The sequence below is a fragment of the Myotis lucifugus genome, unplaced genomic scaffold (assembly GCF_000147115.1).
Source record: "Myotis lucifugus unplaced genomic scaffold, Myoluc2.0 scaffold_138, whole genome shotgun sequence".
Lineage (NCBI taxonomy): Eukaryota > Metazoa > Chordata > Mammalia > Chiroptera > Vespertilionidae > Myotis > Myotis lucifugus.
Genome location: NW_005871186.1, coordinates 3,173,078 through 3,245,166, shown reverse-complemented (window position 1 = coordinate 3,245,166; position 72,089 = coordinate 3,173,078). Strand labels below are relative to the sequence as shown.

At 37.1% G+C, this 72,089-nt stretch overlaps 6 protein-coding genes across 6 annotated transcripts; 1 reads left to right on the top strand and 5 right to left on the bottom strand.

Moving 5' to 3' along the window:
• Positions 1-7,341: 7,341 nt before the first annotated feature.
• LOC102439257 (olfactory receptor 52N2) lies at positions 7,342-8,366 on the bottom strand. Its single transcript, XM_006094565.1, has one exon. The coding sequence runs from the start codon at positions 8,348-8,350 to the stop codon at positions 7,385-7,387; it is 966 nt and encodes a 321-aa protein (XP_006094627.1). The 5' UTR covers positions 8,351-8,366; the 3' UTR covers positions 7,342-7,384.
• A 7,478-nt stretch (positions 8,367-15,844) lies between these two features.
• On the bottom strand, positions 15,845-16,807 carry LOC102438937 (olfactory receptor 52N2-like). Its single transcript, XM_006094564.1, has one exon. It carries the CDS (start codon positions 16,805-16,807, stop codon positions 15,845-15,847), a length of 963 nt encoding a protein of 320 aa, XP_006094626.1.
• A 14,144-nt stretch (positions 16,808-30,951) lies between these two features.
• Positions 30,952-31,917, top strand: LOC102418782 (olfactory receptor 52N5). The gene has a single exon (XM_006094647.1). It carries the CDS (start codon positions 30,952-30,954, stop codon positions 31,915-31,917), a length of 966 nt encoding a protein of 321 aa, XP_006094709.1.
• A 5,098-nt stretch (positions 31,918-37,015) lies between these two features.
• Positions 37,016-41,960, bottom strand: LOC102418472 (putative olfactory receptor 56B2). Its single transcript, XM_006094646.1, has 2 exons — positions 41,943-41,960; positions 37,016-37,966 (listed from the first exon to the last, which is right to left on the bottom strand). Exons 1-2 carry the CDS (start codon positions 41,958-41,960, stop codon positions 37,016-37,018), a joined length of 969 nt encoding a protein of 322 aa, XP_006094708.1.
• Positions 41,961-57,709: 15,749 nt separating this feature from the next.
• On the bottom strand, positions 57,710-59,730 carry LOC102418162 (putative olfactory receptor 56B2). Its single transcript, XM_006094645.1, has 2 exons — positions 59,713-59,730; positions 57,710-58,660 (listed from the first exon to the last, which is right to left on the bottom strand). Exons 1-2 carry the CDS (start codon positions 59,728-59,730, stop codon positions 57,710-57,712), a joined length of 969 nt encoding a protein of 322 aa, XP_006094707.1.
• A 9,649-nt stretch (positions 59,731-69,379) lies between these two features.
• LOC102417842 (putative olfactory receptor 56B2) lies at positions 69,380-71,413 on the bottom strand. Its single transcript, XM_006094644.1, has 2 exons — positions 71,396-71,413; positions 69,380-70,330 (listed from the first exon to the last, which is right to left on the bottom strand). The coding sequence occupies exons 1-2, from the start codon at positions 71,411-71,413 to the stop codon at positions 69,380-69,382; spliced, it is 969 nt and encodes a 322-aa protein (XP_006094706.1).
• Positions 71,414-72,089: the final 676 nt, after the last annotated feature.

Here is a 72,089-nt window from a genome sequence, read left to right as displayed (position 1 = left end):
TAGATATGAAAAATACTAACAATTCTGCTAAGTATAGCAAAGAAATCAGACAAAATCTCTCACTCCATAATATTAAATATTATTAAAAATATGTATCATTATGTAAATGTGTAATAGATAGATAAATATAGATGTAGGAGATGTAAGTGCCTTAAAGGAAAACAACGATGACAATTGGGTAATGCTGAAACTGGTGTAATTTTAAATTTATCATGGGGGAAGTCCTAACAAAGTGACATCTAAGCAGATATAAAAGTGCAATATGGGGATGATATAATGTAAAATTAATAATAAACATTAAGTATCTTTAAGACATGGGATGGCATTTCAATTTGAATTCTAGAAGGAATATTTTTTTAGCCCTCTGGTATGTGAACAGCTTTAATAAGCTGTGAAACAAGGGCTTTAGGAAAGTCAATAACTTTCTGAGGAAACAAGAAGCAGGTTTGTGAGGAGGAGTAAAGAAAAAATCAAACTCTGCCTCTTCCTTTTCCTTATTTTTTTCTTCTGTGATACATGGCTGGTGTGGTAAGTCAGAGTTAGGGGTACTTTTGCTTGAAAGGTTCCCTTAGCTAAGTGAGACTCAGGTAAGACAAAGGAAGAACTTACTTCCAAGGGCTTTCTTAAGTTTTCTATTGAAATTTCTATAGAAATTAACTCTATAAATTCTGGATTAAAAGAAAATGTACGTTAAAAAAGATTAACCAAAGAATTTATATGCATATATGCATAACCCATGGACACAGACTATAGAGTGGTGAATGCCTGGGGAGGGGGGTTCAATACGGGGGTGGGGGTCGGGGATGGGACAACTGTAATACTTTCAACAATAAAGATACATTATAAAAAACACACACATTCTGTTTGACCTACACTTTAAAAAAACTGAAATTAAGAAGAAATAAAGTAGGACATGGTACCCTACCAAGAATATTAAAACAACACCTACCTTATATGCCTATGTTTCACAGCCTCAGTTTCAGAGGTTTCTAGCGTGTCACTTATTTCTCAAACCTCATTTCTGGTGCCTCACTCCCAGAGCTCAGCCTTGAGTAGCATCACCTGTCTTAGCCATGACCAGGATCCTTTTAGAATCAGATTATAGCAGTATCTCTCCTGACTTTATTTGTCATGCCTACAAAGGAACATCAATGTTTATGCTGCAATAGGCTTCCAACTCCCAGCCCATCTCCCACAGGACCATTAATCCTTAGGGTCTGGAAGGTTCCTCTTCCTGAAAGAAATAGTTTATTCTCCTGAGCCTATATTTCTGAACCATGGGATCTGTGGCTACCACCTTCCATTATTAGTCTCCACTTGGACCAACTCCACAGACTCCACCCCTGAGTTTCACCTTTGGCTTAGCAGCATTAAACTCTTAAAAGATGTTGGCTTTCATTTACATTAACAGAAGCACGATAATATAATTGGGAATGTATAATATATACTGGAGAAACAATAAGTATACAAATAATGCTAATGCCATGGCATGTAAAAATGGTCTGGAATAGCAGTGAGCAGATAAGCTCTAAGGCAGCAGTTCTCAACCTGTGGGTCGAGACCCCTTTAGGGGTCAAACGACCCTTTCACAGGGGTCGCCTAAGACCATCGGAAAACACATATATAATTACATATTGTTTTTGTGATTAATCACTATGCTTTAATTATGTTCAATTTGTAACAATGAAATTGGGGGTCACCACAACATGAGGAAGTGTATTAAAGAGTCGAGGCATTAGGAAGGTTGAGAACCACTGCTCTAAGGCCTCCTGAAATATTCCTACTCTGGGTTAAGTAAGGGGAAATGGCCAGACAATGCACAATGTCAAATCTTCTAGAATTTTGCTGATTAGTGGAATTTCATGGAGATTGAAGCAGTAGCAGGTTTTTAGGTCATTACAAATTACGGTTGGACCATACACAGAGATCCAGAATCCCTTTTCCTGGGATCCAACACCATTGTGATTGGAAGTATCAGCTCTATTTAGCCATGTCAGAATTCAGAGCTCAGACATTCCTTCTCATGCTCTCAAAGTTCAATGTCCTTTTTGTTCAGACCAACATATAATAGTCCCGAGGGTCGAGACTGCACCATGGATGAATAGGTTTACCAAAGCAGGACAACAAAATAATTGGAGGCTAGAAATCTTCCAATATATAGGTGTATAAAAGTTAAATAGATGCAACATGAAAATCTGAGAAGCCAGTGAGACATGGGAGAATAAGACAAGGGGAATAAATAGCAGAGAAATAAATAATTTACTGCCCTATGTGACATGGTCAACCATTAACATGATCCACTTTCTCAACATTCTTCCATCATTTAATTTATTACTCATTTGTATCCAGTTTTCATGGCATTCTATAGGAGACCAGCTGCTTCTCTGAGTGACCAACCTGCAGGAAATCTGAAAGATTAACCCTTACTTATCAGTTGGACCACTTATTCTCAAGAAATGGTCTCTACTTGTCATACTCAGTTCCATCAGAAACCCAGGTTATTGAAATATAGAAGGCTGAGATGTGACAATTTTGAAGATGTTACTGGTCAATGGTGAAGAATATACTCATAAACACTACCAAAGAATGACTTTATTCAGGGTGTTTGTATCACTAGGCAAACGGTTCATTTAATTCTTCAGGGGAAGCAGGCAGTCTTTGCGTCAGTCTTTGTGTCAATGTTCTCTTACCCCAGACCCATGGGAGATATGAGTCATAAAATGACAACTACAAAAAGTTTGGATATCCTAGTGGTAATTATTTATCTTTACAGTGCTTGAATTGGTATGCAGCGTTGTTACTACAGGTGGAAGTCAGTAACTTTGATTCAAGTCATCAGATAACTCTCCCAGGGAGACCTTTGGCATGGGATTCATCCAGGGTCACGTCTGTGGAATAACTGCTTAACAATTCCAACCTCAAAGGGATAGAGTACAATTTTGTAATATTCATTGTCCTCATCTTCCAGATGGTTCACAGTCTCCCTTAACATCCTCTGTATGCTATGAACTAAGTGATTGGTGCATGAGCAGCAAACCCTTTATCAATCATGCATCCCAGTGTTTTCATCATAAAACAGGGTTGGGGATACAGTAAATCTCATTACATTTGTCCCCTTAACCAGGGAAGCTCAGCTGTAAGTTCAGTGAATTCACTTGGTTTCCCTCGCAATCATTAACTTCCTGATGCGGGGGAAGAAGATGGAAGATCACAATCAAGTGGTCACATGTACCAGACACTGTAAGCCTCTCTCCCGGTTCCCATTTAATGAGGTTGAATATCATTGCAGTGATAGTGTGCTAATATAACCGAACAATCAATGGGTCCATGCTGCCTATCACTACTTGAGCCAATTAAGCAGAGACAGAGTTGAATCACATATGAGCGTTTATTCGAATAAACCTGGCAGTATGGGAGAGCAGAAGGTCATCCACAAAAATCTTCTCTGCAACAGCTGCTTCTATTGGGTAGAAGGACAAAGATTACATGGGGAAGTAGGCAAAAGTTATGCCAAATGGGCAGTTTATAGGTAATTCAGGTTGGAGATTTGCAAAGGCCTGCAGGTGTGCAAAGGCTGGGGGTCTTCAAAGCACTGGCAGCTCTGGTTTCTGCAACAAGGCTGTTAATCTTTCCATGATAATAGGCAGCTCCTTGATGGGGAGGATGGGCTGCATTTCCAGGTGAGCTCCCAGGTCCTGTCCCACACCCAGCCAGGTTAGAATGTGCCTTCTTTAACCAGAACAAAACAATCACGGTTAACAAAGCATGATTAATATTTCTTACCTTTATAGTTGGTCCCCAATATTCTATTTCTGCCACTATCAATAAGAGTGAGCCTCTCAGTTTGAGGATAAGAGTCAGGGAATTCACTTGTTTCACTTTGGTATGACATAGAGCAGGGATTTCAACCAGTGTGCCACAAGAATTTTTAAAACATGCAATACCTGGCTATTTAGTCAGGATCACTGACCTTTTTTTCCCTTAGATTGTCAAATAAAAAATTGACCACAGCCAACACAACAATAGCCACCCTATGTAAATGAATCAACATTATACTTATTTTTGTCAGATTGGCAAAAATAGAAAATATTTTTGGTGTGCTGCAGAATTTTAGTAATTAGTTTATAGTTTATGTATGCCGTGAGATGAAAAAGGCTATATGAATGTTGACAATTTACTGAGCTTTGTGCACTGTTTTGCAAATGTGTTATATTTCACTTATTCAAAAAGTAAAGATTTAAATGAAAGAAACAATATAGAAGAAAATATGGGAGAATAATTTTTTAAAAAATATATTTTATTGATTTTTTACAGAGAGGAAGGGAGAGAGATAGAGAGTTAGAAACATCGATCAGCTGCCTCCTGCACATCTCCCACTGGGGATGTGCCTGCAACCCAGGTACATGCCCTTGACCGGAATCGAACCTGGGACCTTTCAGTCTGCAGGCCGACACTCTATCCACTGAGCCAAACCGGTTTCAGCTACTTTTATTCTAATCATCTCAGATGAGCAAAAACCATTATAAACCTGAGATGAAACTTAGTAGTCATTAAAGAAAAATAGTAATACATTTGACTCTTTAAAAAATTTCTTATGACAAAATAGCCATAAACAACATCAAGAGAGATATAAGGGCATGGAAGAATGTGACTCATATCATGGGCAAAGGAATAAACAGCTAAATAAGTAAAGAGATATACCAAATAATTGTTAAATGCCTAATAAAACACCAGTCAAGGTTATAAATAGGTAGCGTGCATAAAACTAAATAAATTATAAGCATATAGAAATCTGGTTAATTTAATTCAAAATTGGGTAACATGTAAATAACAGTTGTATTGTTTTACATTTCCAAATGGCAAAATATTTGAAACTTATTAAAATATTACTTAATGGGTGTTGGGGAAATGTTGATCTTCTACTTTAAAAATTTGGGGTACAAATTGGTAATACCACCTCTCTAAATAAAGGAACAATGTGCCGTGATCTAGCAATTACTTCTAGAAATAGTTTTGAAGCTTCCAAATGGACAAAGTAAGCTTGGTAAAGTTTATGCACCCCAACATTGCTCAGACACACTCCAAATGTAAAAGAAAAAAATGTTTATACAAGATAAAAGCTGTTCTATACAGAGAGATATGGGATAAAAGAATATCACAAAATATTGTTCAATAAAAAAGAGTATTGTGTATGATATCATTTGGATTTTAAAACCATATCATTGTGGAAGAATCTGGAAGAACATACAAGACTTGATGATGGTGGTTGGCTCCAGAGAGGAATAGTAGGTTGTGGTAAATTTTATTTTATTTACTACATAGAATTTGATAATTTTAAATATTAAATTTTGTACATATGTGACATATATATATATATATATATATATATATATATATATATATATCTGAAGGAAACCAGGATATGTTACCATGCAATATGCTTCTTTGATTTAAAAATTATTCTGTGCTGAAGACAACAAAGAAGCAATAAGTACAAAATATTAAAGAAAGTGATATATATACATACATACATACATACATATATATATATATATATATATATGAAGCAGTAAGTACAAAAATAGAAAAAGCGCTCCCTCTTTTTTCCTAGAGGCAGGAAATAGCTTCTTTTACTGGAGACAAACTCTTATTAGCCCAGCAAAGGTACCAAAGGAATCTGCTAACAAAACCTTGTTAAACTGTTATCTTCCTAGTTACTTCTTCACCATTTACTTCCCTAGTCCAAAGGTTTGTCAAGTTTTATTCCAATTGTTTTTTGTTTGTTTTACAAATATATTGTTTGCCTAACAAGTGTAAAAGCTTTCTTCTCTAGTCACTGGTCTTCATTTTCTTGTGAAGACTCCTGTGTACATGTAAAAATTCAATACAGTTTGTATGCTTTTCTCCTGTTAATCTGTTTTTGTCCATTTAACTTTCAGATCCAGCCAGGGACTCTAAAAGCACTGAGAAAAACTTTTTCTTCCCTTACAAAACAAAACAGATCACTTTCTAAAGCTAAAATTATAAGTTGGAAGTATACTGATTGGCATGAAAAATGTTGATGGTATGTTAACCAATAAAAATCTGAGGCTGTTTTAAAAGTTTATTTTGGGGTCAAATCCAAGAGATGCAGATTCAGGTAGCAACCCAAAGGGTGCTCTAGAGAGAACAAGGAAAGGTGGGAGGATGAAAACTACAAGGAAGGAAGTGAAGTTCATATGTGTCCATATTGCTCCAGCATATTTATGGCTCCAGGATGTTTCAGGGTTTTCCTTGAGCTGAGTTTAGCAACAAGTTTAGCAACTTAATAGAAGCTCTGAAAACTGAGGCACAAGATGTGCACAGGCCTCACTTCCTTAGTAGCCTCCTGAGTTTATTTTAAGTGTCTCTCTTAACAATGCTTTTCTCTCTCTCTTTCCCATCCCTTTATACTGCATCCTTTTTTAAAAAAGTTATCTCTCATTTTTCTTTCATTTATGCATCTTTTTGTTTCTGAGCTATCTGAGGCCAGGGATTGTATCCTATTTCTCTCTCTCTTTCTCTTTCTCCCCCGCCTTCTCTCTCTCTCTCTCTCTCTCTCTCTCTCTCTCTCTCTCTCTCTCTCTCTCTCTCTCTCTCTCATTAAACCCTAGGTATGATCAATAATATCACCTACATAAATATATATATATATCAGAAAATGAATGAAGAATTGGATACATTTATTACATACTAATAATTTAATCAATGATTTTGGCTACTTGACTAGTAAAATTACAATTATATTTTTTAGGTGTAAAATCATGGAGATCCTAACCTGATGAAATGGGGAATACAGAACTCTTAGACATGTCTTACATGGAATGTAGAGTATTTAAAATCAAACAAACATTTAGCCAATAATTAAAATTGGAAGATTTCACAAAACATCTAAGTCTAGATTGTCTTAAAAATATTGAAAAATTTTGCAATACTGGGCCTATGGTATCCCATGGCAACCATGTGCTCGAATGCTTGAATGGAATAGAATTTGTCCTTTGTGTAGAGGACATGCTTGCTCCACATCACCACAACTTCCTTTTCTTATAGGCAATGCATACACTACCACCAGGCCTGCAACCCTCATTTTGTTTCCTGTCTGTTCTCACTAGACATATGAGTCTATATATCCCTATGTAAAACATAAAATTTATGAGGAATAGATATGTTATCTCTTTCGTCTGCATTCTCTTCTTTGGCAGATTTTTACACAAAAGAAACATTTCATAATATATATGTACTCACAAATGCTTCAGAGACTCTATACATGAGGACTCATGCTTTGAATACCATTTTTTCTCACATCTTTTACAAATTTCTCCTCTATTTTATCCCCAACACCCCAGCAATATGTCTGCTTTATGATTTAGTTGTCTTGGGTAAAGACAACCTTGTCTCCAAGTAAAAATTTGATGACACCTTCCCGAATCTGTTTGGTTTTGACTCCATAAACAATTGGGTTCATTGTCGGGGGCAGTAGCAGATAAAGGTTGGCCACAATGATGTGTATGTGGTGGGGGATAGTGTGTCCCCCAAAACGGTGAGTGAAGAAAGTGAAAAAAGCTGGGACATAGGTGATCACAATGGCACAGATATGCGATGTACAGGTGCTGAAGGCTTTGTGACGAGCATCTGCGGATGACAGGCTCACGACAGCTCGCAGGATCATAGTGTAAGACAGGGAAATACAGCAGATGTCAAACACACCAATAAGGAGAGCAACCATCAGACCATAAATACCATTGACCTTGAAATTGCCACAGGACACCTTGGCCACAGACATGTGGTCACAGTAGGTATGGGGAATGAAGTTGCCCCGGCAATAGGGCAGGCGCTTGGTGAGGAATGTGAATGGGATGACGAGCATCACACCCCTCAGAAAGGTGGCAAGACCGGCCTTGGCAATGACAGGGTTGGTGAGGATGGTGGAATAACGTAAAGGGTAGCAGATGGCCACATAACGGTCCAGAGCCATGAGCATAAGCACCCCAGACTCCATCCCCGTCAGCATGTGGACAAAAAACATCTGAGCCAGGCAGGCATTAAAGTCAATCTCCTTGAGGTTGAACCAGAATATGCACAGCATATTGGGGACAGTGGTGGTGCACAGAGTGACATCTGTGAAGGAGAGCAGGGCCAGGAAGTAGTACATGGGCCGGTGCAGGGCCTCCTCATGGCTGATGAGGTAGATGAGCCCACAGTTCCCCAAGACAGCAATGATGTACATGAAGAAGAAGGGCAGGGAGATCCAGATGTGTGCAGCTTCCAGGCCAGGAACACCATTCAAGATAAAGAATTTGGGAGTCAGGCTGGAGCTGTTGGCTCCCCACATAATGGCTGACAGGAGGTGGGCATTTTACTTCTTTTAAAAGTGGAAGTTTGCTGGACAAAGAGGTGATTCAAAAGTGAGTAGAGGACTTGGAAACTAAATGCAAAACAAACGAACAGCAACAGAAAATCCCACTAATAACATTTTGAATGTGAAGTGATCAAGTTGCCCTGGAGTCACATTGTCAAACTGTACATTCCATCTTGTTACCTAGTATGTGATACTGACATTTTTTTTAGCCATTTTGTGGCTCAGTTTTCTCAATCTAAAATGGGGTTAATAATTGTGCCAAACTCATGAAATTTTTAGATTATTCAATAAAGCCAGTTATGTAATGTGCTAAAATTGTGCGGAGTATATGATGAATACTCAATAAACATTAGCTGTAATACTACTGCGATTACTACTATTAGTATTATTTTCTACCACAGTATAAAACACCCCATGTGATCAAACTTACCTTTATTAATATATCAAGAAAATTCAAATGAAGCTGCTCAACCCTGCTGTAACTCCAGTGCCATTGTGTACTTTATGGTGGGAAAGGTAGTATGAGATTTTGAAAATTGCAGTTACATGGGGTGATTGAGAAGTGAACTTTAGAAAGCAAATGCTAGTTACTAGGGACTCCAAGAGACTAAAATACATTCTCACATTTTAGACAGCAAACATTGTAAATGTCTCAACCCTGGAATGAAACCCAGGGACATCTTGTCCTGTTCAATCCCTGAAGGGCTCCTGCTGGTCTAGGTAACTAAGCATGTGGACACCGGAACTTCTGCAGAAAGTGAAAAAAGCTGAGATGCCACCTCTGAGGTCTACCTCCTTCTAAGACAGTCAGAGGGCACTGGAGCCACAAGACTGAAAAGAAAAGGCCAGGATATTCAGCTGTCAGAGGAGGAAAAATTTTTGTCTTTGCAGGACCTGCTGGTAAACTCAAAATGATCATCCATCATGGAAAACCTCAGGCTCTTCCAAGCTTCAACACCAATTAATTAAACCATTGATCCACACTCAAATCACAACCAAACAACGAGCAGATAAACTCCGGGCCAGTCCTCCCCCCACCCCCCTCTTCAGTATATGATCTCTCTTTACCCCTTCCCGGCCAGTTCTTTCTCAAAGAGGCACATGAATTCTGTGATTAGAGCATATTCCAAAGAAGGAAAACAAAACAGATGAGTGCCTGCTCTCAGAATATGAGAGCAGAGCTTTATTGCCTGCTTGTTTATACAGACATGGACATGCAGACTCCATGAGTTTCTAATACTAACTAGCTGGATGGACTTGAACAAGCTTGGTCGTCCTTTTTATAATTTAGTGAATTTTAAGGGGGGGGGTGATAAAAATACATATTATAGAGGTGTTAGAATGATTCAGTGAGAGTTAATCCTCCAAATGGTACCTGGAATCTAGTAGGTAATCTATGTATGTTATCTATTATAATAATCAATAATTGCCATGTTATGTGCTAACACTTATTTAACAGATCTTTATTGATTGTCTTTCACATGCTAGGTATCCTTCTAGTTTCTAGGAATACATTACTGAACCAAACAGACAAAACCCTCTTCATTTATGGAGCTAATATTTAATTCTGTATTCAAACTTACAAAAATGCCATGGACATATGTTTTTATCTCATTTTATACATGAGGAAATGTAAATCCAGGGTGAATCAATAAAATGCCTAAGTCCACAAACAGTAAAAGTTGGTAGAGCCATGATTCAAATCCAGATGATTTTGACTTTGAAGCCATGGGTTTTATCAATTTATACCTGTTGTCCTAACTTACTGATTCTAATTTTAAGATATAACTGCATAAACTGAACATAATTAGGTTAAACAAATCATGATGGCATAGAAGAAAGCTTATTTTTAATAATATATTAGGGAGGAGATGGAACAAATGTATAAAGTCACAGAAAGTTAGTCTTTAGTAAGGGAGCTCTCTACATAGAGAATGCCTGTCTGTGAGAGAAAACTTGTCCGTGAGAGAGAACCTGTCTGAGAGAGAACCTATCTGTGAGATAGTTGCCATCCTATTCCTGGACTTATCCACATACACAGAGTTCTATGGAAAGATTTTTATAGGGAAGCCCCTTCCAGAAATCTCTCTGGGATTCAAGTCTAATCTTCTATTACTTGTTCGCAAAGAACATTTCCACCAGAAGCTATTCTGATTAATATTGATATTCATCAATTCAGGAAAAACCCTCTTTTTTCCAAGTTGTTGGGGTCTACTATTGTCTAGACATTTTTATGTTCATGAAATTATGAGGTAATTTAAAATTTACTTCACAATGAGGGGAACTCTGCTTTTCTTCTTAGTCCCACAAATGGTCATCTATTATGGTTGGAGTTAAGAAGAATTACTGAGCTTCCAATCAACCACATCTCAAACACTTGTATTTCTTGTACTACAAGCTTTACTTATATTTGGAGAAAATACAAGTTTTGGGAAATCATTTAAACTCACCTCAGTGTCGGCAAAGACCAGACTCATGGGCATGGCTGAGACTCCAGAGCATCAAAGAGTTCTACAACAACCAGGTTCCACTCTGCATAGCATTTCTATACCCTTTGAGGATTTTTCCAGATGTGAGTGTCTACACCTGATTGGATCTCCATAGTAGATGCCCTCAGGAGGCTCTGGTGAGAGTAAAGATCCCTTGGGACTTCTGCGATTATTTCTATATTTATCAGCTTTTTAAGCAGGAGTAAAAATCAAAACAATAAAAGTATTAATGTTAAATGTACTTAGGAAAATGCCCTACTTTACACACAACTCTTCCTGCATAGCACCTCTCCACCTCCTGGCACCACTTTGCACCCTCAAACCCATACACATTTGCCTACAAACTCTTTATTCCCTACTGTTATGTGGGGTATTGGGTGTATTTGGGTGCATAAACATAGCATTAGTTGGAAAAATCAATCTGTGCTGTGAGAGTCTAACATAAAATCATCCAAAATATAGATAGGTATGCATAGTTTCTACAGATATTAATCACTTCAAAGGAATCAAGGGAGAATCTCAGACCAATATTAAACCACTTTTCTATTGACTAAAGTACTTTGACTTCTGATCTCTAATATAAAAATGTTAAATTCAAAATTCTCATCTCTGATTCTCATCCTACAAAAGCCATTCTTGTGCAATCTTGTTAGTTTTTCTATAAAACTGGTTTGGAAATAGTTTTAGGTTTTGTTTTTGTTTTTGAAAGACAAGCCATGTCTATGGTATTTTTAATTTCAAGGACAAGCAAATTTGCTATTCACTGTTGAGACAGAACTCAGGGTGTGAGATGAGATTCCAATGATATATTTTGACTTAATATTGCCACTTAGTGAAGCATAAAACACAACTGTGAGTGGAGGCCTTGGAGAGGGTCGTATAGAATGCTCACTGAGCTTTGTGTCCTCCCATTTGTATGGTTTGGTTTTGTTGTTTCCTTTGCCTTATCGCTGTACATCTACACATATGACCAGTCTGAAATGGTTGTCCAAATGGTTCTAGAGATTCTGCAGGAACAAGATAATTTTCACGAGTCTTGGTATTACCTTATAATTTCCTTCCACTTCCTTTGCTTTGGGAATATTAATATCTCATAGTTTGAAAGAAAATATGCTTTAGCTAAATTGAAATGTTGGCATGAGAGGTTTGGGCATTTCTGCCAGGCCCACCGAGCTCTGCCTTGGTTTCTAGGGCAGGAGAGGAAATTTGAAATGAAGTGTCTTATGCCATTTTCCCAGTCCTTACCTCTCCCATTCTTTCTTTTTCTCTCCCCTTCATTCTCTCTCTTCCTGTGAATAGTGAGTAGAATTTTCTTTCCTCATCATCTACCTTATAATTATTTTTTAAAATTTCTCAATGATTCTGGCTTGCTTGCTCTAATTCAGTTGTGAGTCTTCATTTTTAAAGTTGCATGTTATTCCCCCCATGAAGTCCATTTTTCCATTTGCAATGAGGAAGATGACAAAATTAATTGGAGATTGTTACTAAAATAAATTTTATTTTTTACATTTTATTTCTCCATATTTTTAAGTTTATGTTCCAGTGTACCTTGTTGCTTATGCTGTTATTGTTGCCCTTGACATCCCTTGCACACAGCATACGCCTATTAACATATGATATTTAAATTATAATCTTAATGTTCTGATACCCATGCAATCTTCCTATTTTTGTAACTCATAATCTTTATCTATAAAATAAAGATCATTACAGTAACCCCATAGTTTGGAGGTAAAAGTTTAATGACATGATTTATGAAGCAGTTTAGGAAAAATAATGTCTTAATTTGTTTGCTACTACCTTGGTGTGGTTTAAGTGAGAATACCTGATGAACAAAATCTACCAAATCTAAATCACAATTCCAAGAGATTGCAAATGAACTGATTATACATTTATAATCTATCCTGAAGGAAGGCATTTTATAATATAAATATTTTTATTTTATTTTACTTTTTAATTGTTAATGAATTTATTAGGGTGACATTGATTAATAAAATTATATAGGCTCCAGGTGTACAGTTCTATAATGCATCATCTGCATATTGTATTGTGTGTTAAGAACCACAAGTCAAGGCTTCTTTTATAACTATTTACCACCCCCCCCCCTTCTACCTCCCCTCAACCTCCTTTCCTTCTTGTGATCCCGATAGTGCTATTTGTGTCTATGAAGGTTTTTTTTTTCTTAATCCCTTTAACTTTTTCAGCCATCCCCCCAACACCCCTCCCCTCTGACAGCTATCAGTCTGTTTTCTGTATCTATGAGTATGATTCTATTTTATTTATTTGTTTATTTTGTTCATTAGATTTGACATGTAAGTGAAATCATATGGAATTTTATTTCTGTGACTGACTTATTTCACTTAGCATAATACTCTCCAGGTTCATCTGTGCTGTCATAAAAGGCAAGATTTCCTTCTTTTTTATGGCTGAGTAGCATTCCATTGTGTAAATGTACCACAGCTTTTTAAAAAAATTTTTATTGATTAAGATATTACAAATGAGTCTTTATCCCCCCATTGTCCCCTCATCTCCCGAGTCTTGCCCTCACCCTCACCCCCTGTTGTCTGCGTCCATCACTTTTTCTTATATGCATGCATACAAGTCCTTTGGTTGATCTCTCCCCCTTACCCCCACCCTCTCTTACCTTCCCTCTGAGGTTGGAACATCTGATTGATGCTTCTCTGTCTCTATATCTGTTTTTGTTCGTTGGTTTATGTTGTTCATTATAGTCCACAAATGAGTGTGATCATGTGATATTTATCTTTCTCTGACTAACTTATTTCACTTAGCATAATGCTCTCCAGCTCCATCCATGCTGTTGAAAATGGTAGGAGTTCCTTCCTTTTTACTGCAGCATAGTATTCCATTGCATAGATGTGCCAAAGTTTTTTAACCCACTCATCTGCTGATGGGCACTTAGGCTGATTCCAAATCTTAGCTATTGTAAATTGTTCTGCTATGAACATAGGGATGCATATATCCTTTCTGATTGGTGTTTCTGGTTTCTTGGGATATATCCCTAGAAATGGGATCACTTGGTCAAATGGAAGTTCCATTTTTAGGTTTTTGAGGAAACTCCATAGCCAGTGATGGCGAACCTTTTGAGCTCGGCGTGTCAGCATTTTGAAAAACCCTAACTTAACTCTGGTGCCGTGTCACATATAGAAATATTTTGATATTTGCCACCATAGTAAAACAAAGATGCATATTTTTGATATATATATTTTATATTTAAATGCCATTTAACAAAGAAAAATCAACCAAAAAAATGAGTTTGTGTGTCACCTCTGACACGCGTGTCATAGGTTCGCCATCACTGCTCCATACTGTTCTCCTCAGTGGCTGCACCAGTCTGCATTCCCACCAGTAGTGCACAAGTGTTCCTTTTTCTCCACATCCTCGCCAGCATTTGTCATTTGTTGATTTGTTGATGATAGCCTTTCTGACAGTTGTGAGATGGTGCCTCATTGTCATTTTGATTTGCATCTCTCGGATGATTAGTGACTTTGAGCATGTTTTCATATGTCTCTTGGCCTTCCTATGTCTTCTTTTGAAAAGTATCCATGTACCACAGCTTTTTTATCCACTCATCTAAATATTTTTAACATATGTATATTTTTATTGATTTCAGAGAGGAAGGGTGAGAGAAAAAGAAAGATAGAAACATCAATGATGAGAGACAATCATTGATTGGCTGCCTCCTGCATGGCCATCCATGGGGATTGAGCCCACAACTCGAGCATGTGCCCTGACTGGTAATTAAACACTGACCTCTTGGTTCATAGGTCGATGCTCAACCACTGAGCCATGCCAGTTGGGCTAAATATTTTTTTAAACACAGGTTTTGCTTTAAAATATATGAAAATTATAAAAATACATGGTATGATTAATATATTTTATAATCATTTAACTATGTAATATATTAAAATATATTTTCATAATAGCAGATAAGAATATACTCAATCAATATAACTTAATATTTTTACCTACATATGCATATGTATCCACACCTGATCACATTGTGTTACTCCAATTTCCTGTCAGATATGCTCTTATTTTTTCTCACTTTTCATTCTATCTTACTATTTTTGCATACCACATTTACATTCCATTGTTTTCTTTGTTATATCCAGAAATGTAAATAAAGTATTCCTTTTCCCATTGTTCCTGAGCACTCAACTGTTTCTCCTTCTGTATTAAAGTCAAGTAAAGCACTGAAATGCAGGCATCCTTGATTGATGAATTACATTAGATTTTCTTCAAGTCTCCTTTCTACTATTTATAGATCCTTCCCACAAACAGCTGCCAAATAGTATCCACAATGTCTTTCAAAATTCTGCTTCATATTCACTCCAGGGAATGCCTACCAGATTATGATAAACTCCAGTGATCTTATTTCCTCCAGCTTAATTTGCATGTTCAGTAGTATATTCATAGGAATACAAATAATTACATAGGTAACAGTTGCCAGAGATAAAATGAACAGACAAGGAGTTGTTTCTAAAGTTATACAAATTTCACATAAATATGAAATTAAAAGGACCTCTGGAATCCAGCACAGACATTCTGGGGAAGTGTTTCTTGCTTTCCTGTAACACATAGGAACAGTTTGCTTATGTGCCTTTCCCAATCTCCCAGTGACTCCCTAAGCTATCTGACTTTCTTTATCCCCACACTGCCTAGACCACAGTGCATGAATCATTAGGAGTTTGTTTGAAGCTGAATATCCTAACTATTCCACTCTGTGTTCATTTCACAGGTTTTAACTAAAGTCAAACTGCAAAAAATATAATTATTTCCTGTCTATTTTATTTTTTTCTATCTAATTAGAGGTCTTAGGTTAAAAATTGCATGATTTTATAACAGAATATTAATGTATTTTCTCCTGATCTTGTGATGGTCTAATTTTGCATATACTCTTCTTCTACTATAACTTTTTTCTTTATCTTTATGCTAAATTCAGAATTCTGCCCTCATAGGTTTATCTCATACTCAATATATCTTTCTCTCTAAAGAACAATTTGATAACTCCTTCACGGATCTGCTTGGTCTTCACTCCATAGACAATTGGATTCAAGGTGGGAGGCAACAACAGGTAGAGATTGGCTATGAAAATATGGACATGGTGTGGTATGGTGCGTCCTCCGAAGCGGTGCGTGAAGAAGTTGAAGAAGGCTGGGACATAGATGATGACAATAGCACATATGTGTGACGTACACGTGCTGAAGGCTTTGTGTCGAGCATCTGCAGATGACAGATTGACTACAGCACGAATAATCATAGTGTAAGACATGGAGATCCAGAACATATCAAACCCCCCGATCAATATGGCAGCTATGAGACCATAAATAGCATTAATCTTGATGTTACCACAGGATAATTTGGCCACAGACATATGGTCACAGTAGGTGTGGTGGATGAGGTTGCCCCTGCAGAAAGGAAGACGCTTGATCAAGAATGTAAATGGGATCATGACTAACACACTTCGAGAGAAGGTGGCAAGCCTAACCTTGGTAATTGTGGTGTTGGTGAGGATGGTGGAATAGCGCAGAGGGTAGCAAATGGCCACATAGCGATCCAGGGCCATAAGCATGAGAACCCCAGACTCCATGCCTGTCAGCATGTGGATGAAAAACATCTGCACCAGGCAGGCATCAAAGTCAATCTCTTTGAGACTAAACCAAAAGATACCTAACATATTGGGGACAAATGAAGTACACCCACTAACATCTGTAAGTGACAGCAAGGCTAGGAAGTAATACATGGGTCGGTGTAGGGCCTCCTCATGGATGATGAGGTAGATGAGACCACAATTCCCCACGAGAGCAATGATGTACATGAAGCAGAATGGCAGGGAAATCCAGATGTGTGAGGCTTCCAGCCCAGGAATCCCATTGAGGATGAAGTATCTTGGTGTCAGGCTGGTACTGTTGGCTCCATGCATAATGGTCAATTGCAAAGCATGTTACCTTTCTGACTAAGAAAGATGCCCTATACAAGAAGATAGCAGTGGTTTTATTTTTAGCTGAAGATAAAAGATGAATAAAGTATTTTTGCATACTATCTATAATAATAAAAGCATAATATGCTAATTATATTGGACATCCTTCCGGACGTCCTCCAGATGATCTTCTGGACAAAGCTGGGGCTGTGAGGGAACCCCAATCCCAGGTGCCAGATGGAAGCTGGTGCGGGCAGTCATGGGAAGGAAGGCCTACTCTTGCATGGATTTTGTGCATCAGGCCTCTAGTAAATAATAATTTCAGGAGAGAAATTATCTTTTTACATGCAGACTGTGTTCTTTGATTCTACTTAGAGGTCTTGAGTGTGTAACTAAATCAAAAGAATGTAAACATAGTGCAAACATAGTAACAAAGCCATGGTCTGTCTTACTTTTATGCTGTATTATAAACTCTTTCTGTATGTACCTGCTTAAATTCCCAGTCCAGTCACTAATACTTGCTTTTGCCCTCTTGACCAATTTCTAAATTATGGACCTTGTTTAAATAACACTGGTTCCATTCATTCCTCACATAATTTTCCTTCTTCCAATAAGTTCCTTCAGATGTGTACACTGGATTATAGCCAATCAAATTTTGTGACCACCTACTGATTGCACACAGATATTATGTAGCTGAGGAAGATCTATTTATAAGTCTTAACCTGGCAAGTCTGGATTTTCCAAGTCAGAATAATCAAGGACAGATTTGGTAGGTCAAAAATGAATATACTGCCCAGCCAGAGTGGCTTAGTGTTGGTTGAGCATCGTCCAGTTGGTTGAGCATCATCCTGTGCACTGAAAGGTTGCTGGTTTGGTTCCCCATCAGGGTAATTACCTGGGTTTTGGGTTTGATCTCTAGTTGGGGCACATACAGAAGTAACCGAACAATGTTCTTTCTCACATGGATGTTTCCCTTTCTCTCCCTTCCTCTCTCTAAGCATATCTATGAGTGAGGATTTTTTTAAAAAAATTTTATACTGAGTACAACTTAAAAATATCACATGGCTACGCTGGGACAGGGGGTGGGTGCAGGCTAGAAGGGGTCAATGGGGGAAAAAAAGGAACATCTGTAAGACTTTCAACAATAAAGATAAATTTTAAAAAAACATGGCCATGTGCACTTTGCATTATATCTTTTTTGTTTCTTGCTGGTAAACAGGAAAGATTTTAGTATTTACATTTTACCAATGACATTATTGAGCTATAATTAATTCTCATTAATTTTCTCAAATCACTATGTAGATAAGCATGGCCTATATCTCTAAATATTTATAAATTTTGTGTCTTCTTTTGGTGTATTATTTTTAGCCCCCAAATGACTATGAAAATTTATATTGGATAAGATAGAATCTTCATTCATTAATTATTTTGATAACACTTAACTTTCCATATTTCTACTATATTCTGGGACAAGGATTTATTTAACCTGAAAGCTTTTTTTTTTTAATTGAAATAATAAGACTCCAGGAACTTTTTTTTTTTTTTTTTAGAAAAATCTTTATCTTATGTGTCTAAAAGTTTTTCCTTGGATATTGTTTGGTTGAGATCATGAACTTGGATCATTTATGATCAATCATCTTATCACAGCATAATATTGTACATTTTATAGCATTTTCAACAATAATTCTATAGAATAAACTTTTCCAATGTTTTAATTCTGATTGCTTCTCTTTTCTCTAGGGTTTTGTATGTATGATATCATGTCATCTGCAAATAAGGACAGTTTTACTTCCTCTTTTCCAATTTGGATGCCTTTTATTTCTTCTTCTTGCCTAATTGCAATGGCTAATACTTCCAGTACTATGTTGAACAGGAGTGGTGAGAGTGGGCATCCCTGTCTTGTTCCTGTTCTTAGGGGAAATGGTGTTAGTTTTTGACCATTGAGTATGATGTTGGCTGTGGGCTTGTCATATATGGCTTTTATTATGTTGATGCTTCTCTTTTCTCTCTTTCTCTATTTTATTTGGGTTGGGTGGGGGGCTGATTTAGCCTAGGTTTTCTATATAAGTGGTTTTTTTAAAACCATTAGTTTTAAACAGTAGAAAACTTTTAAAATAATGCTATATAAATAATATCAGCATATAAAAGAGATACAAGCAGGAAAATATTAAAGCTGAGTTTATAAAGCAATTTATTCAACTGTCATATTCTGTAAACTCTAAGTGGAGTAAACCATGGAGATTTTCACCACAGCTTTGAACATAACAAACAAAATATATAGTACAGTCACAGTATTGTTAATATTATTACCCTTATTGTGCTTTGTAAAGTAAATGTAAGTAAAACCATGTCTATGCACTCCTTAAACCTCCAGTTGTCTTACAACTCTCTCAGAGCAAAAGCCACAACATCCTACACTATTAAGACCATTTTAAATCTCTGAATGAGTCTCCCCCTATTCAAACTCTGACCTTCTCAGTCTATTCATACATTCTGGAGGTTTCTCAATCTCAGTAAACATGTGTGCAATTCAGGGCATTTCCACTTGCTACTTCCAATGCATGATTGTGCTATCCCACATAATACCATGGCACATACCTTCAACAGTTCCCAGTCTTGACTCAGTGTCAACCCCAAAGCAAAGCTTACCTCCCAATTTAAAATTGTAACCCCAGACCCCTGCCAATCTTGGTATAAAATCTCCCTTTCCATATTTTCCTTACTCCACTGCAATTAGTATTGCCTCTGGTCCCTCCAGGAATTTCTGTTATTTTGTTCACTGCTATATATTTTGCACTTTAAATAGTGACTGTCACAAGAAAAATGTTGTGTAATGAGTAAATGATTCTCAAAACCTTCTTTTTGGTTGTTCTTCTTACTTATAAAAAATACCTTTAGAAATTAGTGTACATATTGAAAAATAAGAGTGCATCAGAGGACGGCAAGCATAGTTACAAGATATCTGAAATCTTAAAGATTAAAAGAATGAAATTGGAGATATTTATAATTGGGATGAGTACACACATTAGATGCAAATAACTGCCTCTTCTATTATTTTGTACATGCTAAGGGAGGAAAAGTTATAGAAATGTAGATTTGGGTTCAAGGAATGTTGTTGGTTCATGCAGATAGAAATGTCCAGTAATATAAAAAATATCATCAGTTGGATGCAGCAAAGGAAGATAACATGTGTCATGCATGATATAAGAAGTTGGACTACATGATCACTGGGATTCCTCCAAACTCTTATACTAATTCATTGTCATTGTCTTTTCCAAAGAAAGAGTTTTCTATTTATCAAGAGCAAAGAAGTGTTTCTATTATGGTATGGAAATGCACTTGCCTATAACGTTATCCCCTTCTCCTGGTCACATCAGCATCATGGAGTCTCCTCCCTCCACTACCTAAACTGCATTTAACATTTCTCCCTTCTTCTTCTCCCTTTTTAAGGCAGTTTGCCATGCTCTTTGTTTTCAGAAGTCTAAAGAGTGACATAATACAAGTTTTCCTTGACCAACTACCCTCTGACTCAAATTTCTCCTATTTAGTTGCACATTTTCTGTGCATCTTATATATTTTTCTTTTGTTACCCAAACTCACCCTGATGTCAGATGTTTTAAAATTTCCATTCATGATGATATTGCTCAGAAAAATTGCACAGAACTGGTTGGGAACCGTATTTAACAACACTTAGTGGTACCTCTGGGGATTTTCCAAGCAAAAGGGGAATGAATATTTCTTTGTGGCTCCTAGATAAATGTCCCATAGGTCCCTGATCGGAGAGGAGGTGAATTTAGCTTTGTTGAAACTACATCTGTATTTTAAAATATATTTGAGCAGGGGGAAAGTAACCGTAATAATTATCCTAAAATTTTGACAATTTTTTTAGAATAAATATATGAACTGTGTCTAATATCCATTGAAGTATAAACCTGGAATTCTATCTAACTTCCCAGCACACTTCAATTTCAGTTTTTTAACTTTTGCTGTAACTTTACCTATGTAGCATGTATAGGTCTCAAAGCTTTCTCAAAAGTGTTTAATAAATAATTTCAGAATCATCTGTGCTAGAAACTTACTAAAATATAGTTTATTTAATACAGTTGTATAATATGTTTATTTGAAACATTGCACTGTTAAATGCAATGTTTCTCCTCTACCTCAATAGCAAGTTTTCCTTAAAGTTGTAATTTTTTTTAGTGGATCTTGATCAAGCCTAAGGAGACACAGAAGACTGGATTGAATGTTTTCAATAGTGAAGGGGTTTGGGGGAAGGAAGCAGAGAACAACATGACAATTTAATATCATCCCTTTGGTTTGTAGAAATGAGCTCAGGCTATATTGGAAGGTAAAACAGTGAGAAGGAATCTGGTGAAATGGTACATCTTTCTTCTAGAACAGGCAGCTAATGGGCAGAAACCCAGCAGATCCAGATTTTTCTTTTGCAGTGAATGGAATCATTCACTAAAGCACATAAGATAAAATAAAACTAGCTCTATACAAAAGAGCTTCTACCCATAGTAAATTGTCAATTATTGAAAGTACAGGAAGTACAGCTTCATTCCAAAGCAGAGAGTTACAATAAGTGAAAAGCCTAGAGGCAAGCCTTCCTCTTGAAGTAGGCTTTGTTTCAAGATTACTAGCATTAGGTAATATATTATTTAAATGGCATAAACAATAAACTAGCAGATGGCAGACATACTCCAAGTTTCTTAAGGTAGAAAATCTTTGAAATATGCTTGCTTAAAATATTTTTGTCTGTTTTTCTAATTAAAAACTATATTAAGCAAGTATACATGCTTATAAATATTATGATGTAAGAACTTATAGGTGTGAAAGGAGAAATGAAATCTGTTTATATATAGTTCTTAATATCAGCTAGGGGGGTACAAAATCATATGCCATGATGTCTATTAAAGACCATTTCTCCATATTTATGAGAGGATTTAGAAGGGAAGAAATGAAATGCATAAGAGGTCCACTTGATAAGAGGAATTAGAAAGTTGTTGCCTGGTCAGCCTGGCTCAGTGGTTGAGCATAGACCAGGAGGTCATGGTTCCATTCCTGGTTGAGGCACATGCCCGGGTTGCAGGCTCATCCCTAATGTGGGGTGTGCAGGAGGCAGCTGATCAATGATTCTCTCTCATCATTAAGGTTTCTGTCTCTCCCTCTCTGAAGTCAATAAAAAATATATTTTTAAAAAAGGAAAGTTGTTTTTCCTATATATAACTGAAAATAGGTTTAGTGTTATTATATGCAGAATAATATGAATATTGAGTGTGAATGTATATTACTTTACAACAAAGACAAGACTATATTTCCCTCTGTATTGGTCAAATATCACCATCCTTACTATTTTTTTCAGGAAAATATTTTCAGCATCAATATCTTTCAGAAATATCTGATAATATATTTCACCCATAAAACAATGAAAGAATTTCTATAAAAAAGAAGCAAGTAGACAATTAGAAACTAACTTTTATAAGGGAAAAGAATGAATGATGGCAAAATATTTAAGGAAAAAAAAATAAAGTTGCAAAAATGTCACAGAAAAGAAAGAAAAAGACAAAGCAATTAAAAATAAATTAAAAAGGAGAGATGTAGAAATTCTTTCCAGGAAACAAAAGTTTAACTTTTAGGATTTACATTAAAAGAGAAAACTACTAAGGCAAAGGAAGAATTTACCCAAAAATAAATTCTTAATAACAGGATTTCTCAGTATCAGAAGTTTGTTATATAAAAATGTTTTTATTATTAATTATTTTTTCTTTTGAAATTAATGAGTGTAATAGTTGAGAATTTAGAATAACAAATAACTAAACACTTGTAAAATAGCACACATATATGCATTTTGCTTTATTTTAATTATCATGAATTCATTGCCAAATTATGAAAGTTAAAGTGCAATAATGTTTAAAGACCTTAAGTCATGATGTGTCTTGTTTATCATAAGATATAAGCTTTTTTCTTTGCTTTATCATATTAGGGTGCTTATATGTCAATGTTGAAAATCCTGTTTGGTATAATAGGTATAAAATAAATTTTGTGAAAGAGGAAAAAGATTGGATGAGCGGTTTCAACTTCTAATCCTAATGGTGCCATATCTGTACCACGTGAATTATTTTCTGGACTGCCCTCAATTACAGGCCAGCTATGGTTGGGGGTTTTATTTTCCCCTAAATACATATTTGAAGTTTTGTACCCTGCTTTTCCCTAGGGCTATGTGGTCCCTGGGGGCTTTTAAGCCCTGTTTCATATTGAGATTTGGGAGTCTCCAAAATATGAGATTATGAGATTATGTGTGTTTCCTTTGGGAAGTCAGCTAGACTAAGCACTTCTAGCTTATGGTTTATAAGGTGAAAACAGGGTGCCACCATTTTATGCATTCCTGGGCCCTCTCCTTGGCATGAGCACCTTTCACATTTCTTCTTGTCTGGAGCTATATTGTGGGTAAGTAAAGCCTTTCAGACATGTTGATCCTAGGCTTATTGTGTGACAAAGCCTAGTCATGTTCCGTTCTGCCTGTGTGTAGTCACAGGGATGAAGGGCATTGTTGTATAGAGGATGTTTGGTGATTTCCTAGTCTGGGGAAAAAGAGGAGGAACATGTTCACTCCACATTCAAAGCCCAGACAATGTCAGCAAAGGGTGTGTGTTCCCGTGTGGACAAGGGAAAAGCTAGATGCTTTCAACATCTCCTTTAGAGTATAAGTAATTCTTCTCTTTATATTCATTCAATTTTACAAATACGTTTATAATGACGTGACAGAGAATTAGACAATAATAACCTTACCATGTCTCAGATCAGGAAAAGAGAAATAGGTACTTCCTTTTCCCTCCAAGTCACTAGTCCACCCTTCCCCACTCCATTTCTTTTCTTCAGTTCAGTAACGTAACTTAAAAATAACCAATCACACTTCAATTTACATTTTAAAAAAATCCAGGTTCTGTCCTCACTCATGAAGTAAAATAGATGGCAAACTTGGCCTATGTAGTAAAGGGGTATGATAATTATACAAATAGTTCTAGCACAAGTCCACAGGTCATCACCATTATGAAAAATGGGGAAACTATGAGAGTAACAAAGAGGAGCTTTCGAGTATAAATCCTGGTTTGGTTTAAGAGAGAAAGGAATGTATTTCACCAGTTTTTTGTGTAGAGAGCACAGAATTCGGTATTTTTTGGCAAGCTGCTGAACATACTGAATCTTGGTTAGATAAACTGGCTATAATAATATTGAACTGGTTGATTCCTTATAGGAATGTAATTAAATTAACACATAAATTTAAATAATGAATAGGTGAATATATTTAAATAAGTAAATACAGACAACCAAATAGTACTGCTGATTTTTTTTTTGTATAAAAATATGGGTAAATGTTTGAGTTGGTATGCCAGTTGGCTATTTATGTACAAGATAAACCTAAAAGACCAAGAGTAGAGGCATAGAAAGTCCTATGCTAAGGGCCAAAGGGTTCATTGCCTGGCACATGTTAAAGATTAATGGAATTTTAGAAAATTTAACAAATGATTCTTGTCATTTTCTGTCTGATTTATTTCAATTAGCATGATATTCTCAAGGCCCACCCATGTTGTTGCAAATGGCAGTATTTCATTCTTTACTTATGATTGAGTAGTGTTCCATTGTAGATATGTTCCACATCTTCTTTATCTAACCATCCATCAAAGGACACAAAACAGAAAGCAACAATTGAATAAACAGACAAACTCACAGACACAGACAATGGTATGGTTACCAGAGGGAAAGGGGGGAGGGTGTGGAGGGTAAAGGTGGTCAAATATATAGTGCCAGAAGGAGACTAGACTTTGGGTGGTGAATACACAATGCAATATACAGATGATGTGTTATAGAATTAATTGTACACTTGAAACTTATATAATCTTATTAACCAATATTGAGAAGGCTAACCCCTATTTTGTAAAACTGCTGTTTGGAATTCTCTGCTATTCTTTAGACGGCCTCTTATTCTAAAAAAATAACTTTGCTTTCTAGCCTGCTTTAGCCTGCTTGAATAATGAGGAGGATAAACTTAGCTGTCTGACCTTGTAGGCCAGAGACTAGATACGCCCATACTCTCAATGCCATGCCAGCTGTATTTTTTAATTGGATAGAACTGTGTAGTTTTCAAGGCCACCAGCAAGATAACCACTAAGCACACATAGGGCTTGATCTTTAATAAAAAGGCAAGTTCTGCTTGTAGCTCTGCTTAGAATTTGAATTCATTTCCTCTAAGCCCACCGCAGTGAATAAAGTGTGACTCCAAACTCTCTGAGCATTGCTTGATTTATTCCGGTTCTCTGTAACAATATCACCCCAATAAACTTAATAAAAATTAACAAATAGAATTGTTTAACTATAGTTAGAGTTTATACACTTGAAATATTCAGGTTTAGTGATAACACTATGTATCTCCCTCCCCCCAAAAAAATTTAAATTGGACATTTTAGGAAAAACATTTCAGAACAACAACAAAATGATGAAACAGTCTCAGAAAATCTAGAACTCTTTCTAACTACAGCTTTTTCCTGACATCCCTCTTCAGGACATCAGGGAGAAGATTATTCAAATGATTAATAGTATTTTATTCTGTGTCCCAGCCCCTACCTTCCTCTAAAACTATGTGATCTTAGGCCATCTCTAGAGAAGCATGGCATGGAAGTAAGAAAGCAGACCTTGTTGGCCTTCTAGATGATTCATCCTAATTATTTGGGCACTGGGGTCAAGTGATAATCTAAAGGGGCCTGTTTTCTGTTTTAAACAGCCAGAGGCAACAATGGGTGCTGTACGTACTTTGTACCAAATGGCCGCCCAGAGTGGGATGAGGAAATAGCAGAAACAGCAGTGAGAGCATCAATCATCAGATCCCGGAAACTAAGGCATGTGGATCAGGTAATGGAAACTACTGTCATCAACAAGGAAAGAGAAACTGTGATTGATATGAGGTGGTATGGTGTGGAATATCTTGATGTGGTATGCTTTTTGTAGTAAAATGCTGCTTTGTTTCTTTCATTGAAAAAAGGCTCACTGTGAGACTGAAAGAAAACCTTGAGATGGACTTCTCTTCCTGAGCTTTAATCATTATTGTACTAATAATTTCCTATATTCTGTCTCCTTTTTGCTTCCCCAGAACCACAGGCAAAAATAATGAAGTGGAGGAGGTTTGGGGTAAGTCTGAATGGTACTTGTAACCAAATCACCTTCTCCTTTGAAAGAGACAGTATAAATCATTCCATACAACCCCCTTATTCTTTACCTGGGAGATGGCTGAAAATACTGGGCAAGCAGAAATTAAAAGAAACAGGAGCTGTAGAGGTCTCAAGTCAGAAACAGATGGGAAGGGGGTGAAGCAAACCAACACAAAAACAAATAAATGAGAAAATAAGTCACTGATTCACTGTTAGTTAGCCTTTATAAAGGATTTTGTTTTAGCTAAACAGATATGAGTCTGAGCTAGAAAAACCTGGATTTCACTTTCAGTTAATTACTAACAGCTTTGGGCAAGCAAATTAAACATCCTGTGCCTGGGTCAAGGAATTTAATGACAACACTTACCCTGAACTCTGGAATACACAGTATAGCTTTGGGCAAGCAAATTAAACATCCTATGCCTGGGTCAGGGAATTTAATGACAACACTTACCCTGAACTCTGGAATACACAGTACTCGTTAAAGGAAATGACATTCTACCTTAGAGTTTAAAAAAGACTTATCAAGATGAGTATATGACAGAGTGACTTTCAAATAAGAAAAATAAATTGAGCAAAGCCAAGATAGTATTGAAGTATATGTTGTATTTTGGGATTAGCAAGTAATCTAGCAAAATTTAAGCATGGAATGTTAGGATATAGTTTATCATTCAAACCAGAACACTTTGGATGCTTAGGGAATGGAAAGAAATAAAATGGAAATGAATTTAGATAAGGTCTAAATTTAACTTTATTGAATGTTATGCCAAGAAATTTGAGCCTTATCCTCAAATTTGTGGGGAGACATTGAAGATTTTTAAGCAGTGGATTAAAATGTCTTCAGAATTTTGCTATAAGACAAAATTTATTTTAAAAGAGACAAAGCAGAAAAATAGATGGATGTATCTAGGTGATCTTTAAAAGACAGTAGAGTGGTAATAGAAAGGAAGAGCTGACTTAGAATATTTTTGGATTAAAAATAGAAGTTGTTCTTATCTGAAGATAGAGAACAGATAACAGGCATGCTGATGTGACCTGCTTAGATTAAGAACCAAGACACTTTGAGTTATAAAGAAATTTTAACTAAGTTGAGGTAGAGAGATACTTGATGAGATCACAAATATTTGGTAGGTCATGTGGTAGATGATGGCACTATTATCCAAAAAACAAAACCCAGAAATAAAGCCTATTTGGCATGGGGTAGAGGATTAAGTGACGAGTTTAGTCTTGTACTTGATCAATTTAATCTGTCCATGGAAATATCCAGTATGCACTTAGAAGGAGTGCACAATTGTGACATAACCTTATTAATAAATTCATTATCTGAAAATTCTTTTCTTTTTTTTTGGCGGGGGGATATATGATAAAATTCTATTTATTGGAGGTTAATTTTTTATTTTAATTAATCTTTATTGTTGAGATTATTAAAGATGTCCCTCTTTTCCCCCCATAGCTCCCCTCCACCTGGTTCCCACCCCACCCCAGGCCCTCACCACCCTGTCTGTGTCTATAGGTAATGCATACATGCAAATAAGATCTTTGTCTAATCTCTTCCTGCAAGCCCCCAAATCCACTCCTCTCTGAGAATCATCAGTCTGTTCCATTTCCATGCCCCTGATTCTATTCCATTCACCAGTTTATTCTGTTTATCAGATTTTTTTATTCATTTGATTTTTAGATTCAATTGTTGATAGAATGTATTTGTTGTCACTTTTTTGTTCATATTTTTTATCTTTTTCTTCTTCTTCCTCTTCTTAAAGAATACCCTTCAGCACTTCATATAATACTGGTTTGGTGCTGATGAACTCCTTTAGCTTTTTCTTGTCTATGAAGCTCCTTATCTGACCTTCAATTCTAAATGATGGCTTTTCTGGGTAGAGTAATTTTGGTTGTAGGTTCTTGCTATTCATCACTTTGAATATTTCTTGCCACTGCCTTCTGGCCTGCATAGTTTTTGTTGAGAAATCAGCTGACAGTCATATGGGCATTCTCTTGTCGGTAACTGTTTTTCTCTTGCTGCTTTTAAGATTTTTCTTTGTATTTAGCCCTTGGCATTTTAATTATGATGTGTCTTGGTGTGGTCCTCTTTGGATTTCTCTTGTTTGGGGTTCTCTGTGCTTCTTGGACTTGTAAGTCTATTTCCTTCACCAGGTAGAGGAAGTTTTCTGTCATTATTTCTTCAAATAGGTTTACAATATCTTGCTCTCTCCTTCTTGCACCACCATAATTCAGATGTTGGTACGCTTGAAGTTATCCCAGAGGCTCCTTACACTATCTTCATATTTTTGGATTCTTTTTTCTTTTTGCTCTTCTGGTTGGGTGTTTTTTGCTTCCTCATATTCCAAATCATTTATTTGATTTTCTGGATCCTCTAGTCTACTGTTGAATCCCTGTATATTATTCTTTATTTCAGTCAGTGTATGCTTAATTTCTGACTGGTCCTTTTCCTTTTTTTTTTTTTTTTTTGGCATTCTCACTAAGATCCTTGAAAGTCTCACTAAGTTCCTTGGAGGTTTCTAGAAGATTCTTGAGTAACCTTGTAACTGTGGTTTTGAACTTTATATCCAGTAGTTTGCTTTCTTCCATTTCTTTCATTTGTGACATATTTCTTTGTCTCCACATTCTGGCTACTTCCCTGTGTTTGTTTCTATGTATTGGGTAGCTGCTAAGTCTCCTTGAGTTGGTAGAGTGGCTTTGTGTAGTAGGTGTCCTATAGGGCCCAGTGGCTCAGCCTCCACAATCACCTGAGGTGGACACTCTTGCTGCACCCTTTTGTGGGCTGTGTGCACAGTTTTGTTGTAGTTGAGCCTTGATTGCTGTTGGTGTCACTGGGAGGAATTGACCTACAGGCCAGTTGGCTGTGGAGATCAGCTGTGACTACAGTGGAAGAGCTGCTTTGCAGCAGACACACTTATGGAGCAGGACTTGCTTCAGTGGGGCTTTGGTGCTCAATGAGTCTGTCCCTTGAGTGTGTTGCTTATGGATGTGAAACGTTGTTATCTGGTATGGTCTCACACTGACCACTGGGTACACTGGCTCTTGGGTGTCCAGATAGGTTCAAAGTCATCCACTGCCTGGGACCACTCAGCAGGAGCTACAGAGAGATCTACAGATCCCTCCTCTTTGTATTGGAAGTGCCCAGACAAGGCCCAGCTGTGAAGCAAGGCAGGCTGGTGTTGGTGCCAGGCCTTGGGATTTTATTGATAGGTTTGGGGCTCCTTGACACAGCTGCAGCTTGTTTGACAGAGTTTTAGCCTGACAAAGGGCAGACCATTCATATGCAAAATCCACTGCACACAGCTTGGGTGGGGTTGTAAATTGGGTGGGTCGGTGTCTCAAGGAGTCACCAGGGCAGAACAAGCAGAAATGGCTGTCAGTCAGCCCTGCACTGGGGAGGTCCCAGCACAAGAACAATGACTGCTGAGAGCACCTCTGTCTGGAAGAAAGCAGCCCCCGACAGTCCAGTTCCTCCCCGTATGTGTCTGGGTCCCCCAGAGCCTTGCCCCACTGCTGGAGCTCAGAGGAAGTGGGAGCTTGTAAATTCAGTTCATGGTGGCAGCCTTTTAAGAGGAGCATCTGGGTCTCCAGCAACCTGTGTGTCACTCAGCCCCAATCTGCACTGGTTTTTATAATCCATAGTTCTTACTGCCTGTAGGGACTTCTTTCCCTAGCTCTGGAACCCTGGTTTGAGGTTCTGGTGTGGGGCTGGGACCCCTTGCTCCTCTGGATGGCCTCCGCAGAGGCAATCTCCCTCCCGATTAAAAAAGCGTCACACCCAGGTGCTGATCCAGCCCATTCTGTGCCTCTGCATCTCCTAACAGTCTCAATGTGCTTTCTCCTTTACCTCTCTACTTGTAGTACTTCCACTCAGCCAGCTTTCTGGCAGTTCTGGATGATAGTTTTTCTGTATTTTAGTTGTAATTTTGATGTAGTTGTGGGAGGCAGCAAGTACAGGCATTTACCTATGCCGCCATCTTGGTTCTCTGAAAATTATTTTCTTGTTGGCTATACTTAAAGTCATGAGAGTGGACATTATTCTAAGAAAGAGAATAAAGAGGGAGTCCAGAGAATATGCTTTTTCCAAATTGTGTTAAAAGAAAAGACATGAAAAGAAAATAGATGACCTCAATGACGTTGAGGGATTACAGGTTTTTTAAGAAAGAGAGATTTCTTATTTTTTCTCTTACATGGGACAATAAAGCTAGATTGAACTTCTTGACCACTGTTTGTGCATCTCATATCCACGTAGCATCTACATTTGCATTTTGAGTTAGTATATCCAATTCCAGAGGATAGTAACCTAGGTGTAAAAATCAACTTTTGATTATTTTTTATAACTCTCAGGTAGCTATCATTAACCTCATTATATATGAGCAACTGATGTTTCAAATATGAAGTCATAAAATTGGTATGGAAAGACCTGAAATTTGAATAAGATCATATTTGGTTTAAATAATCATAATCTTCACAAAATGCAATAAACAAATTTCAGGCAATACTTCTGCAATTATAACTTGCTATTTATAAGCCATATACTCTGTCAAATCAGGATGTAAAGACATTGCATGAATGTTAGTGTCATATATGAATATCATTTCTGTCCCTGAATCTAATTTTGTAATGTTCAACATTATTGGATCTCTCTGTGCCTCAGTTTCTTTTTCTATTTTAATGATAAAAAATTACAACTTTGTAACTATTACTTTAAAAAATACATTTAGGCTGCTTATAAAACTTTTAAAATATTACCTGTAATATAACATTATTCAATAAATGGTATATTTTCAGTCACTATTATTAAAATTATTAATGCTATTATAAATGCAATTTTATTCCAAACTTAAGTTTGCCTTCTCAAGGATGATCTTAATTAAATTTCTTCTTAATTTCTACTCAGAATAAATACTTCTGGAAAACTAGCATTCATCTATTGAATTAGTTATGCTGGCTGCCAACAATTCATATGTGGCTCCAAAATCTTTTATTCTTGATGGAATTCCTGGTCTGGAAAGAGTACATGTATGGATCTCCCTCCCATTCTGCACAATGTATATCATCTCCCTTGTGGGAAACCTTGGCCTTGTGTACCTCATTCATCATGAAGAGTCCTTACATCGTCCAATGTATTTCTTTCTGGCCATGCTCTCCCTCATTGATCTCTTCACCTGCACCACCACTCTACCCAATGCACTCTGCATCTTCTGGTTTAATCTCAAGGAAATTAACTTCAATGCCTGCTTAGTTCAGATGTTCTTTGTCCATGGGTTCACAGGTGTGGAGTCTGGTGTGCTCATGCTCATGGCTCTGGACCGCTATGTGGCTATTTGCTACCCACTGCGTTATGCTACCATACTCACTAACTCTATCATTGCCAAAGCTGGGCTTGCCACCTTCTTGAGGGGTGTGTTGCTAATGATTCCTTTTCCATTCTTGGTCAAGCGTTTGCCCTTCTGCCAAAGCAATATTATCTCTCATACATATTGTGACCACATGTCAGTGGTGAAGTTATCCTGTGCTAGCATCAAGGTCAATGTCATTTATGGTCTGATGGTTGCCCTCCTGATTGGAGTGTTTGACATTTGCTGTATATCTGTGTCTTACACTATGATCCTCCGTGCAGTGGTCAACCTTTCATCAGCAGATGCTCAGCAGAAGGCCTTCAGCACCTGCACTGCCCATTTATCTGCCATTGTCATCACCTATGTTCCAGCATTCTTCACTTTCTTTACCCACCGTTTTGGAGGACACACTATTCCCCCTTCTCTTCACATTATTGTGGCTAATCTTTATCTTCTTCTTCCTCCAACTCTGAACCCTATTGTTTATGGGGTAAAGACAAAGCAGATACGTGACAGTGTCATAAAGCTCTTCCGGGGTGAGAAAGGTGCAAGTATTCAGGACGACTGAAATTGGATAGAAGAAAAATGAATGAAAAACAACAAAAAGAAACCCATGAATGACGTCATGTGTTTACTCATATATGGTATCATTTATTTCCCATAACCTATCTCAGATGTATGTTTTCTGCAACACTAGTGGAGAAATTTATAGCTATTTCTGGATTTATATTCTGGTGTCTTTCTCTTATTTTTTTTTCTCCATCACCAGTTTAATCAGGTCATTGATATGGGGCCACTACAACTTTCTACTAATGTATTCATATAAGATATTTTATTAACCTCTTGAGAGAATCCCTAAGTGTCTCATCTATGTTTGTAATTCTCCTCAGAGATACAAAGTGAAGTGGCTTCTCATGCAGTACATTCCAGCCCGGGCAGTCCCTCATGCCAAAATTCAGCTTATAAAGCTGACAAAATATAAGTAAAAATGGCAGTCATGGGTTTTAAGAGGATGACATTTAGTAGAAATCATGTTGTAAAAAGCTGTGCAGATGAATTTTCTCAATAAATAAAGGACATGTATAATATGTAGGTTAGTCCTCAAAAATAATTTATTTTTCTTGAGTTATTTACTGATATCGGAGTTTTTTCTCTATTATACAAAATTACTTATTAAGAATACCCATGGACACTTACATAAATAGTGCTCACAATCATCGGTTGTGTGAAAACATCTTGGACATAGCCTCTCCATTATAAACTCTCAGTTCAATAATATCTCTTTACTTGCTCACTGATCATCAGTGATTTGCATCCAGTTCCCTCCACTTTTATCTCTGGAACATCTAATATAACACTTGAGGTATTGTTATTGGACACCTGGGGGTCTCAAGTCCATTTGGGGAATCTATAAAGTCACAAAAATATGTTTTATGGTAACATGATAGATTTGTTATAGCTACTTTTAAATCAATTAATAAATACTTTAGAGTCTGATCAAGAATTTGAATAGGGTCTGGCCAGTGTGGCTCAGTGGTTGAGTGTTGACCTATAAACCAAGAGGTCATGGTTCAATTCTTGGTTGGGGCACATGCCTAGGTTGTGGGCTTGATCCTCAGTGTGGGGCATGCAGGAGAAGGCAGCTGATCAATGATTCTCTCTCATCATTGATGTTTCTATCTCTCTCTCCCCGCCACACTCCCTTCCTCTCTGAAATAAAATAAAAAAAATCAATAAAAATGTCACACCCCAGGCAATATTTTTTAAAAAAGAATTTGAACAGGAAGGCTTCTGATCAAAATGGCAGAGTAGGTAAATGCTATGCTCACCTCCTGCCACAATCACATCAAAATTACAACTGAACTATAGAACAACCATCATTGAGAACGACCTAAAGTCTAGCTGAACAGACGTCCTATTACCAAGAATAAACAGAAGAAGCCATGACAAGACTGGTAGGGATGGAGATGAGAAAAGTTATGGTCTCACACCTACGTGTGGCAATTAAAAATCAGGGATATCTCAGCTGAAGCAGCCCCACCCTGAGGAATGAGGGATTCCAGTCCCACACCAGGCCCCCAGCCCAGGGTTCCAGTGCCAGGAAGTGGAGACCCCATAACTTCTGGCTGTGAAAACCAGTGGAGATTGTGGCTGAGTGAGACGGAGTTCTGCTGAGACCCATGCATTTTTCTTAAAGGACCCATGCTCAACCTTATTCAGACTCATTTTCTCTGAGCTCTAGTGATGGGGTAGCAGCTTAAAAGGTGCCAGGGACATACGGGGAGGAACTTAATTGTCTGGGTTCAGAGGGAGGGCTGGAGGTTCAAAAATCCTAAACAAGCAGTATCTGGCCTTAGCATTATACGTACCGCTTGCTAAGCAGACCCAAGCTGGACACAAGTGGTAGCAGGGCTCAGTTCACTGCTTAGCCTCTCCCGGGCACCTCCAACTCCAGAACAAATAGAAACCTTCTGCTTTGTAACTCATACCAAGTGGCCCTGAGCAGGGCACAGGCAGCAGCTGATCTTGGCCTGCACCAGAGTTCCTCTCAAGAGGTACCAGAACCAACACACATGGGGTCCACTTTAGATCACACCAGAGCACCATCCGACAACCTCCACAAACAACACCATCCAAAGGGGGGACTGGACAGGTGTCTAAGCTCCGCTAAAGCAAATCCTCCTCAACACTCCTCCATTGTATTCATGACCAGGCCTCATAACCAACTAACAGGGGAGTCAGTCCCTTCCACTGATGTACCAACAATAATCAAAGCTCAACTACAACAGGAAGGCACACACAGCCCGCACCTGGAGCACCTGGCTCAAGGGACCACAGAGGCTACACCACTGGCCCATCGGACATCTACTACATAAGGATATTATACCAAAACTAAGAGATATAGCAGCTCTACCTAAAATGTAGAAATAAAAAAGGGAGGTAGCCAAAATGAGGAGACAAAGAAACATACCTCAAATGAAAGAACCGAACAAAACTCCAGAAAAAGAACTACATAAAAGGAAGACAAGCAATCTAACTCTAACCAGATGTAGATTTATAAGAATGCTCAGTGATCTCAGTGAGAACTTCAATGAAGAGATAGGAAACATAAAAATGGAGAAAGAAAACATAAAAAAACAACCCATCACAAATGAAGAATACAATAACTGAAATGAAGAATAAATTAAAGGGAATCAGCAGTTGATTAGATGAAGCAGAGGACCAAAACAGTGATTTGGAAGTAGAAAAACAGAAAGCACCCAATCAGAACAGCTAAAAGACAAAATAATTAATAAAAAATGAGGATAGTTTACAGGGCCTCTGGGACAATATCAGATGGAGAAAGACTAACTATGTGGAATCTACAAAACAAAATAAATGAACAAATGAGACAGAAACAAACTCATAGATACAGAGCACATTTTGATGGTTGCCAGATGGGAGCAGGTTTCATGAATGGGTGAAAAAGGGGAAGGGATTAAGAAGTACAGATTGTTAATTAGAAAATAATCATAGAAATTTACATCATAGGGACTTTAGTCAATAATATCATAATAGCTACATATGGTGTCAGATGTGTTTGAGATTTATTGAGATGATCACTTCATAAGTTATATAAATGTCTAATCACCATATTGTACTCCTGAAACTAATATAGTATTGTACATCAGTAGTTAATTACAATAATAATTGTAATAAAAAATTAAAAATATTTTAAAAAATAAACACAATTTTTCTGTTTTTACTTTTGAACATAGTTCATATTTACAGATATAAGCCACAAAAACAAATGCTCTTTGGGGTGTCAGTAAAGTTTAATATGGTAAATTGTAGCAATTTTTAAGAAAAAATGGTATTAATTTCTTTGTGTTTTTTTATTTAAGTTCTTTATTGTTTAATGTATTATATAAGTCTCCTATTTTCCACATTGACCTCTCCTGTCCACCCCCAACCCCCAGCACATTCCCTCACCCCCACCCCCCTGTCTGTGTCCATTGGTTATGCTCATATGCATTCATATAAGTCCTTTGGTTGATCTCTTACCCCTTCACCCCCTGCCTTCCCTCAGCATCTTTGTGAGTTTTTATAACTTATATTTCATTGTTCATATTTCATTTAGACCTTATTTCTGCCAATTTCTATCTTTTCCAATTTATCAGTAGCATGCTTACAATCTACGTCACTTCAACTGTTAAAATTGTGTTAGGGTAAATTAACAAAAGACAGTAAATAAAAAACAGATTTATGTTGGCTCTAAAACGACTTAAAGAAGCCCCCATACAATATTGGATTGAATAGGGAGGATGGCTTCAAGTAGATGAAGCCTCCATGAAAAAGTGAGCACTCTGGGATAGAAGAATAAAAGCCTTTAGAAATGACAAGAAATTTATTCCTGAGCATGACTAAGGTATTTTGGTTATAATCATTAAGAATTTCTAAAAAATAGTGCCATCATGGCATTGGCAGTATGAAAAAAGAGTCCTGATAATTCTTTATTCATAATGTTTGCTATACTAGTATAGGTTAGAAACAGTAAAATTATAAGAGTGCATCCCCACCAAATATAAATTACATTAAATAATTAATTTAATGTAATTTAATTAAATTACATTTATTCACTTTGCTTTCTTATTGCCCACATTCCTCAGTAACATTCCTGATCTTTCTGGGAAATGCCCTTTCAATCTTCCCTGTTTATCAACAGGGTACCAGAGACAGTCACCTTACAATTACACAATCCCTAAAGTACTGAAGAATTCTAAATATAAGTCCAAAATATGAAAATATAAACTCTTTAAAGTTTGATTAAATTGTAAATATATCTATTTATGTTGATGTTCATAAAGATTATTTTCTAGACATTTACATTGCAATATTTAATTGTACAATAAAAGTGTACTATTCTCATGATTTTAAATTCTTTTTTACTGGAATCCAAATGCATACTTATTCCCCTTATGGAGTAACATATGAAGGATATGGCTCTTGGACAATGGTTAATTATTTCAGAAAGCATTTCCCAAACAAATCTTAATAATAAAAATGCTTCACTGGCATGTGTAATAAGAAAAATAATTATTCCAATTGATTATAAAATGTCTTGAGTTAATGAATAATCAATCATGGCAATAATTATTTTCATTCTTGTGAACTAAGAAATGGAGAAAGACATTACAAAACAAAAAAGGAGGGCAGAAGAGGCATAGAAAGACAAGCTATATAAAACAAAAAGGAAATTCAAATAGTATTTTATTGCATTTCCTTTATATTCCTTGAGAAAACAGGCAACATAATGTTCCTGATTTTGATGAAGATTTTGTTGAAAACCCAAAATTTCAAATGTGTCACCATTTTTTCTTTCTTTGTTTTTAGATTTATTGGGGTGACATTGGTTAATAAAATTTTACAGATTTCAAGAGTACAATTCTATGACACATCAGCTGTGTATTGAATTGTATGCCCACCACTCAAAGCCCAATATCCTTCTGTCAACATATACTAGTATTTGACAAACTTTATGTCTTAGTTGCTGCCACTGATACATTATAATAACTGAAAGCTGAAACAGTGCCTCTTTTCTTTAGTTATTCTGCCATTAAGCACTTACTGGATATTACATTGAGTATATATCTGGAGAGATGGAAAAAAGAAGCATCCTCTATGCATTAGTTGCTCTTGATGTGTACTTTAAGAACCTTATATAAACCCTGCCTCAGCTCCTTGTTCTTGAGAGCATACACCATGGGATTGAGGGCAGGAGGAATGACATTGTGCAGTACATTGAGTAGCACTGGAATGATGGGAACTGACATGGCGGCACTATGGGTAATGGAAATGACAATGACAACTGTATAGAAGAATAAGATCAGAATGAGGTGGGATGTGCAGGTACTTAGGGCCTTGGACGCAGCTTCTGCTGACTTCAGCTTCAGCACAGAGTGAAGAATCAAAGCATATGATAAAATAATCAAACCCAGGTCACTTCCCATGAGTGTCCAGGCCAGAAGAAGCTGGTAAATGCTGTTGATAGTTCTGTCATCACAGGATAGACTAGTGACACCGAGATTAGAACACAGACAGTGTTCTATTTGGCTCTGGGAGCAGTAGTGTCTCTGAGCAGCCAATACAGGCACTGGGATGGTACTTATGGTGTTTCTGAGTGCCATGAACACAGTTGCTTTGACCACAAAAGATTCAGTAATTATTGATGGATAGCGTAGTGGTTGACAAATGGCTACATATCTATCTATAGCCATGCATAAAAACATGCCTGACTCCATGCCCACAAAACAATGTATGACATACATCTGCAGAAAGCACTCCGGGAGACTGATGGCTTTAGCATTGAACCATAAGATGGCCAATATCTTAGGCATGATAGTGGTAGCCAGCCCCATGTCTACCACAGCCAGGATGCCCAAGAAATGGTACATAGGCTGGTGCAGTGTTGGCTCTTGATAGATGATGATCAGGATAAGGATGTTGGCACTGAGAGCTAAGAGGTAGAGCAGAGCCAATGGCAGGGAGAGCCAGTGTTGCCAGCTGTGAATGCCAGGGAATCCCATCAGAATAAATTCAGAGACCTGGATCTTAGAGATGTTGGAGGCTTTGAGATTCTGGAACATTCTTTAGTAAGAGAAAAAATATTCAAGGTTACCATTCTGAAGAATATCTATGACAGTATTTGAACAGAAGTATTAGAGGTTAAGATTTTTAAAAATTATTTATTTTCTGTTTATTTTTATGGTAATTCTTTTTATTTTTAATTAAATTTATTGAAATGACAATGGTTGATAAGATTATATGGGTTTCAAGTGTACACCTCTAGGATACATTATCTGGATATTGCCATGTGTTCCCACCACTCAAAATCATCATGTATTTGACCCTTTTTAACTTTTACCACTTCCAAATCTCCTTTCCCTCTGGTAAGCACTTCATTGAGATGAGGATTCTTCATTATTAATCTTCATTATACTCATTCTGCACTAACTTTATTGGATATTTCTAATGAAACAGGAACTGCAATAGTACATTTTTGTTAACAATCATCACCAAAACTACACAAGGCAGGTCACATTACCTTCACCCTCTTGTAATTATGGGTTAGAAACTGGTTGGCAAACCGCGGCTCACGAGCCACATGTGGCTCTTTGGCCCCTTGAGTGTGGCTCTTCCACAAAATACCACATGTGAGCGTGCACATACAGTGTGATCGAAACTTCGTGGCCCATGGACAGAAGTCGGTTTTCGGCCTGGGCGAGTCTATTTTGAAGAAGTGGCTTTAGAAGAAGTGGGGGATGTTGGTCAGTCGGCGAAGGGAGATGCGGCCCGCGGGAGAGGCGCTCGCGATTTATGCACGAGTTGAGTGAGCCAGTCAGCCAGCAGTCTCTGTGCAGTGGTTAGTGCTAGTCACATCTGAAAATCGTGCGCGGGTGACAAAAGTACTTAAGCATAAAGTTACCTGTATTTTTCCAACCAGCTACAAATCCTACAGGTATTTTTGTCATCAATTTAAGAATTGTAATTCTTTTGTGTTGGTGGCTTTATTATTATAAAATGAAACTTTTTTTAGGTGCCCGGTTTGACAAGGCTACAAAAAAGAAGCAAAGAAAAACCGGAAGACGAAAACCGTGAATTTAAAGTTGAATGGACCGAGACTTTCGCGTTTATTCAAAACTTAAATGGCCTTCCGACCTGTCTTATTTGTCAGGAAAAATTGGCGCATAACAAGAAGTCAAATTTGGAGAGACACTTTACAACTAAACACGTGTCATTTAGCACTAAATATCCTGTCGGTGATGCAAGGAAGAAAGCAGTTGAGGAACTTCAGAAGAGTCAAGAACAATTAAGTTCTGTATTTAATTACTGGATGCAATCTTCCAACAATGTTAATATTACAAGTTTTGTGGTTAGTCAAGAGATTGCTAAGAGAGGAAAACCATATACAGATGGCGAATACATAAAAAGTTGTTTTATAAATGCATCCGAAGAGCTATTTCGGGATTTTAAAAACAAAGCAGATATTCTAAAAAAAAATTAAAGAGTTACCATTGTCTGCTAAAACAGTGAAAGATAGAACAGTCAAAATGTCTGAATATAACCAACCAGCAAGTCGAAGATCTTAAATTGGTTTCAGCTTTATCAATAGTAGTTGACAAGCCTTGTGACATAAATGATACAGTGCAAGTTTCACTTTTTCTATGATTTATTTCATCTACAGGTCCTAAAGAAGAACTTTTAGGATTATTGCCACTCAAAGGTCAAACATGTGGAGAGGATATAGCAAATGCTGTAATTGAGTGCATTGAAAAACATCATATTCCACTCGATAAGATTGTCTCAATTTCAACAGACAGGTTGAAAAGTATAACCGGTGTAAAAAATGGGTTTATTGCTATTTTGAAAGAAAAAATTAATCACGAGATACTTACTTACCATTGCATCATTCATCAAGAAGCACTTTGTACGCAGACATTTCCAGAAGAAATTTGCAAAGTTATGGAACTGGTGATTAAGATTATCAACTCCATTATAGCTAAAGCTCTTAATCATCTCCAATTTAAAGAATTTTTAGTTGAAATGGAGAGTGAGTATGCAAATCTTCTGCTGCATAACAAGGTACGTTGGTTATTAAGAGGAAACATTTTGAAACATTTCGCTTCCTTATTAACAGAAATTAAAGCATTTCTCCTTGAGAAGGGTGTTCACTATTCAGAACTAACGAACGATCAGTGGATCCAAAAATTTTATTTCATGGTAGATGTTACGTCTCATCTAAATCAGCTTAATCATAAACGACAGGGGAAAGGAAACACAGTTTTTTCGATGCTAAAATAAGTTATTTCATTCGAAATCAAATTATCTCTTTTTGCTCAAGATTTTGAAAGAGAAACTTTGATTCACTTTCCAAGCCTGTTGAAACATTGCCAAGAAAATAATTCTGATATTGACATTTGCTATTTCAAAACAACACTTTTAAAAATGAAGGAAGCTTTTCTCAACAGGTTTCAGGAATTCAGAAACAGCAAAGCGATATTAGCCTTTCTTAAAAAACCTGTCAATGCTACTGTAATATAATTAAATTTTTCTCCCTTTAATATTGAAATTGGTAACTTTGAAATGCAATTGTTGGATTTAAAAAACAAAGAACTGTGGAGCTCAATATTTGAACGTCTTTGTGCTGATATAGGAATATTGGAGAAAAACAAATGTGAACTTAGTTCACAGCACAAGTGGTCTGCTTTGAAAGACCTGGAGAAGGAAGATATGTTGATTTTTAACACCTGGAATAGTATTCCTGACTCATATAATCAACTGAAAAAACTAGCATTTGCTGTTCTTTCCTTATTCGGGTCTACATATTTATGCAAACAATCATTTTCAAGCATGAACTTTATCAAGAGTAAATTGAGAAGTCGTCTTATTGATGAGAACCTGGAATCGTGCCTACAATTAAAAACAACAACATACAAACTGGACTTACCCAAACTTTGCAAGAAGATGCAAGGCTATTGTTCACATTAGTGTCTGTCAGTCATTGTCATGATTTAATTTTATGGATATTGTAAGGCAAATTGTAAGGAATTTAATTTTATCAATAAATAATATTATTAAGTATGATATCAAGTTTTATTCAACGTACCTATAGTTTAACTAAGACTTAAAACTTTAAGTAAAATTTATTAAGTTAATTTTAGGGAACATTGTGGAGTGAAAGAAGATGTAGTGTCGAGAATTGAGAAAGGTATGTTGAGATAGTTTGGACATATAGAAAGGATGAACAAAAGGAGATAGACGAAACAAGTATACAAGATGAGTGTGGATGGGAGAGTTGGAAGGAGTTAACCTCAGTGAACGTACCTCAATCAGACTGAGGATGTTTTTAGCAAAGGCCAGCTTAGGAGTACCCTAATTAAGTTAATAACAATGTACCTACCTATATAGCTTAAGTTTAAAAAATTTGACTCTCAAAAGAAATTTCAATTGTTGCACTGTTGATATTTGGCTCTGTTGACTAATGAGTTTGCCGACCTCTAGGTTAGAATATCAGAGATATCAGGGCCTTGTTCATTCCCTTCCATATTGTAAGTCATGGAAACTGGACAACACGGAAGTGATCTGATGTGTGGCCTTGCCTCTTACCTTTAGTTTTGCTAAAGGATGACTTTATTTAGGGCCTTAATGTATAGAATTGAGAGTAGAGAAATTTATGCATGGAAATACTTAGATAACAGATCAGTTCGAGACTATTGAAAAGAACTTATTTTAAGAACATCAACAGTTTTGAAGAATACATCAATAATATTAATGTTACAACAGTGGTTGAATCAGAGATATGAAGTGTTTACTGACTCAGCTGTTATCCCTGTTTTATCTCTATTCACAATGAAAGATGAAAGGTTATATATTTCAACAAGCAATTATTTTGGAAACAGCAAAGTAACCAAAGGAAGACATAATTACAATGCTCCTCAAAGACTGATGTAGTATCATCACAAACTGAGTCATGCAGGAATGGACAGAATAGTAATGAAGCAAAAATGTGTAGGAGCTCAGAAAGTTTTTCAAAGAAGAAAAAGGCTTTTAGACCTGAAGCATGGTTAGCATTCTGCCAGATTAGAGTTCCCTACTGTTACTGTTTGCTATTCACTCTCATATTACACTGCCATTCTTAGCTTGGTGATTTAGCAACCCTCTATTTTATTTTGTGCATTCCCACCACCAAATCTAGCTTCAACCATCACCTTCTTTCGGAAGACTGAAGTTTCCTTCAGGGAGGATAAAAAGTTACCCTTTAAATCTTAACATGATGTAATTGGAACAGTGGCAGATTTCTTAGAAAAGGAATATATTTGTTGATGGATCAATCCCTTTTTTTAAAGTGTAACATGATGGTATTATAAAACCTATTTATATTCTTAAATCAACCACAGTTTATCCAAACCTCTAATATTTTGATATATTGTATTTACATTTCTATTTGAAGTTTGTCCAAGACATTTTGCACATATTAGATCTCAATAGATGTTTTTGAATGAATGTACAAATTACTGTAGAAATAATTCAATTTTCATAATAAACTTTTAAGAATTATTATATTGTAGTCTTAGCAATATGTGTTTTGGAAAGCATAAGGGGAACCACCCGAAGAAATAAAATGATGATGTCTATTTCATGAATCAACATAACACCTAAATTTCTAAAGAAAATAATTTTCTCTCATAAAATAGATAAATCAAAAGAATTTTCAAAAGAGAGGAAATTGAATAAGTCAGGTCACAACGAATATGTTTTGGTTTGGACAATAAGGATAAATTAATTAAAATATCCTGCAAATTGGTCATATTTCACAGAGATTTTAAATACAAATTTATGCTATCAGTACATACATGTAAAAATTAAAAATATATTTTAAATAATAAAAAATGTGCAAAGCAAACCATACATAAAGTATGCATAAAGATTTTCTGGTGAAGGAAAATTATACTAAGAATAAAAACAATTGGCCCCAAATCAGTTGGGAATTATTAATGTCAGACAAAATGGAAATTAAATAAATAAAGATTGGATCAAGATCACTTTGAGAAACAGTAAATGATATGGTTGAATTAACAGTGGAGTTTATGCTGATTGCATTAAATTGTTTCATCTCCAGGGTTGCTAAGCTTTTCCATAAGCAAAATAATAGAAATACTGAAATTATTCTTTTCACTCCATTAGTTCATGGTGGGAATTTTTAAAACTGTACATGTAAATCAATGGCAACTTATTAGCTAACCTATTTCCTGTGTACAGTTTAATATTGTCTGTTCTCTAGTCTCATTTCCAAGCCTCATGGCTTCTCACTAGATGATCTTCAATTTTACCATCCAAAGTCTTTTGTCAATAGGACAGTGGGTTCCTCCAGCTGGGTTTTGCCCTATAAAGTGGATGAAACAGGCACAAATAACTCTGTCTAGAATAAAAGCAAGTAAATTAGATTCTCATTCAGAGATCAATGGGAGGGCAGCTAAAAAGCATGAGTGTTCTGACCACAATTGAGAATCATTTTCTAGCTGTTCCATTTCTTGTTAATCATGGTGGTGGATCATACCTGACTTCCACTTCAACAGAGCCAATAATCCCTGCTGGGTTGGCAAAATAACAGCAATGTTTACATTCATAATGGAAAGAGGCACTGAATTACAATCTGAAAATTGGGGAATTAACATTCTCCAACCCCCTTCACCTATCTTTTACAACACTTACGCCTTCAAATGTGTGTATGTAATTAAGTCTGTGGATTTCTGAGACGATAATCTGTTCATAAAGACTCTACAATTAATCTTAGTACTAACTACAACAAAAATCTTAAGTAGTCCCACTTTTGTGTGCCCTTTAATACCTGAAATTCTTGGTAGAGAAACAGCAGGCTGAATGCAATTAGGTCAGGTGATCAGGGTATTATTTAAAAAACATCACAACTCTGCCATATATATACTTGCACGGCCATTAACCTCTAACTCCCTTGGCAGCATATTATTGAGCTGAGTTTTTAAAGAAAAATGTGTTGTAGATATCCAGGGAATATTACAGAATATTGGAGACATGGGTGCTGGTTTAGAAATCAAGCTAAACACTATTGAGGAGGAAAAGAGTGGAAGTTTTAAATTCTTAATGTCTACCCGATGATCCACAAATAAGAAAACAATTTCATGCATGCATCTATATCAGTGTGTTTGTGTGTGAAGAATTATATCTGGGGGTGGGGAAAAAGAATGAACAAGAAATTATATGAAAGTTGGTGATTTTAATCTTTATGGAAGAGTTTGTTTCTTTCTGAAAGAATGTTTAGGACACAAGTGGAAAGAACTTATAATGTTTCAGAAAGTTTCCATCACTGTCATACACATATGTTCTCCTATTTATTTTTCTTTCAAAGGTTCAAATTATTATGCATACATATATGTCAGGATTATCTTGATGCTCCAATTTTGAGATTATAATGGATAGTGATTTTTTCAATAATGGTAAGATACTATTTTATAAGACTTTAATTAAATACTAAGAGTCATCCTATATAATAAAAGGCCAGTGACCATAACAGCCAGAACGACCAATTGACCAGTCACTATGAGGTGCATTGACCACCTCTAGGTGCCTCCCCCACCCTGGCTCTGATCACTGGATGGCGAATGGGGAACCATGAGGAACTGGGGTGAATGGTAACAGGGCAGTACTGAGGACTGGCGAGGGGGCAGAAGATGGCCCAGATTGCAGGCTAGGCCTAGGGACCCTATCCATGCATGATTTTGTGCACGGGGCCTCTAGTTCCTGTATAATTTTATTAATTGGAAAAATTTAAATGAGTAAGAGAGAGATAAATAGAACTCATAATCTATATGAAGAGGTATCTTCTGGTACACTTCTTTATAAGCCTTTGTTATACAGTATGTTTTTTAGAAAGATTGGATAATACCATACTAGAACAAAAGTTCTGCCATTTTCAATTAAAGTTATGCAATAATCACATTCAAAACAAGATGGTCCAGTAATACTATGATTAGAAGTACATCATGGGTGTCTACACAATTTCTTTAAACATTTTTAAATTCTTAGACATATGTATTCTTTTATTTTACAGAAAATTATACAACAAATGTATAGTATAGAATACTTTATCAGTGTTTTTTCTACTTTATCTTTTATGGGAGGGTGAAATGCACATGTCAAAAATTGCCCATTTAAACCATTTGAAAATGTACAATTGTCTTTCAGTATTTTTGCAATGCTGTACAACTATCATTCCTATGTAGTTGTAGCACAATTCCATTACCTCCAAAGGAAACCCCATAGCCATTCATCAGTCACTCCTTAATGCCCTTCCCCTCAAGCTCCTGGCAAAACCTATTTTTTTTTCAGTGATGAACAGTTCTTTAAAAAAATTGAAGTTCTACTTGAATTGACATTTTAAAACAGTTTGGTATTCATCCAGCTTTATTCATTTCATTTTTTGAAAAGTAATAAACATTTATCTGCTTGTTTAAATGAAATTCTTTTGTTTTATTTTTATTGAGTGTTTTAGTGTATTAGGGTGACATTAGTTAATAAAATTATATAGGTTTCAAGTGTACAATTCTATAATACATCATCTGTATATTGTATTCTGTGTTCACTATCCCAAGTCAAGTCTCCTTCCATCTCCTACCCTTTTCTATCCCCTCCACCCCCCGCCCAAACACACAACTCCCTTTTGTTCTGGTAATCATCATATTGCTATCTGTGTTATGAGTTGTTGTTCTTATGCTTAATCCCTTCACCTTTTTCACCAGCTCAGCCCCTTTCCTCCTCTGACAGCTGTCAATCTATTCTCTATGTCTGAGTCTGTTTCTATTTTGTTTGTTAGTTTATTTTGTTCATTAGATTTCATATATGAATGAAATCATATGGTACTTGTCTTTCTCTGACTGGCTTACTTCACTTAGCATAATGCTGTCCAGGTCCATCCATGCTGTCACAAAATTTAAGTTTTCCTTCTTTTTTTACAACCAAGTAGTATTCCACTATGTAAATGTACCACAACTTGTTGATTCACTCATCTACTGATGGACATTTGGGCTGCTTCCCAATCTTGACTATTGCAAATAACATTGCAATGAACACAGGGGAGCATATATTCTTTCAAATTAGTGTTTCAGGTTTCTTCAGATATATTCCCAGAAGTGGAGTCACTGGGTCATGAGGCAGTTCCATTTTTAATATTTGAGGTAACTACACACTGCTTTTCATAGTGGCTGCTCCAATCTGTGTTCCCACCAACAGTGCACTAGGGTTCCCTTTTCTTCACATCCTTGTCAACACTTTCTGTTTGTGGATTTATTTATGATAACCATTCTGATATGTGTGAGTTGATACTTCATTGTGGTTTCAATTTGCATTTCTCTGATGAATAGTGATGTTGAGCATTTTTTCATGTATCTATTGGCCATCTGAATGTCTTCTGTAGAGAAGTGTCTACTCAGGTCTTTTGCCCATTTTTTTAAAAATAAATCTTTATTGTTAAGATTATTACAGTTGCAGAAACCGGTTTGGCTCAGTGGATAGAGCGTCGGCCTGCGGACTGAAAGGTCCCGGGTTCGATTCCGGTCAAGGGCATGTGCCTGGGTTGCGTGCACATCCCCAGTGGGAGATGTGCAGGGGGCAGCTGATCGATGTTTCTCTCTCATCGATGTTTCTAACTCTCTATCTCTCTCCCTTCCTCTCTGTAAAAAATCAATAAAATATATTTAAAAAAAAGATTATTACAGTTGTTTCTCTTTTTCCCCCCCATAGTTGCCCTCCACCCAGTTCCCACCCCACCCTCTGCCCTTACCCCCCCTACTGTCTTCATCCATAGGTGTACGATTTTTGTTCAGTATCTTCCCACACATCCCACACCCCTTCCCCCCCCCCCGAGAATTGTCAGTCCACTCCCTTTCTATGCCCCTGATTCTATTATATTCAACAATTTACTCTGTTCATCAGATCTTTTATTCACTTGATTTTTAGATTCACTTGTTGATAGATGTGTATTTTTTGTTCATAATTTGTATCTTTACCTTTTTCTTCTTCTTCCTCTTCTTAAAGGATACCTTTCAGCATTTCATATAATACTGGTTTGGTGGTGATGAACTCCTTTAGCTTTTTCTTATCTGTGAAGCTCTTTATCTGACCTTCAATTCTGAATGATAGGTTTGCTGGGTAAAGTAATCTTGGTTGTAGGTTCTTGCTATTCATCACTTGGAATATTTCTTGCCACTCCCTTCTGGCCTGCATAGTTTCTGTTGAGAAATCAGCTGACAATCTTATGGGTACTCCCTTGTAGGTAACTGACTGTTTCTGTCTTGCTGCTTTTAAGATTCTCTCTTTGTCTTTTGCCCTTGGCATTTTAATTATGATGTGTCTTGATGTGGTCCTCTTTGGATTCCTTTTGTTTGGGGTTCTCTGCACTTCCTGGACTTGTAAGTCTATTTCTTTCGCCAGGTAGGGGAAGTTTTCTGTCATTATTTCTTCAAATAGGTTTTCAATATCTTGCTCTCTCTCTTCTTCTGGCACCCCTATAATTTGGATGGTGGTACGCTTGAAGTTGTCCCAGAGGCTCCTTACACTATCTTCATATTTTTGGATTCTTTTTTCTTTTCCGGTTGGGTATTTTTTGCTTTTTCATATTTCAAATCTTTGACTTGATTCTTGAGATCCTCTTGTCTGCTGTTGGATCTCTGTATATTATTCTTTATTTCAGTCATTGTATGCTTAATTTCTAGTTGGTCCTTTTTCATATTCTCGAGGGCCTCACTAAATTTGTTGGCGGTTTCTAGAAAATTCTTGAAAAACCTTATAACCGTGGTTTTGAACTCTATATCCAGTAGTTTGCTTTCCTCAATTTCTGTGATTTGTGATCTGTTTCTTGGTCTCTGCATTTTGGCTGCTTCCCTGTGTTGATAGAGTGGCTTTGTGTGCTAGGTGTCCTATAGGGCCCAGTGGCTCAGCCTCCCCAATTACCTGAGGTGGACACTCTTGGTGCAACCCCTTGTGGGCTTTGTGCACAGTCTTGTAGTTAAGCCTTGATTGTTGTAGTTATCACTGGGAGGAATTGACCTCCAGGTCAATTGGCTGTGAGAATCAGCTGTGTCTGCAGTGGGAGAACTTCTGTGCTGGAGACACCCTTCTGGGGCAAGACTTGCTTCAGTGGGGCTTTGTTGCTCACTGAGTCTGCCCCCTGAGTGTGTCCCTCATGGATCTGAGGAGTTGTAATCTGGATGGTTCCACTCTGTCCACTGGTTACACTGGCTCTTGGATCTCTAAGGAAGTGCTAATTTAGTCTCTCCTGAGGCTACCCAGCAGGAGCTATGGAGAGATCTTCAGATTCCTCTTCCCTGTTTGGGATTTGGAGGTGCCTAGATGAGGCCCAGCTGTGAAGCAATGCAAGCTGCTATGGGGCCTTGAGCCTTCTTTTGGATGTTCTGGGTCTCTCTGACCCAGCTGCAGTTTGTTAGGTAATTTTAGATTGCAAAGGGCCAGGGCATTCATATGCAAAAGTCTCTGTGCACAGCTCGGGTGGGGCGGGGTCTCAGGGAATCAACAGGGTGGAGAAAGCAACTATGGCTGCTCCTCAGTCCTGCCTGAAGAGGCCCCAGGGACTCAGTGTCCTGGTAATTGGTATCGCTGCAAGCACCTCTGAGAGAAAGCCGCCCTCGAGTTCCAACCAATGCCAGACAGTCCAGTTTCTCCCTCTATGAGGCTGGGTCCCCAGAGACTTGCCTGGAACTGGAGGTCAGAGCCGTCGGGAGCTTGAGACTCCCTCCTGATTGAAAAAGACCCCAGCATCTTCCGTTGCTAGCCCTTTCCGCGTGCGCCTGCGTACCTCTGCACTTTACTTCTGCACCCCCTCTGAGTCTCAGTATGCTTTTCTCTTTCCTTCTAGTTGTAGAATTTCCACTCAGCCAGCCTTCCTGTTGTTCTGGATGATGTCCATTTTGTCTTTTAGTTGTAGTTTTGAAGTGGTTGTGCGAGGCAGCAATTTCCAGTGTTTACCTATGCTGCCATCTTGGTTTCTCCCCCTTTTGCCCATTTTTTAATTGGATTGTGTTGTGTTTGGTTTTGTGTTGACTTTTATAAGTTCTCTATAAGTTTTGAATATTAATCCCTTATCAGATATATCATTGGTGAATATGTTCTCTCATTCAGTGGGATCTCTTTTCATTTTGGCTGTGCAAAAGCTTTTTAGTTTGATGTAGTCTTGATTATATACTTTTTCCTTTGTTTCCCTTGCTTGAGGAGATATATCAGAAAAAATATTGCTATGAGAAATGTTTGAGATTTTATTGCCTATGTTTTCTTCTGTGATTTTTATGGTATTGAGTCTCACATTTATGTCTTTAATCCATTTTGAGTTTATTTTTGTGTATGGTGAAAGAGCTGGTCTAGTTTATTTTTTTGCATGCATTTGTCCAATTTTACAGCACCATTTATTTACTAGACTATCTCTGCTTCATTATGTGTTCTTTTTTATTTGTTAATTTGTTTGTTGCTTTACCAGACTCCATGCCTGTCAGCATATGGATGAAAAACATCTGCACAAGGCAGGCATCAAAGTCAATCTCTTTGAGACTAAGCCAAAAGACCCCTAACATACTGGGGACAAATGAAATACACCCACTAACATCTGTAAGCGACAAAGGCTAGGAAGTATTACATGGGTCGGTGTAGGGCCTCCTCATGGCTGAAAAGTTATAGAAATGTAGATTTGAACCCACAGTTTCCCACAAGAGCAATGATGAAGCAGAATGGCAGGGAGATCCAGATGTGTGAGGCTTCCAACACAGGAATCCCATTGAGGATGAAGTATCTTGGTGTCAGGCTGGTACTGTTGGCTCCATGCATAATGGTCAATTGCAAAGCATGTTACTTTTCTGACTAAGAAAGATGCCCTATACAAGAAGATTGTAGTGGTTTTATTTTCAGCCAGAGACAAAAGATGAACAAGTATTTTTTGCATACTATAAACAATACTTTTAGGAGAAAACTCATCTTTTTGTACCCAGACTATGTTCTTTGGTTCTACTTAGAGGGCTTGAGCCTGTGACTGAATTGAAAGGATGTAAGCATAGTGCAAACATAGTAAACAAAACCCTGGTCTTTTATACTGTACTCTACACTCTGTCAATATTATTGGCTTAAATTCCCAGGCCAGCCATTAATACCTGACCAATGTCCAAATGATAGACCTTGTTAAAATAATACATATTCTCTTCAATCCTCATGTAACTTTCCTTCTTCCAAGAAGTCCTTTCAGATGTGCCCACTGGGTCATAGCCAATCAAGTTATATGAGCATCTACTGATCACACACAGGTATTATGGGGCTGAGATGATCTATCTACAAGTCTAAACCTGGCAGGTCTGAATTTTCTCAAGTCAGAATAACCAAGAACAGAAGATTTGATAGGCTAAAATGTTATATGTTAAGTGAAACTTAACAAAGCATGTCCATGTGCATTTTGCATTATATCTCTAATTGCTTCTTCTGGAAAACACTAAAGATTTTAGTATTCACATTTTACCAAATGACATTGTTGAGCTCTAATTAATTCCCATAATTTCTATTAATTTTCTCAAGTCTCTATGTAGGAAAACATGATCTATGTCTCAAAATGTTTATAATTTTTATGTCTTCTTTTGGTGTATTATTTTTAGATACCAAATGACAGTGAAAGTTTATACTGGATAAGATGGAATCTTCATTAATCATTTTTTGAGAAGACTTAGCTTTCCACATTCTATATTCTGAGACAAAGATCTAGTCTTTGATGAAAATAATAAGACTTCAGGACATTTTAATTATTTTTTTGAGAAAATTCTTCTTTATCCTGTGTTTCTAACAGACCTTCCTTAGTTATTATTTGTTTTGAGATCATGAACTTGAATCATTCATTTTACCACAACATTATATTATATATTTTAAGGCTCTTCAAAAATTATTTTAAAAAATCTCCTGTTTTAGTTTAATCTTTCCTATATAATAGACTTTTCCAAAGTTTTAATTCTGATTGCTTCTCTTTTCTCTCATTTTTTTTGGGGGGGGGGCATGATTTAGCCTAGGATTTCTATATAAGTGTTTTTTTAACCACTAGTTTTAAGCAGTAGAAAACTTTTCAAATCATGCCATATAAATAATTTTAACATATAAAAGAGGTAAAAGCAATCTTTTTCAGAAAACAGGAAAAGATTAGCACTGACTTTATAAACCAATTTGCTCAACTGTGAAATGCTGTTAACACTAAGTGGAGTAAAACCATGGAGATTTTCCCCACAGCCCGGACAGTATTGTTAGTATTATTACCATTATTTTTCTTTGTAAAGTAAATAATAAGTAAAACATACCTAGGCACCCCTTAAACCTCCAGTATTCTTACACCTCACTTTCCTATATTGCTCGTTACAACATCCTACACAATTAGGACCCTTTTAAATTTCTGAATGTGTCACCCAGTATTCAAACTCTGACCTTCTCAGTCTATTCATACCTACTGAAGGTTTCTCAGTCTCAGCAAACATGTGAATTTCTATTTACTATTTCCTCTGTGTGAATCGTCCTTTCCCAGGTAATACCATGGCACATACCTTCAATAGTTCTGTCTCAACTCAGTGTCAACCCCAAAGTAAGGCTTCTTCTTGCCTTCTAATTAAAATTTGCCCACAGACCCCTGCCAATCTTGGTATAACATCTCCATTTCCTTACTCCACTGCAATTTTCTATGTATTTGGTTCACTGCTGTATCTCTACACTTAAAATAGTGACTGCTGCAAGAAAAAAAGTTGTATAATGAATGTCCAAACTTTCTTTTTGGTTGGTCATCTTACTTATACATAGTTACTTTATCAAAATAGTGTGCATATGGAAAACTTAGAATGCATTAGAGGAAGGTACACATGATTATAAGTTGGCTGAAATCTTAAAGATTAAAAAAATGGAGATATTTAGAATTGGGATGAGTGCACAAATTAGATGCAAATAATTGCCTTTGCTTTTATTTTCTACATGCTAAGGGCATATATGTGATGAATAGAAAAGTTATAGAAATGTAGATTTGGGTTCAAGAAATGTTGTTGATTCATGCAGATAAAAATCTCTAGTTAGTTAACAAGGTTACTATCATCAGGTGGATTCCAGCAAAGGGAGAATGATGTGTGTCATGAATGTTGTCAGGATGTTGAGCTACGTGGTCACTGGGATTCCTCCCAACTCTTACACCAATTCATTGTCATTGTCTCTTCCGAAGGAAGACTCCTCTATCTATGGAGAGCAGAGAAGTGTTTTATTGTTGTACAGGAATGTGCTTGCTTGTAACATTATCCTTTTGACCTTCCCACATCAGCATCATGAAGTCTCCTCCCTCCACTATCTAAACTACATTTAATACTTCCCTTCTTCTTCTCCCTTTCTAAGGCAGTTTGTCATGTTCTTTGGTTTCAGGATTCTAAGAGTGACATAATCTTAAGTTTTCCTTAATTGACCACCCTCTGACTCAAATTCCTCCTATTTAGTTGCACATTTTCTGTGCATTTTATGTATTTTTTTCTTCTGTCACCCAAACTCACCCTGATGCCAGATGTTTTAAATTTTCCATTCATGATGATATTGCTCAGAAAAATTGCACAACACTGGTTGCGAACCTTACTTAACAATACTTAGTGACATCGCTGGGGATTTTCCAAGCAAAAGAAATGAATATTTGCTTGGGGTTTCACGGATATGTGTCCCATAGATCTCTAATGGAAGAGGAAGTAAATTTAGCTTTGTTGAAACTACACCTGTATTTTAAATATATTTGAGTGGGGGAGAAGAAACCTTAATAATTATCCTCAAATTTTCACAACAGTTTTAGAATAAATATATGAACTGTGTCTGATATCTATTGAAGTATAAACCTGGAATTATATCTGACTTCCCAGAATGCTTCATTTCCAGTGTTATAACTTTTGCCGTATCTTTATGTACATATATAGGTCTCAAGATTTCTCAAAAGTTCAATAAACGATTTCAGAATCTTCTGTACTAGACATTTATTAAAATATAGTTTATGTAATAAGTTTGAATGATATGTTCGTTGGAAACATTGTATTGTTAAATGCATTCCCCCATTTCTGCTCCCCTCTACCTCAGTAGAAATACAGTTTTCTACTGTACATTTTTTTGAGTGAATCTTGATCAAGTCTCAGGAAACATAGAAGACTGGGTTAAAATTCTTTTAATAGTGAAGGGATTTGGGAGAAGGGAGCAGAGGACATATGACAACAATTTAATATCATCCCTTGGGTTTGTAGAAATGAGCGCAGGCTATAGTGGAAGGTGAAAACAGTGAGAAGGAATCTGGTGAAATGGTACATCTTTCTTCTAGAATGGGCAGCTAGAATGGGTAGAAACCCGGCAGATCTAGATTTTTCTTTTGCAGTGAATGAAACCATTCACTAAAGCACATAGATAAAACAAAACTAGCTCTATACAAAAGAGCTTCTACCACAGTGAACCTTTTATTATTGAAAATTTAGGAAGTATAGCTTCATTCCAAATCAGAGAGTTACAATAAGTGAAAAGCATAGAGGCAAGCCTTTCTCTTGAAGTGTGATTCATTTCAATATTACTAGCATTAGGTAAAATATTAATTAAATGACGTAAATAGCAAACTGGCAGATGGCAAACATGCTCCAAGTTTCTCAAGGTAGAAAATATTTGAATGACATATATTTCCTAAAAATCTTTTTCTTTTTTGTCTGTTTTTCTAATTTAAACTCTATGGAGGTTCAAAAAAAATTTTAGAATAGAGTTACCATATGACCCAGCAATCCCTCTTCTGCATATCTACTGGAAAATTTAAAAACATTTATATGTACCCCTGTATTCATAATTCAAGGTGACAAAGACATGGAAGCAACCAAATTAGATGATTGGATAAATAAGATGTTGTACATATATACAATGGAATACTACTCAGCCATAAGAAAAGATGAAATACTGCCATTTGGGAAATGTGGATGAATCTTGAGAATATTATGCTAAGCAAAACAAATCAGATAGAAAAACCCAAGAAACACATATGATTTTACTCATATGTGCGATATAAAACTGAAAGCAACAAACAAGACAAACAAACAAATAAAAAAATCAGTGACACAGACAACAGTATGGTAGTTACTAGAGGAAAAGGGGCATGAATGGGAGGTCAAAGAGGTAAGGGGGTTCAAACACATGGTAATGGAAGGAGATTTAACTTTGAGTGGTGAACACACAATGCAATGTGTACATGATGTATTGTAGAATTGTACACTTGAAATTTATGTGATTTTATTAATCAATGTCATCCCAGTAAATTTAGTAAAATTAATAAAAACAACAAACCACTAACATTATCACATGGATGGATACTCAAAAAATTATGCTTGGTGAAAGAAACAAGGTACAAAGGAACACACTATATTACTCAATGTATATTTATATATAGGAAAGAGTAAGCTAATATATAGTGTTCAAAGAAGATCAGGAGTTATTTAGGACTTGAAATCTATTGAGGATTGACTAAGAAAGGGCACCAGAAAATTTGAGGGGAATGATGCAAATTTCTATATCATAATTGTATAATAGTTGCATAGGGGTATATATCTGTCAAAACTTCTTAAACAGTATCTTTACAATATCTGCATTTTACTGTATGTGAATTATACATCAATAAAGTTGATTTAAAACTAATGCACTAAATCAATGTTACCAGTAAATGGAAACTAATCATATGATCATGCTGATAGATATAAGCTAATAATGTTATAAAATTCAAAATCCATTCGTAAGAAAAAACCTAGTATCTAAGTGATTTTGGAATAAAAGGGAAAGCATATTTCAGCTTTATTTAATTGACATAATCACTTGAACACTCCCAAACTTATTTCATGAGGCCAGCATTCCCCAGATACCAAAGCCAGATATGGACACTAGAAGAAAAGAAAAGTGTAGGCCAATATTTCTGTTGAATAGAGATGCAAAAAGTATCAAAGAGCAGGCTAACCAAATTCAACAGCACATGAAAAAGATCATGCACCATGATTCAGGAGGATTCATCTCTGGGATGCAAAGATGTTTCACAATAGGCACATCAATAAACACCACATTAATAAAATGAAAGGCAAAATTCAAATGATGATCTCAGGAGGTGCAGAAAAAGCATTTGGCAAAATTCAACATCCTTTCATGATAAAAACTCCTAACAAATCGGTTACAGAGAAAATGCCTGAAGATAATAAAAGCCATCCTATATAATAAAGAGCTAATATGCTAATTAGAAGAAACAACAGAACGACCATCCGGACATCCTTCCGGACAAAGCCAGGGCTGCGAGGGCCGGCCGAGGCTGCGAGGGGCTGCGAGGGCCGAGCCCCTTGCACGAATTTCATGCAACGGGCCTCTAGTATGTTATAAACCAACAATCCTATTAAATTCCATAGTGAGAAATTGAAAACTTCCCCTGTAAGATCAGGAACAAAGTAAGAATGCCCACTCTGACTGCTCCTATTCAATACAGTATTAAAAGTTCTAACCAGAGCAGTTAAGCAAGAAAAAAAAAGACATCCAAATAATAAAGGAAAAAATAAAACTGTCTGTTTAATTATGACATAACTTTGTATAGAGGGAATCCTAAAGACTCAACAAAAAAATTGCTAGACATGATAAAAAATTCAGTAATGTTTCAGAATACCAAGTTAGCATATACAAATCAGTTGTATTTGTATCCACTAACAATGAGTTATCTAAAAAAGAAATAAAACAGTCATATTTACATTAGTATCAAAAATAATAAAATGCTTAGGAATAAATTTAACCAAGGAAGGTAGAGATCTATACACCAAAAATGATAAGATATTGATGAATGAATTTGAAGAAGACACAAAAAATGGAAAGATATCTCATGTTAATGGATTGCATGAATAAATGTTAAAATGTTCATACTACCCAAAGCCACCTATAGATTCAATGCAATCATCAAAATTCCAATGACATTTTTTTACAGAAATAGGGAAAAAATCCCAATATTTGTATGAAACAATTAAAAAAAACCCCAAACAGCCAAAGCAAAGATGGGAAAGAACAAAGCTGGAGGCATTACACTTCCTGTATTACAAATATATAATAACCAATACAGTACAGTAGCTCCCCTTATCTGTGGGAGATATAATCTGAGACTTCCAGTGGATGCCTGAAATAGTGATAGTACCAAACCTTATATATACTATGGATTTTCTTCTACAAACATACTTATGTTAAAGTTTAGTTTATAAAACTGAGCACAGTAAGAGATAAAGAGAAATAACTAAAAACATACAGAACAGTTGATCTGATCATCAAGACAGCTACTAAGTTAATGGGTGGTTAGCATGTTCAGTGTGGATATGCCGGACAAAGTGGTGATTTGAAATGTGGGCAGGATGGAGCAGGACAGTGTGAGACTTTTATCATGCTACTTGAAATGACACACAATTTAAAAGTTAAGACTTATTCATTTCTGGAATTTCTCACTTAATATTTGTGGACAATTATCGACCACCAGCAACTGAAACCAAGGAAAGAAAAACTGTGGATAAGGGTGGACTACAGTACTAACACAAAACTGACATTAGTCTATTATTCCAATAAATGACTAATGGAATAGAATAAAGAAATAATCAAGTTGTAAAGACATATATTTACACTGATGTTCATAAAGGTTTCTTTTCTAGACATTCTCATTGAATATTTTAATAGTACAATAAAGGTTTACTATTCTCATGATTTTAAATTCTTGTTTTACTGGCATCCAAATAAATATTTATTCTCCTATGGCGTGATGCATGAAGAAAATGGCTCTTGGACAATGGTTACTTATTTAAGAAAGCATTTCGAAAACAAAACATAAAAATAAAAAAAAATTTTTCAATGGGCATTTGTAATAAAATTTTTTTCCCCTACTGATTATGAAATGTCTTGAACTAATGAATAATCAATTCTGGCAATAAATATTTTCATTCTTGTGAACTAAGAAATGGAGAAAGATATTCTAAAGGAAAAAAAGGTGTAGACAAGGCATAGAAAAAGAAGATACGTAAAACAAAATGAAAATTCAAGTAGTATTTCATTTCATTTCCTTTATATTCCTTGAAATAATAGGCAATTTAATGTTACTGTTTTGATTAAGATTTTGTTGCAAACCCAAAATTTCAAATATGTCACCATTTTTTCTCTTTCTTTGTTTTATTAGATTTATTGGGGTGACATTGGTTAATAAAATTATATGGTTTTCAAGTGTACAATTCTATAGTACATCAGCTGTATATTGATTGCATTGTGTGCCCACCATTCAAAGTCAAGTATTTTTCTGTCACCATATATTTGACCAACTTTCTGTGTTGTTTTGTTATTGTTATTAATCCTCAACTGAGGGTATTTTATCCATTGCTTTTCAGAGAGAGTGGAATGGAGGGAGGAAGGGGTGGGGAGAGAAAACATCAATGTGAATGAGATACATTGATTGGTTGCCTCCTGAATGTGCCCAGACTAGGGGCAGGGAGAGAACCTGCAACCCAGGTAAGTGCCCTTGACCAGAAATCAAACCCACATTCCTCTGTGCACTGTCTGGTGCTCTAACCATTGAGCTCATTGGCCAGGGCCTACTTTCTGTTTTAGTTTTTGCCACTGATACATTATAATAATTGAGAGCTGCAACAGTGCCCCTTTTCTTTAGTTCTTCTGCCACTAGGCACCCATTGGATATTACATTGAGTATATATCTTATATAAACAAGCATCCTCTATAAATTAGTTGCTCTTGATGTCTAGCTTAAGAACCTTATATAAACCCTGCCTCAGCTCCTTGTTCTTGAGAGCATACACCATGGGATTAAGAGCAGGAGGAATGACACTGTGCAGTACATTGAGTAGCACTTGAATAAGGGGAACTGATATTGCGGCACTATGGGCGATGGACATGACAATGACAATTGTATAGAAGAATAGGATCAGAATGAGGTGGGATGTGCAGGTACTTAAGGCCTTGGATGCAGCTTCTGCTGACTTCAGCTTCAGCACAGAGTGAAGTATCAAAACATATGATAAAATAATCAAACCCAGGTCACTTCCCATGAGTGTCCAGGCCAGAATAAGCTGGTAAATGCTGTTGATGGTTCTGTCATCACAGGATAGACTAGTGACACCGAGATTAGAACACAGAAAGTGTTCTATTTGGTTCTGGGAGCAGTAGTGTCTCTGAGCAGCCAATATAGGCACTGGGATGGTACTTATGGTGTTTCTGAGTGCCATGAGCACAGTTGCTTTGACCACAAAAGATTCAGTAATTATTGATGGATAGCGTAGTGGTCGACAAATGGCTACATATCTATCGATAGCCATGCATACGAAGATACTTGACTCCATGCCCACAAAACAATGTATGACATACATCTGCAGAAAGCACTCCGGGAGACTGATGGCTTTAGCATTGAACCATAAGTTGGCCAATATCTTGGGCATGATAGTGGTGCCAAGGCCCATGTCTACCACAGCCAGGATGCCCAGGAATTGGAACATAGGCTGGTGCAGTGTTGGCTCTTGATAGATGACGATCAGGATAAGGATGTTGGCACTGAGGGCTAAGAGGTAGAGCAGAACCAATGGCAGGGAGAGCCAGTGTTGCCAGCTGTGAATGCCTGGGAATCCCATCAGAATAAATTCAGAGACTTGGATCTTAGAGATGTTGGAGGCTTTGAGATTCTGGAACATTCTTTAGTAAGAGAAAAAAAATATTCAAGATTATAATTTTGAAGAATATCTATGATAGTATTTGAAGAGAAGTAAAAAACAATTAGATCTTTTAATTTTTTAATTTTATTTCTTTATTTCTATTTTTTCATGGTAATTATTTTATTTTTTAATTAAATTTATTATGATTATATAGGTTTCCAGTTTGTACTGCTGTGACATATTATTTATATAATGCAAGTGTTCCCACCATTAAAAGTCAAATCTCCTTACATCATCATGTGTTTGACCCTTTTTAACTTTTACCACCTCCCCGCTTCCTTTCCCTCCAGTAAACACTACGTTGAGATGGGGAGTCTTCATTACTAATCTTCATTCTTTTCATTCTGCACTAACATTTATTGGATATTTCTAATGAGGCAGGAACTGTGGTAGCACATTCTTGTTAACACTATTAATCATCACAAAAACTCTGTAAGGCAGGTCACATTATCTCCACCCTCTTATAATTATGGGTTAGAATAGTAGAGAGATTAGGGCCTTGTTCATTACCTTCCATAGTCTTAGTCATAGAAACTGCACAAGAGGAAAATGATCTGATGTCATAGCCTTGCCTCTTAACTTTGGTTTTGCTAAAGAGTTTCTTTATTTAGAATCTTTATTTAGAATTTAGAGTAATTTATGCATGAAAGCACTTAGGTAACAGATCACATCATAGACTATTGAAAAAACCTTCTTAAAGAACATAAACATTTTGAAGAATACATCAATTTTAAATTTACAATAACGGTTGAATCAAAGAGAAGAAGTGTTTCCTGACTCTGCTTCTATCCCTACATCCCTGTTTTATCTCTATTCACAATGAAGGATGAAAGGTTTTATATTTCAACACACAACTATTTTGGAAACAGCAAAGGAAGATGAGATAATAAGCATGCTCTTCAAAGGCTGATGTGGTATCATCCCAAACTGAGTCATGCAGGAGAGGACAGAATAGCAATGATGCCAAAATTTGTAGGAAATCAGGAAATTTTTCAAAGAGGAAAACACAAACACTCTTAGACCTGAAGCATGGTTAGCATTCTGCCAGATTAGAGTTCTCTACTTTACTGTTTGCTATTCATTCTCACATTAACTGCTATTCTTAGCTTGGTGATTTAGCAACCCTCTATTTTATTTGTGCATTCCCACCACCAAATCTAGCTTCAACCATCACCTTCTTTCGGAAGACTGCAGTTTCCTTCAGGGAGGATAGAATGTCATCCTTTAAATCTTGGTAACATGATGGAATTGGAAAAATGGTAGGCTTCATAGGCAAGGAATATATTTGTTGATGGATCAATCTTTTTTTGTATTTTAACATGATGGTGTTATAAAACTTATTTATATTCTTGAATCTACCATATTTTACCCAAACCTCTAATATTTATACATATTATTTGGTTTGTTTAACATGACATCACACACATACTAGATGTCAAAAGATGTTTATAAATGAATATACAAATTAATGTGGCAATAATTCAATTTTCATAATAAGTTTTAAGAATTATTATATTGTAGTCTAAGGAATATTTTTTAGAAAGTATAAGGGGAACCACCAGAAAAAATGAAATAACGATAGCTATTTTATGAATCAACATAAAACCTAAATTTCTAAAGAAAATGATTTTCCCTCCTAACATAAATAAATCAAAAGAAATTTTCAAAAGAGAGGAAATAGGATAAGTCAGCACATAAAGGAAATATTTTGGTTTGGACAATGAGAATTAATTAATTAAAATATACTGCAAATTGGTCATATATTACAAAGATTTTCATGTGCAAGTTTATGCTATAAGTGCATAATGTAAAAATTAAAAATATATTTTAAATAATAAAAAATGTGCACATCAAACCATACACAAAGTAAGCATAATGATTTTTTGGCTAATGAAGATTACACTAAGAAATCAAACACATGGACCATTTCAATTAGGAAATATGAATGTCAGACAAAATGGAAATCAAATATGTAAAAGTTGGATCAAGATCATTTTGAGAAATACTAGATGACATGGTTGATTGACACAGTGCAGTTAATGCTGATTTTATTAAATACTTTCATTTGCAGGTTTGATAAGTTTTTCCACAAGCAAAATACTAAAAATACTAAAATTATTCTTTTTATTCCATTATTTCATGGCAGGAATTTTTAAAATGCTAAATACATTTAAATAAATGGCAACTTATTAGCTAGCCATCAATTTCTTGTATGGACGATTGAAGCTAATAATTATAAGACTAACAGAAGCCTTGTAATTTGCATTGAAGATGCCCTAGCTGGTTTTGCTCAGTGGATAGAGCATAGACCTGTGGAATAAAGGGTCCCAGGTTCAATTCTGGCCAAGGGCACATGCCCGGGTTGCAGGCTTGATCCCTCCCCGCCCCCCCCCCCCAATAGGGGATGTGCAGGAGTCAGCCAAGCAATGATTCTCTCTCATCATTGATGTCTCTATCTCTCTCCCTTCCACTCTGAAATATATATATATATATTTAAAAAGATAATAGAATGCTATGAGTTTACAATACAGAAATGCTTCCTTGTGTATCAAAATTGTCATCAAGTTTCCTTTTGTCTGGCTTGAAAATTTCTACTTCATGTTTGTATACAACATCATATTTTTACATTTCTTTTAAAAACTATCATTAGAAAAGAAAAGTGTAACAGCTCCTATGTATGTATAAACATATATAACTACATACATTTATAACTACTTACAGTGGAAATACAACTGAAATCTTTTATTGATAAATATTTGACTAGTAATACAAATTACCAATATTTGACTGATTCATACAAATTGTCAAAATGTTAGGAAAATACCATTATTGCCCTAACTGATTTGCCTCAGTGGACAGAGTGTCAGCCTGCGGACTAAAAGGTCCCAGGTTTAATTCTGATCAAGGGCATGTACCTTGGTTGCAGGCACATCCCCGGTAGGAGGTGTGCAGGAGGCAGCTGATCGATGTTTCTCTCCCATCGATGTTTCTAACTTTCTATCCCTCTCCCTTCCTCTCTGTAAAAAATCAATAAAATATAATTTTTAAAAATGCCATTATTACTCATTTATTCCCTTGCAATACATTTGAACAGTTGATTCTTAACACTATGTGTACATACAACAGAAGGATGTACAAAAATTGGGAAAAGCATGTATGCCCATAGATTAAGAATATAAAATATACTTCTGAGAGACTTCAACTCTATTCTTAAGAAGATATTTTCTGTATATGAAATAAATATCTTACTAATGTCTTTCTTGTTTTATTTTTATTTTTCTAGTGTTGATTAATAAAACTTATGTTATTGTTATATAAATAGTTCACATTCATATATAATACAGTTGCAAAACCCTGAGTTAAAGATAAAGCATACACCAAGTAATATGATATTAACCACAAATTATGTTAGACTTTTTCTAAAATAAATTTAAGTGATTTTGATACTTTAAATCTTAACTTTTCTGCAAGAAAAATGGACTCAGATTATGTTGTGGGTGGGCAGGTATGTTGAAATAGTAACATTTACATGCAGATAATGTCATTTAGACTGTACAGTTTAATATTGTCTGCTCTCTATTTTCATTTTTGAGCCTCATGGCTTCTCACTAGATGATCCTTAATTTTACCATCCAAGGTCTTTTGTTAATAGGAGAGTAGATTTCTCCAGGTGTGTTTTGCTCTATAAAGTGCATGAAACAGGCACAAATAACTCTGTCTAGAATAAAAACAAGTTAATTAGATTCTCATTCGGAGATCAGTGGGAGAGCAGCTAAAAAGCAAGAGCATTCTGACCATAGATGAGAACTGTTCTCTAATTTTTACATTTCTTCTTATGAATCATGGTGGTGAATCATACGTGACTTCCACTATGACAGAATCAATAATCTCTAGTAGGTTAGAAAATAACAGACATTTTCATACTCATTTGGTAAGAGACACTGTATTGCAATCTGAGAATTGGGCAATAAAAAAAAGCCCCAATCTTTTCCAACACATATGCCTTCAAATGTGTGTAGCTAATCAAATCTGTATTTCTGAGACTATAATCAATTCATAAACACTTAAAGACCCTCCAACTTATCTTAGAACTAACAACAAAAATCTCGTCTGTGGTCCCACTTTTGTGTGCCCTTTAATACCTGAGATTCTTGACAGAGAGACAGTGGGCTGAATGTAATTAGGTCCAGGTGCTCTGGGTATTGGTTAGTAAACCTCACAGTTCTGCCTTATATATACTTGCATGGACATTAACCTCTAACTCCCTTGATGTCATATTATGAGCTTAGTTTTTCAAGAAAAAAAAGTGTTTTATATTTCCTGGGGATATTGCACAATATTAGGGACACAGGTGCTGGTATAAGAATCAAGATAAACACTATTGAAGGAGGAAGAGTGGAAGTTTTAAATTCCTGCTTGCCAACAAGATGATCTACAAATAAGAGAATAATTTCTTATGCATGTATCTATATCAGTGTGGTTGTATGTGATGAATTACATCTGGGGGTAGGGAAAATAAATGAACATAAGAAATTATAATGAAAATTAGTGATCTTAATATTTATTGAAGAATTTTTTTTTCTTTTTGTGGAAGACACTTTAGGACACAGTGGAAACAAGTTACAATGTTTCTGGAAGTTTCCATCACTTTCACACACATATGTCCTCCTATTTATTTTTCCTTCAAGTAATGTTGTCAATGAATAGCATGTCATTTTTGATATTTATCAAAAGTTCAAATTATTATGCATACATATATGTGAGGAATATCTTGATGCTCCAATTTTGAGATCATGATGGATGGTGATATTAGCAATATCAGCCCTATCCCAGACCTATTTCATCAAAACTCCAGGGGTGGGGTTGCCCTTCCTCCACATTCTTGCCAACACTTTCTATGGTCTTTTTTTAAAATATGTTTTTATTTTTTTACAAAGAGAGTAAGGGAAAGGGATTCAGGCGACCTTAAACTACCGCGCGCAGGCCACATGGGGCCCGCCAAAAACATTTATCCGGCCCACCTGGTGTTTTTGCCACCTCTGCCTGTCCTGCTTAGCAGCTGACTCGTCCAGGGCCCGCAGTGCGAATGTGTGGAATGTCTAAGAGACAGTGAACTGGCCCCCTGTTTAAAAAGTTTGAGGACCTCTGGGATAGAGAGATATAAACATTGATGAGAGAGAAACATCATTGATTGGCTGCCTCCAGCACACCTCTTATTGGGGATCAAGTCTGCAACCCGAGCCTTGATTGGGAATCAAACCAGGGACCTCTTGGTTCATAGATTGAAGCTCAGTCACAGAACTACACTGGACAGGCTGTCTTGTCTTTTTGATGGTCAGCATCCTAACAGGTACGAGGTGATGTCTCACTGTGATTTCGATTTGTATTTCCCTGATGATTATGATGTTGAGCACCTTTTCATGTACCTATTGGCCATTTGTTTGTCTTTAGTTAAATATCTACTCAGTTTTTCTACCCATTTTTAAATTGGATTTTTGTTGTTGTTACGGAGTTGTATGAATACTTTATATATTGTGGATCTTCACCTCTCATCAATATATGACTTGCAAATTTTCTCTCCCATTTTGTAGAATGCCTTTTCATTTTGTTGATCATTTCCTTTATTTAACAAACAAACAAAAAGAAATTGGAGAAGACACAAGAAATAAATATCCTGAGCCCATGGAGTGGAAGAATTAATTTGTTAAAATGTCCATATTACTCAAAGTGATCTACAGATTCAATGAAATTTCTATCAAAATTTCAATTTCATTTTTCACAGAAATAGAAAAAATAATTCTAAAATTTGTATAGAACCACAAAAGACCCTTAATAGCCAAAGCAATCTTGAGAAACTAGGACATAGCTGGAAGTTTCATGCTCCCTATTTTCAAGCTATATTACAAAGCTATAGTAATCAAAACAGTATGGTATCAGTCTACAAATAGACTTATATATCAATGTAACAGAATAGAGAGCCTAGAAATAAGTCCACATATATATGGTCAATTACTTTATGACAAAGGAGCCAAGAATATACAGTGGAGAAAGGATAGTCTCTTCAAAAAATTGTGTTGGAAAAACTGGAAAGCCAAATACAAAATAATTAAAAAGGACCACTATCTTACATCATACACAGAAATTAACTCAAAATAGATTAAATATTTGAAGGTAAGACCTAAAATTATAAAACTCCTAGAGGAGAACATAGACAATAGCTTTTTAGTATCACTCTTGGTAATGATTTTTTTTTTGGATTTGACACCAAAAGTAAAAGCAACAAAAGCAAAAATAAACAATTGAGACTATGTCAAATTAAAATATTCATTTGTATTCAATGTAAAATTTGAAACAGATTTTCATGATCTGTATCTACCAAATGTATGATATTTATTACTTGTTTCCTTTTATTTTTGAAATATTATGGATTTAATATAAAGCATAAAGTATTTGAAAAATATTGTGGATCAAAATTATAGTACCATAGAGGAGCAGTGTGGTTATATCCTTGGTGGATATATTCATCCTAATCCAAGTAATGATATTCCATGCCCACTGTAAGTCTGTTTTTGTTTTTTTTTTCGTTTTTTTTCTTTTTAGATTCAAGATGAAAATGAAATTTGGTATTTGTCTTTTTCTGCTGATTTATTTCACTTGGCATAATACCCTCAAGATCCATGGATGTTGTTACAAATGGCAAGATTTCATTCGTTGTTATTGCTGCATAATATTCCATTGTATATGTGTGTACGTATATAAACCACATCTTCTTTAACCATTCATTTACCAATGGGTACCTAGGTTCCTTCCATATCTTGGCTATCTATATCCTATCTTATAATAGACAAACATGGTAATTAACCATACCTCTGCTACACTTCCCATTGGCTAATCAGGGCGATATGCAAATTAACTGCCAACCAAGATGGTGTCCGGCAGCCATGCAGCTGAAGCGAACAGGAGGCTTGCTTGCTCCAGTGATGGAGGAAGCCAAGGTTCCCCGCCTGCCGCAGCCAGCTCTGAGCTGAACTCTAAGAAACAATGTTGCAATTATAGAAGCTAAACAAACCCCAGATACCTGCTTCAGCAGCGAGGCCTCAGAGCTGGAGCAACAGTGTTTCAATTATGGAAGCCAAACAAACCCCAGATACCTGCTTTCAGCCAGCCTGCCTCTTAGCTTGAGCCACAACAGAGTATCAAGTACAGAAGGTAAATAAATCCCAGAATAAAAAAAGAAAAGAAAAAAAGGAGAGATTGGGAACTTCAGTTGCATGCCTGGCCCGCCTGAAAACAGCCCTCAGCCCCTCATCCAGGCTGGCCAGACACCCCAGTGGGGACACCAACCCTAAAGGGGGTGTGGCCAACCTGAAAACAGCCCTCAGCCCCTCATCCAGGCTGGCTGGGCACCCCAGTGGGGACCCCCACCCTAAAGGGGTTTCGGGCAACCTGACAACAGCCCTCAGCCCCTCATCCAGGCTGGCCAGGCACCCCAGTGGGGACCCACACCCTAAAGGGGGTGCGGGCAGCCTGAAAACAGCCATCAACCCCTTACCCAGGCTGGCCAGGCACCCAAGCAGGACCCCCACCCTGATAGGGGACACCCTTCAGGGCAAACCAGCCTGCCCCCACCTGTGCACCAGGCCCCTATCCTATATAGCAAAAGGGTAATATGCACATACCTAACAGCAGAAAGACTGGGAATGACTGGTCACTATGACACACACTGACCACCAGCGGGCATACTCTCAATGCGGGAGCTGCCCTCTGGTGGTCAGTGAGCTCCCACATGGAGGAGCTCTGCTCAGCCACAAGCCAGGCTGATGGCTGCCAGTACAGAGGTGGTGGTGGGAGCCTCTCCTGCCTCCTCAGCAGTGCTAAGGATGTCCAACTGCAGCTTAGGTCTTCTCCACGCTGGCAAGTGGACATCCCCCAAGGGCTGCCGGGCTGCCAGAGGGATGTCTGACTGCCAGCTTAGGCCCGATCCCCTGGGGAGAAGGCCTCAGCCAGCAGATGGTCATCCCCCGAGGGGTCCCAGACTGTGAGAGGGCACAGGCTGGGCTGAGGGACCTCTCCCTCCTCCCCACCTGTGTGCACAAATTTTTGTGCACAGGGCCTCTAGTCTACACTAATAAAAGAGAAACATGGTAATTAGCATACGACCACTACCCTTCCCATTGGCTAATCAGCATATCCTTATGGAAATTAACTGTCAGCCAAGATGGCGGCCGGCAGCCATGCACTGAAGTGAACAGGGAGGCTTGCTTGCTCCAGTGACTGCAGACTCCAACGTTCCCCGCCTGACTTGCCGGCCTCTCAGCTGCAACTCTAAGCAACTATGTTGCAAATATAGAAGCTAAACAAAACCCCAGAAACCGACTTTCAGTCAGCCAGCCTTCAGCCAGCCTGACCACAACATTGTATCAATGTTTTAAGCAGTGAGGCCTCAGAGCTAAAGCTGGCCCAGAATAAAAAAAAAAAAAAGAAAGAAAAAAAGGAGCGGTTGGGAGCTTTTAAACCCGCCAGCCGGAAAACAGCCCTCAGTCCCTCAGCCAGCCTGGCCAGGCACCCCAGTGGGGACCCCCACCCTGATTCAGGACACCCTTCAGGGCAAACCAGCCAACCCCCACCCGTGCACCAGGCCTCTATTCTATATAGTAAAAGGGTAATATGCCTCCCAGCACTGGGATCAGCGGAGCGGTGAGGCCTCCCAGCACCGGGATCAGTGTGACAGGGGGCAGCGCCCAAACCCCCTGATCGCCCTGCGGCTCTGTGTGTGACAGGGGGCAGGGCCACAACCTCCCTATCTGCCCTGCTCTGTTCCTGATAGGGGAAGGCGCCCCAACCCCCCGTTCAGCCCTGCTCTGTGCCTGATAGGGGGGAGCTCCCCAATCCCCTGATCGCCCTGCGACTCTGTGTTTGACAGGGTGCAGCCCACCAACCCCCTGATCGACCCTGCTCTGTGTGTGACAGGGTGCGGCGCACCAACCCCCCCCTCCCACGGGTCCTGCTGTGTGTGTGTCAGGGTAGAACCATAACCTCTCCATCGGCCCTGCCCTGAGTGTGACAGTGGCGGCGCACCAACCCCCTGATCGGCCCTGCTCTGTGGGTGATAGAGGGTGGCACCCCAATCCCCCTCCACGGGCCTTGCTCTGTGTGTGACAGGGTAGAGCCATAACCTCCCCATTGGCCCTGCCCTGAGTGTGACAGGGTGTGGTGCCCCAACCCCCTGATCCGCCCTGCTCTGTGTGTGACAGGGGGCAGTGCCCCAACTCCCCTATTGGCCCTACTCTGTGACAGGGGGGAGCTCCTCAACACCTTGATGGGCCCTGCTCTGTGCGTGACAGGGGGGAGCTCCCCAACCCCCAGATCGACCCTGCTCTGTGTGTGACAGGGTACAGAGCCCCAACCCCCCTGATCGGCCCTGCTCTGTGCGTGACAGGGGGTGGTGCTGCAACCTCCCCATTGACCCTGCCTTGAGTGTGACAGTGGGCGGTGCCCCAACCCCCCTATTGGCCTTACCCTGGGTGTGACTGAGGTTGGCATCGCAAACTCCGGATCCGCCCTGCTCTGTGCATGACAGGGGGCAGCGCCCCAACTCCCCAATCGGCCCTGCTCTGAGCCCGACCAGGGGCGGCACCTAGGGATTGGGCCTGCCCTCTGCCACCCGGGAGCAGGCCTAAGCCAGCAGGTCATTATCTCCCCAGGGGTCCCAGACTGTGAGAGGGCACAGGCCGGGCTGGGGGACCCCCCTTCCCCCCAAGTGCACAAATTTTTGTGCACTGGGCCTCTAGTTTGTAATAAAAACATTTTTTCAAACTTTTTATAAAATGTCTTGAACTAATGAATAATTAATTCTGGCAATAAGTATTTTCATTTTTGTGAACTAAGAAATTTTGAAAGATATTCCAAAGGAAAAAAAAAAGTGTAGACAAGGCATAGAAAAAGAAGATACGTAAAACAAAAAGGAAATTCAAGTAGTATTTCATTGTATTTCCTTTATATTCATTGAGAAAATAGACAATATAATGTTACTGTTTTGATTAAGATTTTTTTGAAAACCCAAAATTTCAAATGTGTCACCATTTTTCTCTTTCTTTGTTTTATTAGATTTATTGGGGTGGCATTGGTTAATAAAATTATATGGTTTTCCAGTGTACAATTCTATAGTACATCAGCTGTATATTGATTGCATTGTGTGCCCACCATTCAAAGTCAAATATTTTTCTGTCACCATATATTTGACCAACTTTCTGTGTTGTTTTGTTATTGTTATTAATCCTCATCTGAGAATATTTTATCTACTGCTTTTCAGAGACAGTGGAAGGAAGGGTGGAAGCGGGGGAGGGGGGAGAGAGAGAGAGAGAGAGAGAGAGAGAGAGACAGAAACATCAATGTGAATGAGATACATTGATTGGTTGCCTCCTGAATGTGCCCAGACTGGGGGCAGAGAGAGAATCTGCAACCCAGGTAAGTGCCCTTGACCAGAAATCAAACCCATATTCCTTCTGTACACTGTCTGATGCTCTAACCATTGGCCAGGGCCTACTTTCCGTTTTAGTTTTTGCCACTGGTACATTATAATAATTGAGAGCTGCAACAGTGCTCCTTTTCTTTAGTTCTTCTGCCACTAGGCACTCATTGGATATTACATTGAGTATATATCTAATAAAAACAAGCATCCTATATAAATTAGATGTTCTTGATGTGTACTTTAAGAACCTTATATAAAACCTGCCGGAGCTCCTTGTTCTTGATTGCATACACCATGGGATTAAGAGCAGGAGGAATGACACTGTGCAGTACATTGAGTAGCACTTGAATAAGGGGAACTGATATTGCGGCACTATGGGCGATGGACATGACAATGACAATTGTATAGAAGAATAGGATCAGAATGAGGTGGGATGTGCAGGTACTTAAGGCCTTGGACACAGCTTCTGCTGAGTTCAGCTTCAGCACAGAGTGAAGTATCAAACAATATGATAAAATAGTAAAACCCAAGTCACTTCCCATGAATGTCCAGGCCAGAATAAGCTGGTAAATGCTGTTGATGGTTCTGTCATCACAGGATAGACTAGTGACACCGAGATTAGAACACAGAAAGTGTTCTATTTGGTTCTGGGAGCAGTAGTGTCTCTGAGCAGCCAATATAGGCACTGGGATGGTACTTATGGTGTTTCTGAGAACCATGAACACAGTTGCTTTGACCACAAAAGATTCAGTAATTATTGATGGATAGCGTAGTGGTTGACAAATGGCTACATATCTATCTATGGCCATGCATAGAAAGATACCTGACTCCATGCCCACAAAACAATGTATGACATACATCTGCAGAAAGCACTCCGGGAGACTGATGGCTTTAGCATTGAACCATAAGTTGGCCAATATCTTGGGCATGATAGTGGTGGCAAAGCCCATGTCTACCACAGCCAGGATGCCCAGGAAATAGTACATAGGCTGGTGCAGTGTTGGCTCTTGATAGATGATGATCAGGATAAGGATGTTGGCACTGAGGGCTAAGAGGTAGACCAGAGCCAATGGCAGGGAGAACCAGTGTTGCCAGCTGTGAATGCCTGGGAATCCCATCAGAATAAATTCAGAGACTTGGATCTTAGAGATGTTGGAGGCTTTGAGATTCTGGAACATTCTTTAGTAAGAGAAAAAAAATTCAAGATTATAATTTTGAAGAATATCTATGATAGTATTTGAAGAGAAGTAAAAGACAATTGGAACTTTTAATTTTTAATTTCATTTCTTTATTTCTGTTTTTTCATGGTAATTATTTTATTTTTTAATTAAATTTATTATGATTATATAGGTTTCCAGTTTGTACTGCTGTGACATATTATTTATATAATGCAAGTGTTCCCACCATTAAAAGTCAAATCTCCTTACATCATCATGTATTTGACCCTTTTTAGCTTTTACCACCTCCCCGCTTCTTTTCCCTCCGGTAAACACTACGTTGAGATGGGGAGTCTTCATTACTAATCTTCATTCTTTTCATTCTGCACTAACATTTATTGGATATTTCTAATGAGGCAGGAACTGTGGTAGCACATTCTTGTTAACACTATTAATCATCACAAAAACTCTGTAAGGCAGGTCACATTATCTCCACCCTCTTATAATTATGGGTTAGAATAGTAGAGAGATCAGGGCCTTGTTCATTACCTCCCATAGTCTTAGTCATAGAAACTGCACAAGAGGAAAATGATCTGATGTCATAGCCTTGCCTCTTAACTTTGGTTTTGCTAAAGAGTTTCTTTATTTAGAGTCTTTATTTAGAATTTAGAGTAATTTATGCATGAAAGCACTTAGGTAACAGATCACATCATAGACTATTGAAAAAACCTTCTTGAAGAATATAAACATTTTTGAAGAATACATCAATTTTAAATTTACAATAATGGTTGCATCAAAGAGAAGTGTTTCCTGACTCTGCTTCTATCCCTACATCCCTGTTTTATCTCTATTCACAGTGAAGGATGAAAGATTATATATTTCAACATGCAACTATTTTGGAAACAGCAAAGGAAGATGAGATAATAAGCATGCTCTTCAAAGGCTGATCTGGTATCATCCCAAACTGAGTCATGCAGGAGTGGACAGAATAGCATGATGCCAAAATTTGTAGGAAATCCCTTCCTCTCTGTAGGAAATCAGGAAATTTTTCAGAGGAAAACACAAACACTCTTAGACCTGAAGCATGGTTAGCATTCTGCCAGATTAGAGTTCCCTACTGTTACTGTTTGCTATTCATTCTCACATTAACTGCTATTCTTAGCTTGGTGATTTAGCAATCCTCTATTTTATTTTGTGCATTCCCACCACAAAATCTAGCTTCAACCATCAACTTCTTTATAAGACTGAAGTTTTCTTCAGGGAGAATAGAATGCCATCCTTTAAATCTTGGTAACATGATGGAATTGGAAAAATGGTAGGCTTCATAGGCAAGGAATATATTTGTTGATGGATCAATCTTTTTTTGTATTTTAACATGATGGTATTAAAAAACTTATTTATATTCTTGAATCTATCATTTTTACCCAAACCTCTAATATTTGTACATATTATTTGGAGTGTTTAACATGACATTACACACATACTAGATGTCAAAAGATGTTTATAAATGAATATAAAAATTAATGTGGCAAAAATTCAATTTTCATAATAAGTTTTAAGAATTATTATATTGTAGTCTAAGGAATATTTTTAAGAAAGTATAAGAGGAACCACCAGAAAAAAATGAAATAACAATAGCTATTTCATGAATCAACATAAAACCTAAATTTCTAAAGGAAATGATTTTCCTCATGACATAAATAATTCAAAAGAAATTTTCAAAAGACAGGAAATAGAATAAGTCAGCACATAAAGGAAATATTTTTGTTTG

Excerpts from the sequence above, each read along its gene's own strand:
- LOC102418782 (XM_006094647.1), top strand. The coding sequence starts at position 30,952 with ATGCTGGCTGCCAACAATTCATATGTGGCTCCAAAATCTTTTATTCTT.
- LOC102439257 (XM_006094565.1), bottom strand. The coding sequence starts at position 8,350 with ATGTGGGGAGCCAACAGCTCCAGCCTGACTCCCAAATTCTTTATCTTG.
- LOC102438937 (XM_006094564.1), bottom strand. The coding sequence starts at position 16,807 with ATGCATGGAGCCAACAGTACCAGCCTGACACCAAGATACTTCATCCTC.